Genomic DNA, 72,089 nt, shown 5'->3' with positions numbered 1-72,089 from the left:
TCATTTTTAAAAAGGAAGTTTAAAATTAATCCCATATGTTGTGGTTGATAATTTTTGCATATGTACAAAACTGCTCTAGATTTTTTATTTCCATATTTCCCAAATATTTTCAATTCTTAAATCCTTAAGTGAAGCCCTCTATGTTAATGAGCATAACAGGAAATTTGATTTTATGTTCTTCCTTCATAGGTGGTTTATTCGAATTTCAATGCATGCACCATCCACCACCCACGACTGATTTTAATCCTGACCATTGTACACACAAGCATTCGCATCCGCCTCCTCTCCACTCAGTGACTGGCAACTCCGCCATCACCGCATTTCAAATCGTAATGAAGGGCCTATAGACTGTCATGAATTTTCAGAGATGGAAACATTGACTTAACATCAATCCAACTTCAAACCAGCCTCCCTCTTCTTCAAATACTGATGTTCTTCTGCCTCCAGCCTGGATTTCTAGGCTTTTATTACCAAGATACTCAGAGCAAAGACAATTTTGCAGTGGTTCTCAAAGCATTTGCCCTTACCTAACTGAATCTGAGTTACCTGTGATGCTGATAAAAAATCCACATTTCTTGGTCACACTGCCACAATCTGAATCAAAATCCCTAAGGTAGTTTGAATTCGCGTATTTGATGAACTCACGTGTTTTCATTATGCACGCTAAACTTTGGAAACCACTGAGATGAGAGGATACACTCTGTAGACAAGTTTTTATCAACCACCACCAAGTAGAAACCCCTACTCCTAATGCCTATTTCTCCATGAGAAAAATATCAGAATCCAGGGCTGCTGGGACCATAAATCACAAACATCTGCAATTCCACACTTTTCCTGGGACAACTACAAAGTTGCAAATAGGGCTTAATTTTAAATTAAAAAGATTAAATTTCAATTAAGTTTATTTGCTTATTAAAAATATTACTGTGGTTTTTAATGCATTAAACAAATCCATTCAAGCTACTATTTTATGAATTTTCATTATAATCACTTATATATATTTTTTATATTTTTCATTAATGTTATTAAAGAATAATATTTATTAAGCATTTACAACATCCAGGCACTGCTCTTAGCATTTTACATGCATTATCACATTTGATTCTCCCAACAAATCTATCCCGGTTTTACATATGGGAAACTGAGGCTTGGTAACATGGCAGAGCTCAGATTCTAACCCAAGTCTGTGTCTGTGTGATTCCACATGTCGTGTTTCATGTTTCTATGCATTAGATTATTATTACCTCTCCACATGGTAAGTTTCTAAAAGCAGGAGCTCTGTCTTCCATAGCTAGGTTTACTCTTTACATTATCAACATTAGCATCACCATGCCACACAATAGTAAAGTCAAGAAGGTAAATATTCACCAACTCTAGTCAGCACAAACCCCTCCCCAAATCCTACCTTCTAGAAGTAATCAGATGACAGTTTCAGTTAGGGTAGTTTGGGGTCTATAGATTTATTCTATACGAATGATGATTGCCAATCTTGTCTATTTTCCCCCTATACATAATCCTGTAATGATAGTGACAGTGAGATGAGGGCTGATACACTCAATTCACAAACTAACAATCCTGGTTAAACGAAATGTCAAGATAAATGCCCCTAATAACGTGGAACCTAAGTCAGTGGATTCAGTGTGATTTAATCAGTTGTGTAGTTAATGCTCAAAATCCCACATGCTTTCTCTCACTTAATTTCTATGTTAATAATATTACATCTAGAACCATGTTGCTTCAATAGATAATTGAGTAAAGTGACTAAGTGATTGGAAATGTATAATTAGGAATAAGATGCAAACGTGAGTGAGTTAAATCCACCTCAGTTGTGATTGGTGTGCATTTAATGAAAATTGCCTAAAAGCCAAGCTTTGCTTTATTGATTCGGAGTCAGAAAGAAATTATAAAAATCAAAAGATATAGCCCCAAGTCTCCAAGCAATCCAAATCACTATCCAAGACATTTATCAGTCCCAGTGTTAAAGATGGTCATTTGATTCACTCAAGAAAATAGTCGCTAGACAAATTTTTAAGTACACAATACCTTATTGTTAACTATAGGTACTGTGGTGTATAGCGGATCTACCCGTTGAACAATATCTCGCACCCCTTATCCCCTGATAATCACCATTCTATTGTCTCTTTCTATACCTTTGACTATTTTAGATGACTTATATAAGAGGAATTATGCAGTATTTGTCCTTCTGTGACTGACTTATTTTGCTTAGCATGATGTCTTCCAGGTCCTTCCATGTTGTCACAGATGGTGGGATTTCCTTGTTTTCTAAGGCTGAATAATATTCCATTGTATGTATATACCACATTTTCTTTCTCTATTCGTCTGTCAATGGATGTTTGGGTTGTTTCCATATCTTGGCTATTGTGAAAAATGCTGCAGTGAACTTGAGAACTCTTTGAGATCTTAAGTTCAATTCTTCTGGACATATACCCAGAAATGAGATTGCTGGACTATATTGAATTCTATTTTTAAATTTTTGAGGAACTTTCATACTATTCTCCATAGCTTCTGCATCAATTTAAATTCCCACCAACAGTGCACAAGGGTTCCAGTTTCTCCACGATCTTGCTAATCTTTGTGATATTATGCTTTTTGATAATAGCCATTCTAATAGGTGTGAGGTGATATCTCATTATGGTTTTGATTTGCATTTCCCTGATGATTGATGTTGAGCATCATTTTGTATACCTGTTGGCCATTTGTACATCTCTTTTGGAGCAATGTCTATTCAAGTCCTTTGCCCATTGTTTATTTGGGTTATTTGTTTTTTGCGCTATTGAGTTACTTATATATTTTGGAAATTATCCCTTATCAGATATATGGTTTATGAGTATTTACTCCCATCCCATAGGTTGCCTTTTAACTCTGTTTATTGTTTCCTTTGTTGTGCACAAGCTTTCTGGTTTCATGTAATCCCATTTATGTATTTCTGCTTTTGTTGACTGTGCTTTTGGTGTGTCATAGCCAAGAAATTATTTATTAAGAGGGCAGATATCATGTTAAATGTTTTTACCACAAAAGAAACAAACAAACCACAACAACAACAAGAAAGCAAAGAGACTCAGGAATATTTTGTAGGTGATGAATATGTTCATTACCCAGATTGTGGTGATCATAACACAAGTGTATACATATGTCTAAACTCACCAAATTGCATACATTCATTATGTGCAGTTTTTTGTATACCAATTATACCTTAATAAAGAATCTGGGGGAAATAATTAAGAAAATAGCCTTTAGAAAATAATCACGCTTACCTAAAAGTTCTTCTAGGTTTGACTTCCTCCCTTCTTTCTCCATTCAGATAGTATCTAACCTAACGAGTTGCCATATGATTCAATTCGTTTAATTCGCTCAAGCTGGTTATATTTTCAGCAATAAAAACAAAGTTATGTTGCTGATCGGCATTAAGTTGCTTATAAATATCATTAGGATTTAACTAGTAGAATGTGTGTTGTTGTTAGCCTATCAGATATCTGACATTGCCTGGTACAATGCCTGCATTGATGGCCCCTATTAATGGCCTGCCTGTAACCACATCCTTAGCCCTGTGATTTTCGCCCTGTAGTTGCCTCTCACTCTGACTCTGCCTCAACCATGTGACATGGCTTGGCCAATAGGATATTAGCAGGCTTGTACAAACAGAGGTTTGAAAAATCTCTTACGCATTTACACATTTCCACTTCTGTTTCTTGCTTCTCTGCAATCACTGTTAGGATGGGTTTGAGCTAGCTTGGGAACAAGCCTGAGCTAGCCTACTGGAGGATGAAAGAACATATGGAACATGTGGGAGATCAAGATTTGGCCACTCTGAAATATATCTCTTTACCTTGATTGTTTTCTCTGATGGACATTTGACCTCCCCCACTAACTGCCTAAAAAATTTGACATAGTAACTCCTTCCTGGAACAGATCTTCCATCTGATGGCTGTAATATGATGTAAAATAGATGTTACAATAGGAAAGGCACCAACAAGCCCATCTTATCGGAATTTCTGTCTCTCTGGCAACATTCTCTGGATGGCCCTGTGAAGAGTTGCCAGGCAAACATTTACATTTATAAGGGAAATCTCCATTTGTAAAGATGTCTCAATCTCTGTATTGGGAAGAGGGGGGATGACTTCATTTCTAGAAACTTATCAATGTGGAAGGCGAGGCCTTAAATCTGCATAATAATCTTATTCTTGTTTACTGTGCTTTAGTGGTAATCTCCTGTAACTGGCACCCTCCACCCCCAACATCATCCTTTGTCTTTAGCTGAAGATGGTATTTAAGGCAAGAATTTCTGCTATTGTGTTGAGAAATGCAGTGTCCCTTGTTTCTCCCATGTATACATGTTATTAAACTTGGTATTATTTTCTCCTGCTAACCTGTCTTGTTAATTGGCCAGCCATAAGAACCTTATGGGAAAGGGCAGAGGGGGATTCTCCCTCTTCCCCCACAAACACATGCAAATCATTTTAGCCAAACCCTCAGACATGTGTGAGAACACAGCCATGATTGGCAAAGCCACCTGACCAACCCTCAGATGATTGTAGACAGCAGTTCAGATCATCTGGCCCCTAGGAACATGAGAAATAATAAACAGCTGTTCATAGAAGCCAGTATGTTTTAGAGAGATACCAGTAATACCTAACTGATATACATGGAAGGATGCTTTGAACTGTATTTGAAGGATATACATAAAAGGACGCTATAAAGAATATTTGAATTATACTAATTATTAAGTCTCTCTGTCTTATTTGTGAATGCAGATTTGGAGGAGAATACCAAACTACATATACTTTAATACAAAACTTGAGATTGCTGTACATCTAAGGGGTTGTGAAGGGTTGTAAGATATCATAAATCAGAGCAATCAGATGAACTAAATTGTTGAGATGTATCTCCCCCTTCAACAGTCATAGATATACATGGATTGGATTTATAAGTCAAGTCAGAAAACTGTAATTCCATCATCAAATCTGTTCTTTATGAAATGATAACAGCATCAGAATAGATTTTTGTATTATAATTAGCAATACAAAAATAATTTATGTTCACACTCTGCAGACAAATGATTTTGCATAATTCTTTCAACCTTAGTAACAGAAATTATAAAAATTCAACAATTCTCTTTTAAAATCTCCTTAGCCCCTGCTCTCTACTAAAACAGTTATTGGCATTTTTTTCATTCTGGTTTTAACCCAAGTTGAAAATAGACATTTAATTATGCTTCTGCAGTTTCTATGTCCTGTGGCCAAATGCAAATATGCCATCAGATTTCTTATGAAGGTGTGGAGGATCAGAGTTTGACACTCTAAAATGTGTCTCTCTGGCTTGATTATTTTTAACGAAAGACTCAGAAAGAAACTTTGACCTCTCCCATAACTGCCTAAGAGAATTTAAAATAGAAGGCCTGTCCCAGAAAGGAGCAATCACCATAGATAACTCTAGGTGTGGTAGACTGGGAGGAACCATGCTAAGCCCGTTTGTATCAAGGTTCTCTCTGGAGCCACATTGTCTACAGATGGCCCAGCAAACATTTGTTTATCAAACATTTGCCTTTCCATCTCCATGTAAATTGCCTTCCTCCCCTTTGTAGTCCCAAACCACTACCCCCAACATCCTCCTTTTTCTTTAACTAAGATGGTATTTAAGGCGGTGGCTTCAGCCATTTTGTTGAGTTACTCAGTTTTCCTGGGTTTCTGCCGTGTATACATGTCATTAAACTTTGTTTGATTTTCTCCTGTTATTCTGTCTCATGTCAATTCTTAGTTGGTCCAGAAGGACCTAGAAAGTAGAGGGATAGTTCTTCCTCCCCTACAAAGGATTTTAGCCACACCTGGCAAAATTCTGTTTTGCCTCAGTTACTTCTTGATTACAAATTTATATAAGAGGACAAGTGCAGAAACCTAGTTGCAAGCCTTGATGGAGTCAATGACGAGCTGCATGACCTTGGGCAAGTAACTTAATTTCTGCTTGACTCTGTTTACTCATCAGGGAGAAGAGAGAGCAAGAATCAATAATCTTTCATCTCAGTGACTTTAGGAAGCAGACTGTAGATTTAAGAGTGTGGGACTTAGAGACAGGCAGACCCTGTTAAAATCCCAACTCAACCATTTACAATGTGGCATTAAGCGTGCTAATTACTGAGCTTCTGCTCTCTCATTTGCAAAATGAGAATAATAGATATTTCAATAGCTATTGAATGGATTAAGACACTCTTGTCTTTAATGTTGTAAACCTTGATTTTTCAAAGGAGCCCTCAATGAACAGCATCTCTCTTCTCTATTAGGTTCTGAACATTATGAGAAATAAGGAGTAGATATGGAGGCCAAAATATCCTTAATATTGATGAGAAGAAGGTAGCTTTGAGAGAAAGCCAGATGAGTTTCCTAAGTAAACCCCAGAATTGGGCAAAGTGTACCCACCAGTCACAGGCAGAGCTGGAGCAGACTGAGCACTCTCATTAACAAATGAGAGCGCAGGTAACATTTAGCACAGGGCAGAGCAGAAGGAAACTCGTGCTTTCTGGGAGTAGTCTTGCTCCCAAACAAAATAAAGGGGAGAGCTGAGTCAGACATGTACTCTTCACAAATTGCTAATCAGGTTATATCCCCTTGGTCAGGATGAGGGAAACGGCAGAGAAGCCAATGATAATAATGATTGACTTCTCTCTCCGGGAAGAAAGCTTTAGAATGGGTTAGAAGTATGGCCAGCCAATAGTAAGCAACCAATAACCAGTAGTTACCTTGATTATTTTTTGAAATGTTACATTAGCTTTTTTTTCGACCTCTAGAATTTCATTTAGATGGCTTTGATCTGCAGTTACTTTCACTTACATATGGGAATGAACAGTGAGATTTGCCCAATTAATTCCTATCATGTTGAATTGTCTCTTTTGAGACACGCTTCTTTCCAGAATCCTTGGTAAAATTCTGTCCAAGATACTAAAAGTTGCCTAATGTTATTCCTACACTTCCAATTTTAATTAGAAAGACAGTCATTATGGGATTATTGTAACAGGCATTGTATGTTAGTATATCTCAAAACACCTATAATAAAAATAGAATGAATGGCAAACAGTCAGGATGGTAACAAAATGTGGTCAAGATCAATGGATCCAGACAGATTAAAAGTTGTCAAAATTTAATGTGTCTATTATTCTTGTAGATGAGGCCAAGACTTATGCAGCTGTTAAATTTTCTAAGACAAAAATTCACAAAAGTAAGTTCTCACATTCATAAAAACAGCATTTGGGAATGGCATTAGTCAGAGTTCAAGTAAAATTGATTTTTCCAAGAAGAATCCTAAATTTTCTGCATATTTCCTAAACAGAAAATTCTACTCGAAGTCTTATAGCTGACATGGTCGAAACCTTGTTTATGGCTCGTTTTACAATTTCCATAAGACCCCACTCAGTCTCGCATTACTCAGTCGCCTCTGGCTGGGAGTGAAGGAATTTACCTCAAGAGGTGATCAATGACTTTAATCTCCTGCCTATGTGTCCCTTGAGGCATACCGTACCTTGGAATGCAAGGACATATCTCATTTTTCAGCCCCCATGCCCTGATCTTTGAGGCTAGCCAGACCACCTAATACTTTCCCTTTTGACATTCGTATAGAATAGTAAAATAGCTAAAAATCGTATACAATGTCCCCACACAGACTCTTGCACTGCAGCGCTTTACTGCCCATGGGCCCTGTCCCCATGCTGAACACAAAAGAAAGGTGCACGAACGAACGAGCAGCTCGTGTCTGAAAATTCCTTCTCGACCCGCGACTCAGCGGCCCCACATCATAGCTGTATTCATGATTGTAGAAGAAACCTCACATTGGGCCTCTGACTTAAACTCTCTTAGTTTCATCTCCTGGGAAGTTAAGTAACGTCTTCCCTTTCTACTACAACAATGTGTCATGAGACTACAATAAAATAATAAGTAGAGAAGTGCTTTAAATAGTACCAGTACTAATAAATACCTGAAGTTATTTTGGATGTGTTTTCAATCTTTTTCTAAACATAAGTCCCAAGTTTCCTGTATCCTTCACTGGCTTTTCCCCCTTGTCGCTATTTGATGCCTCAAATAGTGTAAGTGATGTAAAGACAACATTAAAAATTCATACAAAGCATGATAGGAAAACTGCCTAGTGTGAATATTGATAGAGAATCCACATGAAACCAATTAGGAAGGAAGGAGCATAAAGGAAAGCATTGTTGCCTTGTCTACGGGGCGTGTATGGTTTGGGTTGATGGAGTGGCAGGGAGAGGCCTGGAGGAGAGGCCCTGATACGATGCCCTACACATTGGCAACGTTAAATACATTGATATGTGTAGAGAGAATGTTTAATGCCCCTTAAATGCCCAGGTGAGCTTCCTTCTAGTGAGGTTCTACGAAAAAAGGAGAGAATGTGGCTGCATTGTTTCTGTACTCAATTAACTTGTCCTCAAATCTTACAACAGCTGTCCTAAGAAGAAAGTGAATGTTCCAAGTGAAACAGAATTGAGTCGTTCCAACAAGAATTCTTTTAGCAAGAATAGGTCAGGGATTCTAGTCCAACAGAACTGTAACAGTCCCAGGCAGAAGGGGGCAGAGAGAAATAAAGGTCTTTTCTTCCCCACACTATGCGAAAGCTACAAAGATTCCTTCTCATAGGAGGACATGCTGTAATTTTGTTTTAATGCCTTCAGTAGAATGGTGCCATTTAGTTCAGCTTTTAATGTGGCTTTAAATTGCTATTTTATTACCCTTGTTGACATTCTGGAAGCATGAAATTAGCAAATCACATTAAAGAAGCAAACAAAAAAAGCAAGAAACCTCAGCCTAGTTAAACAATGCCAGCATACACCACATATTTGAATAATGTTCTTACTTTAAAACACTGAGCATATATTTATTTGAAGGTTTCTTTTTCCATAGCCAATGAATTAGTTTTATGAATAATTGCATATTCCATTACATTGCAAATACATGCACTCATGGTGACCTTGAACAAATCTTTGTGTTGTGTAGGAGAAAGAAGATAGTTTGTAATTCTTCCGCTTCCTTCTGAGAAATAAGATTCCTCTTGACTCCACTTGATGAAAGCATCCTGTTCTTAAAACAACACTTGTCAATACCTTTGCTGCTCCACCCAGAAGGCACTTCCTTCTGTTACAACAATGATACTTTTTATCTCAAACAAGTAATTTCATAGTTACAAAGTGAAAACTGTTTCAATCAAGATATCTTTATTCTGTTATAATTTAAAAATGTAGCTAATTATGTACTTTTTTCTCATCAAAGTAAAAGTAGTAATGTAAAACATGCGTTAGTATGTTTACCTTCTCTAGTCTTATTAAATAAAGGAGACAATCTGGAATATTCATTTCAGTGGAGTGTGATGAAGGGCAGGCTTTTTATAGCATACGTTTTTTATTTTTGGCTCTGTGACATCCGTTTCCCCATTCTAACAGTGTCCTAACTTCGTTATGAGAAATTAGCCCTTCCTCATTGGAATTAGGCTGGTGGGACTGTAATTAGGGATTTTTCCTCTACTAGCCAAAGGGTGGAAAGCTCAAACTAGGCTAATCTGATGACCTTGTTGTTCAATTTGAATTTTGAGCAGAAAATCAAAGACACTGAAAATTCTTGGAGTTCTTCTATAACAAGTGGCATCAGTGTTCTATAGAACATAAGGGCCAGCCCGCCCAGGCTTGAAGCCAGACTCTATCCTTAAGTAGGTATGTGACATTGAACAGGTAGCTTACCCACTCTGCCTTAGTTTGCTCATTTTTAAATGGAGAAAATAGCAACACCAAACTCACAGGGGTGTAATGGGTGATTAAATGAGCTCATAGATATAAACATATAGTAGCTGATGCATGTTGGCTATTAGTATTATTTTTGCACATTCCAGTAATGGTACCTTGACCATTTTGTGCTTCTATGATGTCGTTTTTTTTGTGGCTCCTGCTTCTCAGTCCATACCTGCCTTGGTGCTCCTCATTTTCAAGGTGGTTCTCCATCTTTCTGTTGATTCTGGGTCCCTGATGAACTTCCAAAAAAATTATTTTGTGTTTAACTTATTCAGAGTCATTTCCTGATGCTCATAACCAGAGAATCTTTTCTGATACACATTTATATTCAGATGATGTAGTTTCTAGACAAATCCAGAATAGATTATAAGATTTTAATGAAAAGAATAAAACTGTAGAAATTGCAGACAAAGAAATTGATATTCAACCCCTAACAGTAAGATATACATGAAGTCCAAATATTAAAATTTGGAAGGTATTCTTTTGGTTAAGTTCTCTGCAAAAAGACTCAATTAATTATTGATCGCAATCAGCAATGTAGTATGTTTCTCCTTTAAGTAAATTTGAGTCCATGATATATATAAATATAGTACTATGAATTCTCCTTGGAATAGTAATGTAATTAAGGTCATAATTAAAGCATTATTTCATCTTTTGGGTTCTATAATTAAAGTAGGAAATTAAGACTTTAATGAAGGTCCAGAGGAGAATAGAGCAAATTATTAAGAGAATGAAGAAATAGATTTTACAGGAAAAGAGTAGAAGAATTGAAAATTTTCAGAAGAGCAAAGTAAGACCCTGTGAAGTGCTGGCTTTAAATATGCGCTGAAGATTATTTTATGAATGGTGATACATTTTTCTTTCAGATCTATATCAAGTAGTTTTGTTTGTGAATTACAGGCTAGATAGTAAGAAGACCTATGGACTCTACATTTTACGGGAAACAGAAACAAAGAATCAAAGAAAGTTTGGAATATGGTTCTTCCAGAATTTCTTATAGAGATAAGGATCAGACACAGTTCGGCCCAGAGTGACCCAAGGCCCGTAGGTGCCCTACCTAATTCATAGATGTAGCAGACTAGATTGAGTTCCTCCTGCTTCCATGGCAAGGCTTTATTATTTAAGTACCTCTATCAAAAAGTTCAAGGAGTCTTTCTTCACAAGTGCCACATAAGGGCCAGATAAGAGAAACTTGAGAGGGATTTAAGCGCTCATTAGCTTCATCCTGTATTGGACCAGACAACAGACAGAAAAACATTCCAACTAAAGGTCCACCTAGCTAGCAACTTTGTGATGCTTTGAGCTAAAATAAATAAGGTCACAGATTTTGATTCTCATGGACGTTCTAAAGAGCAAGAGTTCATGTGTGTGAGACATCTTTAGTTTGTTTTAATTTAGAATGTCTCTACATTATCCTCTCTCTCCATTGGCATCTTCTCATTCCATAATAAAATTGTCCATTTTTATCTTTAAGGGAAATGCAGCAATTTGACAGATTTGTAGTAGACATTGATAAAAAATGAAGAGAAAGTGTTTATTATCCACATTCCACTGTTAAGTGGTTCTTATTACTTTGGGAATGGTCTGAGGTATCTGTTTCAGCTGCATTCTTTGGAAAATGGGGATAGTAAAAAAGGCTTCACCTCCATCACCTTCTTTAGAGAGTTACAGTGAGTAACCAGAATATAGAGATGGCCAGGTCTTCTAGTCTAATCTTATATAGCACCCTAAATATCACAGTTAAGATAAATAGGATTCACAGATACTTTTTAGAATAGAATCCTTATTTGTGCTAATGAAATAATAAAAATTTAAAGTCTAGAATGAAGATTATTATTTTTTTTTACAAATAATTATACAGTGCTTCTAGTCACCTTAAAAAATGTAACTATTTAATTATCATAGCAATCTATGAGGCAGGTCCTGTTATTATTATGTCTGTATTTTACAGATTAGGAAATTGAGGCCTGGTTGGTTCAGTAAATTGTCCAATGTTGCACAGGTATGAGGTGGAGTCAAATTTGAACCCAGAAATTCTGGCTACAAACTCTGTCATAACAACCACTGTACGTTCTGCCTCACTAGAGCATCCCCATGGGTAGCATAACTCCCAAACAAAGGAAGTTAATCAGAGAGATGTAGTAAAACTTCAACCTGGTACACTTCTTTTCTAGGTGACTTCATAAGATTTCTTCCAGACTGCACTTTTGTGATGTTCTATACTTGACAAAGGAGGTGCTGAAAATACTATAATGGGTGACCCATCGAACAACTCGTGTCCATAAAGCTCTTTGAGGGCTTTTTCCTCCAGGTACGCACAGTGCTACTTGTATTTCTCCCTCCTGGAAAGTAACAAAGTCAAGATGGTCTGATATTTGCAGTTGAGCATTTAAATTGTCAAGTTGTAAGTGACAAAAATGTTCTTTCAGGAAGCCTGTTACAGCTATTGACATTCCCAACCAAAAATCCAGGTTGCTGTCCAAAGCTTATATCAGGCGCAAGAACCCGAGATTTTGGGATCAAACAGTTTTGTAATGGGGATACAGAAATCAACCAAAGAAACAAAAAGAAGGAAGATGAGTCTAGTGGAATATTTCTATTTCTAATACTAGAGTATAGACAACAACCCTAGGTGAAAATAACAGGATTGAATAAAATCCAACTATAGGTGTAGTGGGTTAAATCACAAAACAGTCTTAAGATATCTTCCCAATTATTAACTGCTAATACTCTGAAAAAAATAAATATACATCAAGTTCTATTTTACAAAGTTATTTTGTATGACCTTGATGAGAAGGGCCAAAGAAGGTCAAACTATGTTATGAATATAGACCTCTGGGAAGCTCCCCATCTCAGAAGAATGAGCACTGTTACATACCAATAGGGTTGGGTCTGCAAACATATTTAGATGACACTATGAACTAGATATTATTAGGTATTATATCCCTGAGTGCCTTTCACTCGGGAATTCCTGAGTGGAGCTTACAGTCTAAACAGAAGAAATGAATATTTGAAGGAATTAAAATTTAATTGCAAATTTTAAAAATCATTGTAAAGGAAAGAATTGTGTTCTACTTTGCACGTAATTGAGGGGGTGATGGAGGACAGAGAAGCTTCTGTGAACAAACAACAGCTTTCTATTCTTGAATATTTTGTAGCTCAGAAACACCCTTCCAAGTAATTAAGCAATGCAATTTAATTGAAGGAGCGAAGACATTAAAATGAAATAGCAAGGAGTAAAAATTAAACTATAAAGGTTTGGTAAGTTATTTCACCTCCTTGATCATCAGTTTCTTTGTCAGTAAAATAGACTCTTTACTACCATAAAGAGTTCTTTGGAGAAGTACAATAATGTCAAGTCCCTAGTACATAGTAGGAACTCAAAAATTACAGAATTACACTGCTATAATTTGCATTACTGTCGATGATCACAATAAAAAAGCATTTGTTAAGTCTTGGGCTATCTGCCTCTTTAAGAATGTAAACATGTAAATCTTCAAGCTGATATATGGATTTATAGTGGTAAAATTGTATTCAGTGACAAATTACTTTAGAGGATACATAAATATGGAAGTTATCATTGATGTAGTCTGCTCATTGTAAAATACGAGAAAAGCCAGGAAGACTGACGGTCTCATTGGAAGTTAGAAGACAAAGTAAGTAACTCTGATTTCAATGCTTTATTAGGCTCTGTGTTAATTGTTTATGAAAGTGTGGACATGAAAGATAATGTGGTTGTCATCACATAAGTCCCCATGTGATTTCATGAACAATTTCATTGAAATAAAACATTTCAATCAAATCTCATGCATTGATCTGTGCACAATAGAATCCAATAGAGCTATTCTCTTCTTGAAAATTTCCATCAGAGAAAAAAATTTTGGCAACTTCCCTGACTGAGCAGCATTCAAAGATGAAAATTAACTTTTATTTTTGAAGTCTTCAGTATCTTTAAGGGGGAATCTGTAAGTTGCTCCAGTCAATTGTTCATCTTTAGGCTTTCGAAAGTAACTAGGAGTTACAAGAGTTTCAAGTTAGACAGAAATAGGAATGACCATATGTTTGATTCCCCTTCCTGGAAGGGACAGAAGACCAGAGACCTGTTTGCAAGTGGTCTGGGAACTTGGGCTGGTCATGAAGGTAGAGATCCTTTGGGGCCAATCCTGTAAAAAAAATGGAGCCTGGAAGCAATTACCAAGGGCTGAGTTCTGAGAATTTCCACTTCTCACGGGAAGTCTAATGGGAATTTGTTAAAGTGTGGTCCATGATAACTTGCTTCAAAATCACTCATGGAGTCTCTTAAAAATTCCTGAGCCTCATCAAAGAATTATGGAATTAGACTGTCTGGGGGAAGGTCCCAGATATCTGCATTTTTAACAAGTTCCTCAGGTCATTCAAATGCATGCCAAAGTTTTGGTGACACTCAGGTAGATGATCTGGCTATGCCACCAAATCCATTCTGTGCAGTCAAACATGGTCCAAGGATCATGGAGAGCACACATGCACTGGTGTTTGGAGCAGATTTTAGAAAGGAGAGACTGGGTAGATTTTCCTGAACTCAAAAGCAAGCCACTTCTTCGAAATTTACACTCTTCTGTAGTCACTGTCACACATTGAGAGCTTAAGTGTCCAGGCCTAGAAAGAAAACAGTAAACTATGAACAGCTTTCATCTAAGACATCTTTCCCTGTCTTGCATATTAAATTCCATCCAAGCAGGATACTGATGGAATAAATTATGTAAGCGATTTTTTTCCTGCTAGTGCATGATTTTGAAAATATCTTATTTAGAAATATATATACCACAATTAAATCCCATATCTGGCATATTTACTCACTTGATTTTTTAAATTGTGGACACAGAAAAAAAAATGCACCAGATATTTGTTAAAAATAGAAAGGAAGACTTCATTCAAACTTATTGCAATAGGACCAAGACTATTGCAGTAGGAGAGAGAGAATAAGTTCAACTTCACTGAAACAAAAGGTGAGAAAATTTTTAAATGCTGGGCTGTGCTAATGTAAAAAGTACGGGATAACTTTTGCAGGGATGTTGGTCTAAGTGATTAGGCCATCTGTGTTTGCTAATCGTTACTTATGGAACTTAGGCTCCTACCATCCCACAGATAATGGGGACAGAGGCCCTGTCTTTCTTAATGATTACATTTCAAAGGGATGGCTCCTATCTCTTTTTCCTTGAGAAAGACATTTCTGGATTATAGGAGATTCATGTTTCAAAGAGGCAGAGAAAGAATTTACGATCTCAAGTTTTCTAATGTAAATGGTCTAAGAAAAGGGAGATCAGGAGCAATAGCCAGGAAGAAGCCTGTCTAAAATTTAGTCAAGTTGAGGGGAGAGTTGAGACCATCTTCATCCCAGCATATAGACTAGGATATACTGTTTCCTTAAAGGCACATGGAACTTCTGTTTTCAGATTTTTCTAGGACAATCTTGGTTTCAAATGGAATACCCCATTTTCCCCCTTGTTTATCCTTATACTTGTCAGAACAGGAACCCCAATTCTATGATCACCATTGTACATCAATGACATAATGGGAAAACTTTACTTACAATTGCTTCTTCAATCTCTTTGGATCCAAAATTGTTAAATATAGAGATCAAATCAGAAATATTAATCATCTTGTTGTTCAAATAAAATGCATATTTAGCTTTGTATAGACTAGAGATTGAGGTTTTTCCATTTTCATCTGGAAGTGTGGTAGGATACGTACACAACAGATCTTTTCTTTGAATTTGTGAACAATGACACGTAAAAGTAAATTCTTAGTATTTGATTATTTTTGCATCTTAGAGTCTCTAACACGCCGTGGGTGTTACTTTTGCTTGAGAATAATCTAGCACTGAGTGTAGGCATGGGATTGACATTAAGAATTAATGAAAGGTATATCTTATGTCAAAACCCATACTTTACTAACTTTAAAAATATGGGTCCCAACTGCATATTTTCTCTTTTCCCATATTTTCTGATAGTGTATTTTTCGCCCGTACCACTCTTGAGTACTCAGTTATGCTCTGCTCTTTTTCCAAGTGTTTGTATGTAACAACATCCTTGTCACTTAGTGTGAAGTGCTGTCAGTCCTACAAGGTGCTCTGTGCCTGTTCCAACTTTCCACAACACCCTGCAGAAATCAATACAAAGCCGCCAGTTTGTTAATAAATCTGCAATTAAGATGTAATGAATTTTAAATGAGAAATGATTTCTTTTAAGTGTGACTGACGACTATGCATTCATAGTGAAATGGGAGAAGGGCAGTAAAACTTGACTTCAAGCTCTAGCTCTTGGCTTTCCCTTGCAGTTTCCGTGATCTTTGAATTTACAACGATGAATTCTGTACGTGTCTTCCTACCCCGGGTTCATCTAGGCAAGAAATACTTGGTGGATTAAATACAACATGAATTTGAGAAAATTTTTAAAGGTCAAAAGGTAAATTTAGTTATTAAAAAATGTCTTGGGATAATTTATAAATCCGAGGGCTGGTATATCTTCATCTAGATAAGTCTTAATTAGGTTAATTTTATGCTTGTGTTCATATAGTAATTTTTGTAGGAACAAAAATCCCAGCCCAGTCTTTAATTAAGGCATCAAATATTACTGATTATTTTTACAGCTTAGTGAGTAGTGCTTAACATTCATATCCTTCTATAAAGACAACAGGAGAGAATTTTCACATCTCTAGAGCAGGACATCATTTTATGAGTCCAAGATAACCGCTGTCCTCCTTAGCCACCCCAAGAAGAGCTACAATGCATTCCGTTCCAATGGCCATGGGACGTATTTCCAGATCTTCCACTTCATCTCCCACACCACACCAGTCATTAGAGTAATTCAGTTTTGTAATATTAACACATCTAGCTGCCATCTTCCTCACTCCCTCAGTTCCTCCTCTTATTTTGTGATGCCTAAAATATTACTATAATCTCCTCATTAAGCTTTTTACCTTCTATTCCACCCAACTCCCACTAAGCATGTCATTTATCTTCCTAGAGTACATATTCTTTTATTTCTCTGTTTAAAACATTCAGTAGCCTCTCATTATCCAACAGATGAAGTATTGTTTGGCATTCAAAACCTCCATCATCTGGTCCCAGCCTACGATTCAGACAGTTTTACCTGCCATTGCCTTCAATTAAACCACTAAATAAAGAGCTGCTCACTGCTATTCCCACTGTGGTATCTTTCAGAGCATCATCATTTTATGCAGGTTTGAATCATAGCTGTCCTTTAAATTCTCTGTCAAAGCAATAACCTCTGGCATCTTCCTTGATGCTTCTGACATGCTATACCAAGCCCAGCTAGAAGTCATCTTCCCCTCCTCTGAATCCTTGTAGAATTTTAGCTATCATTTCTTTGATGATGCTAGCATTTTGTAGTTTTGTTAAGAATGTCTTATTTCTCTCCATAAATTACAAACACCTTGAAGGAAGGACCATGCTGGATTCCTTTTTCTTTTTTGTATTTAACCAAGTGCTGGGCATAGTATCTTTGACGTAGGAGGTCTTCAATAAAATTGACAAATTCTTTGATTGTATTGATAAGCAAAAAATATAAGAAACGTTGGTATTGCATTGGTTATAAGCTAATCTTCCTACAATTGCTAATTTTACTTATATGTTAACATATTTATTTTTGTGAGCATTCCTTTTATATTAAAGTTCATTTCAATATTATACCAAATATATTACATTACCCTAATGCATTAAGGATTACTTTTATTCCCATCACTCTCAAACCCCAAACTCTTAGTTTTCCGAACAATTTTCAAACCTAGATTAAATTTCCAACATAAACCACTGGTACTGCATCACATTTCAAGAATGGCAATATATCATTCTAAAACATTCTAGTAACATTCAATATTGTACTAGCCCCAATTATATCTATTTATGAGGATGATGGAAAAACTTTATCATCTCCAGAGTAGAGAATTGCTCATATAACTCAGAGTACTGACTTCTATCATTCAAATGTTTTCTAATATACAAATAATGAAAGTTACATTCAAGAACGAAAAAAGTATGTTATGCGAGGCTACTCAAGTTCCCAGTCATTCAAACGAAAATGTCACTTTCTTGTGGCTGTGATAGAATGTGTAAATATGAAGTAGATGATTTATACTGACGAGTGCGCAACCATATTGAATCATTTCCAAAATATAATAAACTATAGTTCAGTGCAAACCTGCCGTTGCTGACCTCTTTATTACCTGATTCATTGTGCTACACACACTGTGGAGGGAAAATGAGTTCATCCATCAGATGATAATATTTACCAGCACAGAGCTTTATTTGGAGCTGATGAATTTCAGTAGCAAAAATGTGTGAATAGCCTTGTAAGCTTCTCTGGGATAAAGACTTTACCATTTCTATATGATTCACAGGCAAACAGTATTTTATTCTAAACACCTAACCTTTCTGCTAGTCCAATCTGACCAATCACAAATGCAGAGGACTCAAAAAATTCAAGGTCTCCAAAGTTATTTGAAGTCAAAAGCTCTTGGTTCTGTCTGTGGAGCATGCTGTATTGAGCTGTATAATAACTTCCTTTAGAAGAATGTTCCTTTTGAATTAAAGTAGGTGCATGCCTTTGATTTGGAGTATCACTATTTTGCTATATTTAAAAAAGAGAGGGGCGGAGTCAAGATGGCGGCGTAGGCAGACTCTGAACTCACCTCCTCCCGTGGACACAGCCAATTTACAACTACTCGTGGAGAAATTACCCCTGAGACAGAACTGAAAACTGGATGAGAGGAACTCCTGCAACAACGGACAATCCTAACTGGGGTGGAAGAGGCAGAGACTCCCTTCCGGAGAGGAAAAACGCCGCCTTCACAAGCCGCCAGCTTCACGGCCGCCGGGAGCAGCTCACAGGTACGCAGCCTCCCTGGAGGCGCGGGGCCCTGAGCCGGGGAGCGCCCCCGCTGTGGGCATTTTGTGGACCCAGCACAATCGACACCAGCGGCATAATATCTGACTTTGCCTGCTACTAAAGCATTGGGGAGCACCCCCAGAAAACCCGGTTCACAAAGAAACTAAAACTGGCTCTTAAAGGGCCCACACACAAACTCACCCGTTCCAGAAAGCATCCTAAAATCACCAGAAAGAAAGGTGCACACTGCTTTGGTGATAAGAGACTCACCTAATAGGCCCTGAGTGCATCTCGGTGAGGGGTGAGACCTCTCCAGGGACTGGGACATTGGCGGCGGCCATTGTTGTGGCCTGGTGTGAGCGTGCTGACACAGACGCCATTGGAGTTTTCCCTGAGACCTGCTAGCCCAGGGTCTGCTCCACCCGCTAGAGCACCAATTTAATCCAGCTCAGCCAAGGCAGGCAGCCCACCCTAGAGACTGGCCCCACCTAACAACAAGCCCTCAGGCAACGTGTGGGCCTGCATAGATTGGTGACTGGATTTTCTGCAGCCTGGCAACTGAGCTGACTTGAGCGGGGCAGGGTGTGCACAAGGAGCGGGTGGAGAGTGTGGGGTGGTGGCGGAGTGTGTGGGGCTCCCGCCGTGGAGAGACTGGGTCCGCTTGGGGAGGTCGGGGCACTCACACGGGCAGGACTGTGTTGACTGTGTGTGTGGACCTCTGGGCGGCAGGGCTTGTCAGCTGCAGAAGACTTGTGCTTCTCAAAGACCCACATAGGAGGTTTGCCCCACCTTCCAAAGCCTGAAACAATTGGGTGCTCCTGTGCCTGAGGCCAACCCCACCCAGCTGCAATCCTCAGAGAGCTGACAAGAGACCTAATAGGCTAGAGGTTTACAGCAATTCTAAGGCCCTGAGCCTAACAACCTGCCACACTGGGGGCCTACTCACTTAAAAGAAATACTGCAACACAAATGTGGTATTAGAACTTACAGCCAACTGTGCTGGGGCTCCCCACACCTGATAAAGAGACTGAAGGGCCCACAACAACTACAAGCAGCTGAGCATTACAACAGCTGGCCAGGAGCATAACTCAGCCTCCTGGGCGCCTATAGGGAGAGCAAACAGGCCACAATAGAAGGACACACGTAGCCCACATAGGGGCCACCCCTGGAACATTGAGAACTGAGGGAAGCACACTGGAAGCCTCCTAAGCCATCACTTACATAAGGTCACCTATCCAAGAGCAGGAGACGTAGCTGACCTACCTAATACGTAGACACAAGCACAGGGAAAGAGGCAAAATGAGGAGGCAAAAGAATACATTCCAAGTAAGGGAACAGGACAAAACCCCAGAAAAGGAACTAAGTGAAACAGAAATGAGCAACCTACCTGACAGAGAGTTCAAACTAAGAGTGTTAAGGATGCTCACTGATCTGGGGAGAAGAATAGATGAACTCAGTGAGAATGTCAACAAAGAAATGGAAGATATAAAAAAGAACCAATCAGAAATGAAGAATACAATACTGGAAATGAAAAACTCATTAGAGGGACTCAAAAGCAGAGTAGAGGATACAGAAGAACGGATCAGTGAGCTGGAAGAAATTACCCAAGGTGAACAGGTAAAAGAGAAAATAATTAAAAAGAGTGAGGACAGTCTAAGGGACCTCTGGGACAACATCAAGCGCACTAACATCCGTGTTATAGGTGTCCCGGAAGGAGAAGAGCGAGACAAAGGGGCAGAGAATCTATTTCAAGAAATAATAGATGAAAACTTCCCTAACCTAAGGAAGGAAACAGACATCCAGGTACAGGAGGCACAGAGAGCCCCAAACAAGATAAACCCAAAGAGGCCCACACCAAGACACATCATAATCAAAATGTCCAGAATTAAAGATAAAGAGAGAATCCTAAAAGCCGCAAGAGAATGTCAAGTTACATACAAAGGAAACCCCATAAGGCTATCAGCTGACTTCTCTGCAGAAACCTTACAGGCTAGAAGAGAATGGCACGATATATTTAAAGTGCTAAAAGGAAAAAACTTACAGCCAAGAATACTCTACCCGGCAAGGTTATCGTTCAAAATGGAAGGAGAGATCAAAATTTTCCCAGATAAGCAAAAATTAAAGGAGTTTGTCACCAAGAAACCAGTGTTACAAGAAATGTTAAAGGGACTGATTTAAGGGGAAAAGAGAAGACCACAAATAGGAAAAATTATCTATTTCCATGATTAGAACATAATGGATACAAATGCACAAAAAAGAGGTTACATATGATATCAAAAACATAAAAAGAGGGAGGAGGGTAGTTAAAGAGTACAGCTTTCAGACAGAGGTCAAACTAAAGTGACCATCAATTCTGTATAGAAGAAGTAAGGAACAGAGAAGGACTACTTAAACACTGAGGAAAAAAAAATAAAAAAGTTAAAAAATGGCAGTAAGTACATACTTATCAATAGCTACTTTAAACGTCAATGGACTAAATGCCCCAATTAAAAGGCATAGGGTGGCTGACTGGATAAAAAAACAAGACCCATATATATGCTGCATACAAGAGACACACTTCAGACCTAAAGACACTCACAAACTGAAAGTGAAGGGATGGAAAAAGATACTCCACGCAAATGGCAATGAAAAGAAAGCTGGGGTAGCAGTACTCATATCAGACAAAATAGACTTTAAAACAAAAACTGTAAAAAGAGACAAAGAAAGGCATTACATAATGATCAAGGGAACAATCCAACAAGAGGATATAACACTTGTAAATATCTACGCACCCAATGTAGGTGCACCTAAATATATAAAGCAATTATTAACAGACATAAAAACAGAAATAGACAGTAACACAATAATAGTAGGGGACTTTAACACTCCACTTACACCAACAGATAGATCATCCAAACAGAAGATCAATAAGGAAACATTGGCCTTAAACGACACCTTAGAACAGATGGACCTAGTAGATATATACAGAGCATTCCATCCAAAAACCGAAGAATACACGTTCTTTTCAAATGCACATGGAACATTCTCCAAGATTGATCACATATTAGGCCACAAAACAAGTCTCCATAAATTTAAGAAGATTGAAATAATACCAAGCATCTTTTCTGACCACAACGGTATGAAACTAGAAATCAACTATAGGAAGAAAATCAGAAAAGCCACAAATACATGGAGATTAAACAAAATGCTACTGAACAACGACTGGGTTAACGAAGAAATCAAAGAAGAAATCAAAAAATACCTGGAGACAAATGAAAATGAAAATACGACATGCCAGAATTTATGGGATACAGCAAAAGCGGTTCTAAGAGGGAAGTTTATAGCGATACAGGCCTATCTCAACAAACAAGAAAAATCTCAAATAAACAATCTAAAAATGCACCTAAAGGAACTGGAAAAAGAAGAACAAACAAAGCCCAAAATCAGTAGAAGAAGGGAAATAATAAAAATCAGAGCAGAAATAAATGAAATAGAGACCAAAAAACAATAGAAAAATTAATAAAACCAAGAGCTGGTTCTTTGAAAAGATCAACAAAATAGACAAACCTTTAGCTAGACTCACCAAGAAAAAAAAGAGAAGGCACAAATAAGTAAAATCAGAAATGAAAGAGGAGAGGTTACAACAGACACCTCAGAAATACAAAAGATTATAAGAGAATACTATGAAAAACTATATGCCAACCAATTCGACAATCTGCAAGAAATGGATAAATTCTTAGAATCATACAACCTTCCAAAACTGGATCAAGAAGAAGTGGAGAATTTGAATAGACCAATCACCAGTAAGGAGATCGAAACAGTAATCAAAAACCTCCCCAAAAATAAAAGTCCAGGACCAGACGGCTTCCCTGGGGAATTCTACCAAACATTCAAAGAAGACTTAATACCTATCCTTCTCAAACTCTTCCAAAAAATTGAGGAGGGAGGGAAGCTCCCTAACTCATTCTACGAAGCTGACATTACCCTGATACCAAAACCAGACAAGGACAACACAAAAAAAGAAAATTACAGGCCAATATCACTGATGAACATCGATGCGAAAATCCTCAACAAAATACTAGCAAATCGCATACAACAATACGTTAAAAAGATTATACACCATGATCAAGTGGGATTTATTCCAGGGATGCAGGGATGGTTTAACATTCGCAAATCAATCAACGTAATACACCACATTAATAAAATGAAGAACAAAATCACATGATCATCTCAATAGATGCAGAGAAAGCATTTGACAAGATACAGCATCCATTTATGATAAAAACTCTGAATAAAATGGGTATAGAAGGAAAGTACCTCAACATAATAAAGACCATATATGAGAAACCCACAGCTAATATCATCCTCAATGGTGAAAAACTGAAAGCTATCCCTCTAAGAACAGGAACCAGACAAGGATGCCCACTGTCACCACTCCTATTTAACATAGTATTGGAAGTCCTAGCCAGAGCAATCAGGCAAGAGAAAGAAATAAAAGGGATCCAAATTGGAAAGGAAGAAGTGAAACTGTCACTATTTGCAGATGACATGATTTTATATATAGAAAACCCTAAAGAATCCACCAGAAAACTTTTAGAAGTAATAAATGAATATGGTAAAGTTGCAGGATACAAAATCAACATACAAAAATCAGTTGCATTTCTGTACACTAACAACGAAGTAGCAGAAAGAGAAATTAAGAATACCATCCCATTTACAATTGCAACAAAAGAATAAAATACCTAGGAATAAATTTAACCAAAGAGGTGAAAGATCTGTACACGAAAACTATAAAACATTTCTGAAAGAAATTGAAGAAGACACAAAGAAATGGAAAGATATTCCGTGCTCTTGGATTGGAAGAATTAACATAGTTAAGATGTCCATACTTCCTAAAGCCATCTATAGATTCAATGCAATCCCTATCAAAGTTCCAACAACATTTTTCACAGAAATAGAACAAAGAATCCTAAAATTCATATGGAACAACAAAAGACCCCGAATAGCTAAAGGAATCCTGAGAAAAAAGAACAAAGCTGGAGGTATCACACTCCCTGATATCAAAATATACTACAAAGCTATAATAACCAAAACAGCATGGTACTGGCACAAAAACAGACACACAGATCAATGGAATAGAATCGAAAGCCCAGAAATAAACCCACACATCTATGGACAGCTAATCTTTGACAAAGGAGCCAAGAACATACAATGGGGAAAAGAAAGTCTCTTCAACAAATGGTGTTGGGAAAACTGGATAGCCATATGCAAAAAAATGAAAGTAGATCCTTACCTTACACCATACACAAAAATCAACTCCAAATGGATTAAAGACTTGAATGTAAGACCTGAAACTGTGAAAGTTCTAGAAGAAAACATAGGCAGTACGCTCTTCGACATCGGTCTTAGCAACATCTTTTCAAACACCACATCTGACCGGGCAAGAGAAACAATAGAAAAAATAAACAAATGGGACTACATCAAACTAAAAAGCTTCTGCACAGCAAAGGAAACCATCAACAAAACGAAAAGACAACCTAACAATTGGGAGAAGATATTTGCAAACCATACATCTGATAAGGGCTTAATCTCCAAAATATATAAAGAACTCATGCATCTCAACAACAAAAAAACTACCAACCCAATTAAAAAATGGGCAAAAGACCTGAACAGACATTTCTCCAAAGAAGATATACAGATGGCCAACAGACACATGAAAAGATGTTCAAAATCACTAACTATCAGGGAAATGCAAATCAAAACTACAATGAGATATCACCTCACGCCTGTCAGAATGGCTATAATTAACAAGACAGGAAACAACATGTGTTGGAGAGGATGTGGAGAGAAGGGAACTCTCATACACTGCTGGTGGGAGTGCAAACTGGTGCAGCCACTATGGAAAACAGTATGGAGATTCCTCAAAAAATCAAGCATAGAACTACCATATGATCCAGCTATTTCACTGTTGGGTATTTATCCAAAGAACTTGAAAACACCAATTTGCAAAGGTACATGCACCCCTGTGTTCATTGCAGCCTTATTCACAATAGCCAAGACTTGGAAGCAACCTAAGTGCCCATCAAGGGACGAATGGATAAAGAAGCTGTGGTATATATACACAATGGAATACTACTCAGCCATAAGAAACGACGAAATCCAGCCATTTGTGACAACATGGATGGACATTGAGGGTATAATGCAAAGTGAAATAAGTCAGAGGGAGAAGGTCAAATACCGTATGATTTCCTTCATTAAGTAGTAGATAATAACAACAATAAACAAACACATAGGGACAGAGATTGGATTGGTGGTTACCAGAGGGGAAGGGGGGAGGGTGGAGGGTGAAAGGGATAATTCGGTACATGTGTGTGGTGATGGGTTGTAATTAGTATTTTGGTGGTGAACATGATGTAGTCCATGCAGAAATAGAAGTACAATGATGTACACCTGAAATTTTTGCAATGTTATAAACCAATGTTACTGCAATAAAAAAGAAAGTATTTCTTATGAAAAGAAAAGCTCTGAAAATACAGCCAAACATTGGCTGCCCTCAATTTAGAAAAGGTCCCCATTAGAATGTAACTATCTGGTAAGAATTCCCTCTAGCCTGCCCAACCCACTCTCTGCCTCTTTTTGCCTTGCAATACTTCTCTAAAAAACAGACGGCTCCTAGATTAACATTTCTATTGTATTGTTTTTATGTCATTCCTTCATTTCTTCACCCCTGCTCAAAAACCATTAATAGTTTCCTCTTGTTTAAAAAGCAAGGTCCATATTACATATCCTGGCATTCCATGTCCCCTCAATATCTTTTCTAACCTTATATTCAAACCCCTGTACTGCAAGAACCTGAGCCTCTTTCTAAATTAGTTTTCCAAAATTTACATCGATTTGCACCAACCACCCTTCTCCCAAACAGGCACTTAACCTTTCTTTTATCCCTGATACATCTGCCTTCTCTGCTGTGCCCGCCTCCCCATTTAGAGTTTAGACTGTAAGTCAAGACTTACCTGCCTTGGAATCGCAACACTTAGCTGAGAGAGGCCCTCAATGAATATTCAAGGTCATGATAATAGAGTTGGAAGGTCAATTCTTCTTCCAGGAAACGTAAGATGAAATAGTCACTTGGTATGTTATTTAATTTCAGACTCGAATCTGTGTGTGTGTGTGCATGTGTATGTGCGTGTGTGTGTGTGTGTGTGTGTGTTTATGAGGGAGCAGTAGGAAGATGGGAAGGACCTATTAATTCTCCATCCAATTGAAAATATATAGATCAATTGTTTAACACAGGGCCTAGAACTTAGTAAGAATTCAATACATGTTATATCAAACAGTGTAGGTTGGCATCTTTGCTCTGTTGCAGCATTTCAATATAGTTGTAAAACATAGAACACTTTTGCAGTCCATATATTTTTGGAAAGGTGTTCTGGGGGTGTCTGGAAAACTTTTACTTTCCTCTTTCTTCCTGCCTTGAACTTAGAGGAGACAGAGCTGGGAAAGCCACCCTGTGACCCTTTTTAGACAGGCCAAGAGAATCACGGAAAACGCCATCAACACCAGCATTTATTCAAGTTTTAGTGGTATTTTGTCTCGCTTGCAGTCAAAAGAATATCTACCTGATACAGAACACAGCTATTATGATTAGTTATTTTTTGTTTGTGTCATAACTAACGAGCTATGTCCCTAAAGAAAAATAGTTAATTGATGCTTCGTGTAGCCCTGCGTTGAGTACATATATCTATTGTAAATGATGGAAATATCTATTGTAAATGAAAAGCATTTACATTTCACAAATTTGTTTGAATACCAGAAAAGTGGAGTCTTTAAATATTTTAATGTGGGAAAATAAATCAAGTCGGGAGACATGATTTTGGAAGGATTTAGCCTACACATATCAATAGCTGGTATTACTGAACATTAACTTTGTGCTAGGTAAGCAGTGAGCCAGACAGTTTTGAATACCACCATATTTAATCCTTTCAACCATACTACATAGTCAGTACTGTAAACCACCATGCCAGAGAGGAAAGTACTTAGACAAGTTAAGTAACTTCTTCAAGGTCAAACAGCTGGATAGTTGCAGAGATGGGAATTAAATTTGAGTTTGTCTAATTTTAAATCTGCCATCTTAAACATTTTATATATTCTCTCCCAATGTAGTCTAATCTAGAGAATTAAAAATACACAAAAATCACTGTTTATAATTTGAAATCCATTTTTCGTTTATTGTTAGCTCCAAAATAACATATTTCAAAAGTGTCTTTCATTCTTTCAACCAATATTCACTTAGTGATTACTCTGTGCATATGTTAGGCCCTGGGAATGTAACATTGGACAAGATAGTCATGGTTTCCATCCTCAATAAATGTACAATTTACTAGGAAAGGCAGACGTTAAAATAAACAATAACTGTTAACATAGGTCTTGTATGAGAAATTGGAGGTCACTTATACCCATTTTGTCATTAGAGATTCTTCCCAGAATTATCTAAACTGAGATTTGAGGGATGATTAGAAGCAAGGCAATTTAAGGGGAAAAGTTAAGACCCTTCCTGGTAAAGAGTATAAGTTGTGACATTTAAGTGAAAGAATGTGTATAGATAAGACTTAGGAGTCAAATGGTAGTAGAATATGAGAGCTTTAATAAAGAATTATTTATTTATGTGCTTTTTTAACTAAAAGAAATAGAAGTTATTGAAGTAAGCTTTGAGTGTTGGAACAATATAATCAAATTTGCATTTTAGAAAGGTCACTTTGGCTTATGATGTGGCAAATAAATTAGAGACATTTGCTTGAAATCAGCGAGAGTTTCCCATCACGTGAATACCTTTCTTGGGTTAGTTGTTTAGAGGCATTTCAAACATCCCCTATAAGAAATGGTGGTGAAGTCCTGGCTTGGGGTGAACAAAATAGTCTGGAAATGCTAGCGGGGATGGATGGATACCCTCTGTGGTTCCGGATCTCAGGTTGGTGGTGTTTGAAAGATGAAGCAACTATTACCTCTGCCCATTGCAGTAGAAGTGATGTTTTTAGGGGAGTTTTCATGCAAAAAGGTGATGAAAATCTTGTTGAAAAGTTTGACGGTGTTAGGGTGCTTTTAAATTGTAGAATGTGAGTTTCATTAGGTAGAATGTAAGAATAAGGGGGGGGCAAAAGATAGAAAAGAGAGAGGCCCAGTAGAGGATGGGTCAAATTCAAACAAATTTCAGTGTTTTGGGGAGGGGAATCTAAGAGAGTAATGACAATTTAAGAGCGTTTAGGACTTTGGCTGTGACCTTGAGAATTCTGATTCATCCTGATGAATGGATTTATAATAATTTGAGCTTGAAAGACTATATCTTCAATAGTCACTTCTAGAATGAAAGGCATTTAAGTCCCCCAGGATTTAACCATGACTTCCTCAGCAGGCCCCACAGTGGCCACTGTGCAAGGCCTTGGCATTCTCCTGCTCCCTGGCTTGGTCAGCTCTCGCAATGTTGAGCAAGAGTGAGAGGTGCAGGGAAGAAAAAATAAAAGGATAAAGACAGGAGTGACAAGCACTTTTTCTACCTTCAGGGAGTTAACAGTGCATCTGGAGAGACTGGGAATGCTGTTTGTCTGAATGATTACTTGTCATTTTTAAAGGTGTTATGATCCGTTTTCTCCTCTTGGTGCATATTGATGATTAGCTGGATTTTTCTTTTTCTTTTTAAGTCTTGGCCTTGGAACAAATATATAACTTTCCAAAGCAGGCACAAAGTGTTGCTCTGTCTTGGGAGTGGCAGAGGACAAGATATCTTGGTCTCTAAATTGATTAAGAATGTAACAGCTTTGCAAAAGAAAACTGAAAACAGGGTCTGGGAAGCAAAAAAATACCTCATGAAAGCAAAATATCGCAACCTAGATGCCTGCATATCTGTGACATGTGAAACACAGTTTGTAACATTCTAGACCAGCACTATCTGATAGAAACATAATGTGACTGAGAAATGCAAGCCACATATGTCATTCTACATTTTCTAGTAACCACATTTAAAAAAGTAAAATGATATATGTGAAATTGATTATAATAGTACAATTTATTTAATCCAACATATTCAAAAGACTATCCTTTCAATGGGTAGTCAATATAAAACAATCATTAAGGAGATATTTACATTATATTTTATTTTGTACCAGGATATTGGAATCTGATGGGTATTTTAGACATCTCAATTCAGACTAGTCACATTTCAAGTTCTCAGTGACTACACGGGTCTGGGGCCTACCATATAGGATGGCTCTAGATGTCTTGTTTTGTGTGGGTTATCAGAATGCTAATCTAGAAAATATTTTATTATTTTTTGAATATTTTAAAAAGATTTACAAATAAGCTGCTTCATTAATAAGAAAGTTAAAATATATTAATTTCTTTCTCTAGATTTAGTCAGGTAGAAGAATTCATTAATTCCTATAGACGACAAGAAATTGCCAGGCATTGAACAAGGATATCCTAAATGATTTTATAGTCTAATTAGGGAAATAGAGAACAAAGCATGATAAGTGCTATATTCAAGGCACCAGATTGATGAAAGGGCACATGGGGGTGACAAACACAGCCTTGTGTGACCATGGGTGAAATAAAAAAAGCAGTGTTGTCGATATTGTTTTGTAGTTCATATATGTCAGATCGTGTTACTTACTTCTTCCTCAGAACCTAAAATCTAAAGTTTTAAAGTGGCCTATAAGGCCAGAAATAATTTGCCCTGTTGCAACTCTCTGACTTCCTCTCCTCTCCTCTTGCTTGAGCTACACTGATTAGGCATGCCGGTCCCTCACCTGGACTTGATTACACCAAACATATTCCTATCTGAGGGCCTTTGCATGCGCTCTTTCCTCTAGCTGGAACATCATCCACCTTGATAGCCAAAGGCCTCTTCTTTAAAGTCTCTGCTTAAAGGCTACCTCATTAAAGAGGCTGCCCCTGACCCCCCCTAGTTAAAACAGCACCTGCCATCACTCTTCGCTGTTTCATCCTGCTCCATTTTTCTTCATAGCACTTAATGCCACTGTAATGGTTAATTTTATGTGTCAATTTAGCTGGGCTATCATGCCCAAATATTTGGTCAAACGTTACTCTGGATGTTTCTGTAAAGGTGTTTTTTGGAAGAATTTAACATGTAAATTGGTGGACCTTGAGTAAAGCAGATTACACTCCATGGTGTGGGTGGACCTCATCCAATCAGTTGAAGGACTGTATAGAACAAAGATTGAGCTCTCTGGAGCAAGAAGGAATTCTGGGGGCCAGCCCCGTGGCTTAGCGGTTAAGTGCGCACACTCCACTACTGGCGGCCCGGGTTCGGATCCCAGGCGTGCACCAACGCACCGCTTTTCCGGCCATGCTGAGGCCGCGTCCCACATACAGCAACTAGAAGGATGTGCAACTATGACATACAACTATCTACTGGGGCTTTGGGGAAAAAAAAAAAGGAGGAAGATTGGCAATAGATGTTAGCTCAGAGACGGTATTCCTCAGCAAAAAGAGGAGGATTAGCATGGATGTTAGCTCAGAGCTGATCTTCCTCACAAAAAATTAAAAAATAAAGAGGGAATTCTGCCAGAACATGGCCTTTGGACTGAGACTCAACTCCTCTCCAGGTCTTCAGCCTGCTGGCTAGGTGCAGATTTTGAATTTATGAAGCCTCCACAGTGCTGTAAGCCAATTCTTCCGGAGGTTGCTAACTGCTATGACAACCCAATCTAATAGAGTTTTTAAAATTTGTTTATTTGTCTGCTATATATTTTCCCCTACTAAAATGTAAATCCATGAGGGTGAGAAATTGTCTGTTTTGTTTGCTGTGATATTCCCAGCATGCAGGAGCTGAAGGAGCTCAATAAATTATACGTTGAGGTATTTAATATATGGATGAATAATTTCTGCTCATGTTGACTGCTTTGAGTGGAGTAATTCTGAGCAGGCAGCAATGGACAGGATTAGTTACACTGTAATAATAGATTCTACAAAACTTTGGTATCTTCCCTTTTCCAAGACTCATAAAAGAAAGAACATATTTTTTAAATGTGGTAACTTGACTTAATCACTAATCTCTTAAAGCAGTGCTAATGGTAATTATGCATAATGCTCCAAAGAAAAGATACAAGAAACACATGTTTACCCCTGGATGACCATATCCTTTTGAATCTCAAATAGAATGTAACAGTTCAGCATATGCTCAATAAACCTTAGCAACAATTCCATAAACTGCCAGGCTATGCAAAAGAGACAAAGCATCAAAGCTTCAAACGACCCCGATACCAAAATTTCTTTTGCTGATCTAATCCCCGAGAAATACAAGAAGACTTGAATAACGAAGTGTCTGTACGTATTGTGCCCATATGAAGGGATAGATTCACTAGGTCGTTAATGTTGTTATTACTGTTTTTTTCTTTTCTTTTCTCCCTGTCACTGGAACTCAGTTATTACATCTACCTCAGAAGCTAATGGCACCATAAACTATTCTCTCAAATATAGGCTATATTTATAGACATGAGAAAGGGCAAATAGATGCACAGAGACATGGCTAAAATCTAAAGTATGATTCACATGGCTTTATGAAGTGTTATTGTACAATCATTTGCATATGGTAGCAGGAAATGTTAAAACAAAACACAACAAAGACCAATCACAAAAGATTAACATTTTCCTTTTAGTTGGCTAGTCAGAATAAAAGGGGTATGACTTGTTGAAGAGAACGGAGCACTAGTGTCAGGTTCTTGGGGTCTCGGGTTCATCAGTACTCAGGTTCTGACCCTGCCAATGATTGGGAGCTGACCTGAGGGTCATCCTAACCACTGTGGACCTGTTTCCCCAAACTCTGAAAGGTTGCCTTCCAGCTCCAAAATACTCTTTAACTTTATGAAATAAATCATCCAAATATGCAGTATTGAGGAACTGTCAGAACATCTTGAGTATCAAAGCCACAATGGGCTAGAGATAAAAGGATCATCAGGAACAACTTTGTCCAAATCCTTCCTTTTGGAAATGAAGGACTTCGAGAATAGAAAAATCTACTATGTGTCTGAAATCACATAATTAGCAGGAGCGCTAAGCTTCCTTGAGCCCTGGCTTATACACCAGTTCCACATGTATCTTTTTCTAGAAATAAACCTTCTTCCATTTATTTCCTTCTTTCCAAAACTTTTGTAAATGGCAAAAGCTTTATTCCAAGACCTTCGATCTTTTTAAACAATTTGTTTTACAGATGGCCCTGAATTTTTAAACCCTTGGTTGTCAGACTCTGACAACTGAAATAGGAAACTGCTAAGAGTCACTTGTAAAAGTGTCAGATCAAATCCGAGTACAAACAAGGCTATCAATTCCTATTTGCATGTGAACCCATATCTTAGAAATAGTTTTTCAGAAGATATTGTTCCATGCTGAGACTTCTCCTTCCGTGCTAATTTCAATTTAAAAATCTACTTAGTCATTAGTTACCCCTATTTCTTTAAAAATATAAATATATTTCAAAGAGCTGGCTCTCAAGGGTTAGCCTACCTAGTGTAGATACAGTGAAACATTTGAGAGGTTATTTTTGTCCAATGAGGTAAGAAGAAACGCAACTTCGATTTCATGTGCCATGCCGCTTAGTATAAGAAAACCTTTTAAACTTTCTACTGTTGATTTATTACAGACTTTTCTTGCAGAAGAAATATTCTGGTATATTAGACTTAAGCCACCCATCTGTCTACCTTATAATACTAGTTGGCCAAGCCTTGTTGCCTCTGCGTTTGAATAATTACTTGAAGACATCCATCTAGAAGCTTACGTATTATAAAGTAGGGTGCCCAACAGAACATGAAAGCTATAGTAACCCCAATGCACACATCTAATCATCTTCATGCTTTCCCCATTAGGCCTCAAACTATTATAGGAGGTTGATAACATGAAAGAGAATCTATGAAAGCAATAAGTAGAAAGTTAAGTATGAAAGAAAGGATGCAAGACACAGATATAAACAAAGAGGCAAAACTTTGTGGAAAGGCTGAAAGAGAAAGCTAGAAAGAACACATTTATTTATTTACACATTTATCCAGTAATTAATTTAGGATGGGTACTACACAATAATGGGAACTCAGAAATAAAAAGATATAGGCCCTGCCCACAAGAAGATAGGATGGAATTATGATATTGGAGCTAAATAGAAGGGAAAATCCATATCTTCTGGAAAGATCAGTGTAGGCTTCACAAAACAGATGACATATGAACACTCGAATGATGAAGATGTAAATGTAGGTAAACAGAGAAGAGACACTTGAGGTGTGAGGGTCCTTAAAAACTAATAGCAGGATTATGCAAGGAAGGAGACTTGTTTGGGTGGCATATTCCATTTATTGCTTAAGAATAAATGACAAGCATTGGATCAGAAGGCGGAGGTGTCAGGTCCTAAGCAGTGGAGAGTCCACAGGAGCTGTTGGGCAAAGAAATGACACAAACAGATTTGTTTTTTAAAGAATGCATGACCAGGTATGGGACAGACAAGCAACATAGAGACTAGATAAAAGGGGTTTGCAATAGTCCAGGTAAGAGTTATGCAGATGTCAACAAGGGTATTTGTGGTGAACACGGAGACGAGGTAAAGATTTGAACAGGAGCACTACTTCTCAAGTGTCATCGACTATCACCATGCCATTTGTATGCCACACTCTGCAGGTGTGTCACTATAGAACATTAGGCATGACTGACACTTCGCTGAGCCAGGATGCTCTCGTGAGAGTTGGCTATTCTCAGTGAAAAACATTCACTGACATCCCTCTCCCCCTCACCAAGTTTTTCCTAGCCCTGTTTATCCCTCCTTATAAAAGAAAATTCCTTTCTGCCTGGCATTTGCAGATCTTATGGTCAGAGTGTTCTCCTTGTTGCCACGGTCTCCCTTCCCCTATTGCAATAATCCTTTCCAATAAAGTCTCAACCTCACTTTAGATTTGTTTTTGTTTGATAGTTTAGTGATTCTTATTTGTTCAGATTTCAAACTGCTCCTTATTTTTCCTCCTAGCTCCTCTGTGTACTGTATATTATGCCTCTGGAGCGTGGACTTACTTTAAGGAAAATATTTCCTTTAGCCTCTATTTTTTCTTTTTGTGAGGAAAATCAGCCTTGAGCGAACATCCATGCCAATTCTCCCCTTTTTGCTGAGCAAGACCAGCCCTGAGCTAACATCTATTGCCAATCCTCCTCCTTTTTTATCCTCTTTTCTCCCCAAAGCCCCAGTAGATAGTTGTATGTCATAGTTGTACATCCTTCTAGTTGTTGTGTGTGGGGCACCACCCCAGCATGGCCAGACAAGTGGTGCGTCAGTGCGCACCCAGGATCCGAACCTGGGCCACCAGTAGCTGAGCGTGTGCACTTAACCCCTAAGCCACAGACCCCTAGCCTCTATTTAAAATACCAACATTTTCAAATAGTATGTCTATGTCAAAGCAGAAGTTGCAAGGGGTAAAGGAGATGATACACACAAAACATTCAGTATAGGATCTGGAACAGAGTAAATGTCAAATAAGTATTGGCTGGTTGATGTTATTGTTACTATCGGAAATGTCATTAAAGAATGCAAATCTTAGCTCAACATTTCCTCTGATAAAAGTCTTTTGCCCCCAGCGCCTAAGATACAATTTAAACTCCTTAAATAACTCACGCAGTCTTTGGTCTTTTATGATGAGGATCTTATCTACCTATTAGCCCCATGGCTGGAATGAATGCTTCATTTGCTTTATTGAACTTCCAAGTCCTGCAAATATCACGGCTTCCTACTCTTGCATATGGTATTTCAGCTGCTACAAATGGCCTACCCTCTCACCTCTAATTAATATGGAAAATAAGTCTTGCATATTATTGAAATTTGAAACTAATGAAGTGTCAAGAACAAGTCCAAAATGACCCTTCTTAGAGATCAATTATCTTAACATCGTTTTTTAGTATTTCTGTAGTTGGGATCATTTTATCCCATTTTGTTATAAATACAATGCTGTCGAATAAGCATTTCTTTGTAATTAAAATATTTTTTAAACATACTTATCAGTGATTGCATGATCGTTCATTTTGTATATAATCTATAATTTAATGTGACTAATTTAATAGAGTTTAGCTTTTTATGTTTCATCTACTTTCTGGCTATTGTGAATAAGATTATGATGACTATTTATGTACGTGTACATTTATCAGCATTTTTAATAATTATCCATAGTTGCATTATGTTCATAGAATCATTCGTCGGAACCAGATCTCTAAATAAAAATATATAAATATTTAAAAAGTTTATACTCCCAGGAGTGCGTGACAATTCTGCTTGCACTGCACACACGCCAAGATTGCATAGGTTCCTTTTTTTATCTTTTGCTAATTTATTATTATTCTATATCCTACTGAAAACAACATTAGTAATGATTTTTGAAGACCAATTATATGCCAGACTTAGTGGGAAACGTTATATTTTAAAAATTATTTATGTCATATTCAACGTGATGTTTTAAATCATTATTTAATTATTATATTGACTCTCTTTTTTGAAATATCAGTTCATATCATTTCCCTATTCATCTAGTTGGGTACCAGTGTTGTTTTTTATTGTTAGGTATAAAGCTCTTTATATAGTAAAATGTCATTCTTTTGTTTCTCATTATATTGTTGTCATTTTAATTTTTTTATTTGAAAGTTTTATTTGTGTTTACAGTAAAAGCAGTTAATGCTTATTTTAGAAAACTTATAATATATTTAAAGTTATTAGCTAGATAATTAAAATTATCTGTAAGCTCGTATGCAAAAAATTAATCACTTAACACTTAGAAAATAATATTTAATCATTTTTTTAACATAAAAATTTAGTAGATTGTCTAGATTTTCTCTGTAGGTATAATATATACATTTCCAAAATATTATTTTTAAAAATTAGATGAATATGCGTTTTACTTTTAGTAGCTAAATGAATGTATCTTCATTTTTCTTTTGAAGAACTAAATGAATGTAACGTTATTTTTATATTTAACAATTACCCTATATTAGGCATTTGCGTGCATCCATTTGTTTTTTACGTTTTTAGGTGATATTATGATAAACATCCTTGCATGCAAACATTTGTGTGGTTTTCTGATCATTTCTTTAGGTGAAATTTTGTGAGATTGAATTATACGAAGGGATTTACTATGAGATCTGGCCTTATGTAATTGTGGGAGATGGTTAAGCAGTCTCTGTAAGGCTGTTGTCTGCATGTCTCATGCTGGAGCTTGAAGTCTGCAGGGCAGATAGTCAGGAAGGGAAAATGGATGTAAAGAAGTGGGGGAGAGCAAGTGCAATCTGGAACACACAAGCACTAGGACATGTACACCGGAGTGAGCCTGCGTCTCTGATCCAAAGTTGACTGATATACAGAAAAAGACCAGAGAAAACAGAATGCAAGAAATATGATAACAATAATGATAGCTAACCCTTGCATTGCGTTTACTCTAACCAGGCACTGTTCTAAATGTTTGATGCATAATAAAATTTTTAATTCCCACAACATCCCTATGAGATAACTACTACTATTCTCCATTTTATCTGTGAGAAACATTGAGACACAGAGATATTTAGTAACTACTAAAGGATTCGTAGATAATATGCTTGTGTCCTAGAAAATTTTGAAAAAACGAAACAAAACAGTGACATTTTCATTTATTACTATGTTTTTGTTTTGTTTTTATTTTTTCTCAATACCCCCTGTTGTCAGAACTTGATCATAGGTGAACATCTGTGCTAGGCATTATAATCGTTCCGAATTTGCAATTTCTAATGTGACCTCCAGCAACTCAACTTTCTTGAGCTTTGTTTTCATTCTTGTTAAATATTGAGTGATTTAACTTATTGGCTCCATGGTGTGTTCATTCTGTATGTGTTGTTGTTTATAAACATTTTGAGTTTAATCTCAAATTCCAGAGATTGTTTTCAAGATGCATAAAGCTGCATGGTTAGGTTGTAAAATTTGAAAGACTGAGGAGAAGAGAGAAGGAAGTCTCTTTTGACATGCATAAAAGCACTCATTAAGCTTTAGTAGATATATTTGAACTTGGTTTATCTCAAAAAAGACAATCTATAGAAAGAGGGTTAAAACAATCAAAAACAATTTATTGTTACTTAACACAGAATAACAAATTAATTTGTCTTGAATGCTGAGAAGCATCCAGACTAGAAAGAACAATAAGAATATAGAAATCCAAGGTGATGCCTAGAGATTCTAATTCAATAGATTGAGGTGGGGGTCCAGAAATCTATATTTTCGAAGTGCCCAAATATATCTGAAGTGCAGCTAATTTGGAAACCGTCTCTATAGGCATCAATGAGGCTCACTGAGGTTTTTAATCAATGATATGAATGATCATATTTGTATTTCAGAATGACCTATTTTTGCCATATTGGAGAATGGATTTGAGTGGAAAACAGAAGAAAGTCTTAACAACTTCATAAATTAAAGATTTATAATATTTCCTGAGGAAATGAGATAGAGCAAGTTTATCCATATTTTCAAAAAAAATGAAACTAACATGTGAAACATAAATACATTAGAGTTGATTCTCAAAATTGTGCAAAGTAGTTCTTTACATTAACCTCACTTTAGAAATGAAGAAGCCCAGGTTTTTGACCTCTAAGACTTACCTTCCCATAGAACACTTATGGTTTCCTACTATTAGGAACTATTTTTTCCTGACTTTATAGGAAACTATTAGTTGTAGTCAGAAAACCCAAGTTTGTATATTTCCATCACGACTTTTAGCTTTGTGTTCCAAGGAAAGACACTTAAACGTCTCAATTACTCCGTTTACAATTTTATAAAAAAAGAGATAATAAAATAATATCTTTTAAATTACAAATAAGGAGTAACAAAATAGGGAATGTGCTTAACAGGTCTTTGATACATGTTAAAAATTATTACTATAATTTATACTACATCAGACGGTCACAAAAAGCAACAAATACAATTTTTTTAGACTTTATTGTTTTACACCCAGTTTTAGTTTATAGAAAAGTAGAAAGGAAAGTACAGGGATATCTCAGATACTCCCTGTGCCCACACATTCATAGCTTCCTTCATTATCAACATCCATCCTTCACCAGAGGATACTTTTGTTAAAATTGGTGAACCTACATTAACACAACATAATCCCCCAAAGTTCTTAGTTTACCTTAGGGTCCACTCTTGGTGTTGTACAGTCTATGGTTTGGACAAATGTACAATGACATGTATGCATCCTTATAGTATCATACAGAGTATTTTCACAGCCCTAAAATATCTTCTGTGTTCGCCTATTCATACCACTCCTCCTTCAACCAATGGCAACCTGTGCCAACCATTGATCTTTTTACTGTCTCCATAGTTTTGCCTTTTCCAGAATGCCATATAATTTGAATCACACAGTATGTAGCATTTTCAGATTGGCTTCTTTTGCTTAGTAATATGCATTTAAGTTTTCTCCGTGTATTTTCATGGCTTGAGAGCCCATTTCTTTTTAACGCTGAATAATATTCCATTGTCTGGATTTACTACTGTTTATTTATCCACTTACCTACTGAAGGACATCTTAGTTGCTTCCAAGTTTTAGAAAATATGAATAAAACTGCTATACATATCCATGTGCTGGTTTTTGTGTGGATATAAGTTTTTAACTCCTTTGGAAATACCAAGGAGTATGATTGCTGGACTATATGGTAAGTCTAGTTTTGTAAGAAACTGCCAGACTGTCTTCCAATGTGGCTGTACTATTTTGCATTCCACCAGCATTGAATGAGAGTTCCTGTTGCTCCACGTCCTCGCCAGCATTTGGTGTCATCAGTGTTCTGGACTTTGGCAATAGAATGTACCCATAGAATGTACAACGCTAAAGGTAAACCCTAACGTAAACTATGGAGTTTGGGTAATAATGATGTATCAATGTAGGTTCATCAGTTCTAACAAATGTACCACTCTGGTGGGGGATGTTGATAACGGGGGAAGCTATGCCTGTGTGGGGGCAGGGCATATATGAGAAATCTCTGTACTTTCTACTTAATTTTGCTGTGACCCTAAAACTGCTCTAAAAAGTGAAATCTAGTAAAAAATGAGACCAAAAGAGGGAGACACAGGGACAGAATAAGGGACATAGAGCTAAGAAAAAATGTGTGATAATAGATGAGAGTGGTAGTGTGTTAGTACTATATGTATATACATATGTATGTGTACAAAGAAATTTCCACAATTTTTAGAAAACAGTATAACTATTACTCATTTTAACGCAGTCAGGCCACTCGCTCCATCCCTCTGACAGGGAGTCTGCTAGCAGGTCAGCCAGCTCTGCTTGAATCTGCTCTGGTACTGGAAACTAAACATAAGCTTGTGTTCATTTTTATAATCCTTTCACTTCATTGTAGGAAAGTCTTGCTTAAGATAAAACAAAATCATATAGGTTAAGGAAAGTCCAACCGTTTTCTTTGTGCAACATCTTAGAGCTGCTCATGGTTGATCCAGGTTCAACTGTGGTATGATTCAAGAGAAGAAAGTAAATTGAGAAAGGGAAGAGAGTAAAGAAGAGGAAAGAAATGGGGAGGAGACAGGAAAGAATAAAAGAATAAAATGGGAGTGAGTGGGGGCAACAGGTAATGTGGAAATGTCTCTGAAAACAATCTTGAAGGGAAGAACCAGAAACAAGTTAACCTTGTCTCCACTTTGCCTGTGACCCACAATGGCTCTTACCAACACAGTCCACATGGACATCATTTCACTATGTTGTAGAATGAAAAGAGATATTGGTGGCATTTACTTTGGGATCACAAACGTGTATTTTTCAGATAATAGATGAGCGTTAAACTGAAAGTAAGAAAAATTCAAAATCACACAAGACATGATTTGTAAATACACAAACTATACACAATTTTGTGTACCTGCCTCTATAAACTTTGACTTCTATTCCTTTTCTTTGAGATGGTAGTCATTAATGAAAATCCTCCCTATTGCAATAAGCTGAATACAATCATCTCTAATTTTGGGGTAAATTTTGTCTTCCACACTCTCTCATCTATCTCTTAGCTTAGCATTTTTTGGAACTCCTTATCATGTCCTATTATATTGCACTATTTGCCACTTCATAGCTGTTTCTTTCTTCAGGAGGCATTTTCTTCTATTTATTTTGGTTTTAGCATTTACATCATTGTAGTATGAATTTTCACTGTCTATTCCCCCAATAGAACCTGAAATTCCTATTTCAGGAACAAATGCTACTTTGTATCTTTGCAAACCACCACAGTACCAAAAACATGGGTGTTTTATAAATGAATCCATGCATGCATGCATGCATAAATGAATGAATGCAGTAGGACAATCTATGGAGTTGAGGTGCAACATTTGGCAATAAGACATGCAATGCCTATAGGTTTTTCCAGGTCTTCTTTGGGAGTGTTTTGGTTAACTGTGGAAGAACTTGTTATCCCAAATGAATCTCTCATTAATGAATTTTAATTAAAAGCATTTTGATGTGCTCTGTAGTTACTTTACTTTTTTGTGTGTGTGAGGAAGATCAGCCCTGAGCTAACATCTGATGCCAATCCTCCTCTTTTGCCAAGGAAGATTGGTCCCGGGCTAACATCCGTGCCCATCTTCCTCTGCTTTATATGGGATGCCACCACAGCATGGCCTGACAAGCGGTGCATCGGTGTGCGCCCGGGATCCGAACCTGTCAACCCCGGGCCACTGAAGCAGAGCGCGTGCACTTAACTGGTGCGCCACCAGGCTGGCCCCTGTACTTACTTTAGATAGTAATTATAGTTCTCTTTCTAACTTCTAACAAAATTGGTAGGAAATCATAGAAGACAACCTGAAATCAAATTCCCATCCTCATGTTTCTGTTGTCTATTGTTCCATTATGAACTAATACAAAACTTAATGGCTTAAAATAATAATATTTATTCAGCTTAGGCATCTGTGAGTCTGTTGGGCACTTCTTTTTATCGTGTATGAACTCAATCATGTATCTGCGGTCAGCAGTGTGTCATCTCAGCATCTCTGCTTCTCTGGGCAGTTCTGGCTTCTGCTGGGGCTCATTCACACATCTGATGATTGCCTGGCTGCCATCCTAGCATGACTGGAGACTAGACCACTTGCCTTGCATCCTCCAGTAGGCTAGTTTTGTCTTGTATTCATAGCATGGCAGGAATAAAAATAGGAAACCAAAGGCGCATAGATTTCCTGAGACCTAGTCTTGGAAAGAGTATACGATGGCATGCTATTGGCCAGATTAAGTCACAAGGCCAGCCCGCAGTCAAGGATAGGTAAAAGAGAACCGTCTTTCGATGGAAAGCGCTACAAACTCACATTAAACAAGATAGGTATAGAGGGAGGAGGGAAGCATTGGAAATATTAGCAACCAGTCGTTAACACATCATTTGTATAAATCTGAGCAATTTTGCTCCCTCCGGGATAATAAATAAAAAGCCAATCCTAGAGAAGTATGTTAACCCAGAAGATATTTAAGACCATAAGGGAAACACTAAAAATGAAGAAGAAAATGAACACTGACATTTTCAAATGGAGGTTCACTATATGCTCAGCACATTTGATTTATTAGGTCGTAAGATTCTCACTATAAAGCCCCCAAAAGAAGATACTATCCACATTATTTTTCAAATGAAGAAACTGAAGTAAGAGAGTTTTAACTAAATTTCTCAGTGTCACGTTACAAATAAGTGGCTGAACCACGATTCCAATCCCATTCCAAAAGTCATGTTCTTTAGTTGACCACAACTGCTTTTCTGTCTTTTTGGTTGTTTATTTAATTCTCCAACAGTACAAAAAGCCTTATAATACAGAGACCTCGCATCCTTTTCAATCGTCCATTACTTCTAGTTGAATGATGCTATTCATTTACAAGTGTGAGTATGTTCAAATGTCTTATTGTTAAAAGAAAAAATTTCAATTAGTTGAACTCTGAATAGAAAATTGAAAAGCCTGTGTCAATGGTACTAAAAAAAATAATGGACTGTTCTTGGAATCAACAAAGGACACTATGACAATAATTTTTTCCCCCTCATGATTATAGTTTCAAAGCCTACTAACTCCCCTACAATGTCCATGAATAAAAAACATAGACAGTAACCTGGAGGGATGGGGGGATATAGGCTTTCATTTTAGTTCCGTACTGAATAATTCTGCAATAAGATAGTGAATAAAAAACATGTTTCCATCAAGTAATCCTATCCACAAAAGACAGATCTTTTCACTGTGGTCCCCAGGAGGATGAGGTAACTGTGGAGAATCTCTGCTGTTCCTGCTTTTTCCTCCTTTTGTTCAGAACACGGAAACAAATCTTCCCAAAGTGAACCCTTTAAATATGAAACAACCACCAGAGGCTAATTGAAACAACAGACAATTGAAACAAATTATGCATTCTTCCCTTAGATAAGAGACTTAAATTATAAATCCTTCAAGAGCAGAGAGTGTGAAATAAATTGAAATGCAATTAAGTGTCAAAATTAATGACATTTCCAAGTTATTTCTTATAGAATCTCTTGAAATGCTTTGAGGTTTGGGGAACTCCATATTTATCTTAATCAAACTTATCTCGAGTTTTGTTTAAAAAAAAAAAGTGGACCTTTAAGATCAGCTCCTCAGTCTCTACCTGAAAATGCAAGCCTTTTTGTTTTTGTGTTTGTTTTGCTTTTCTTCCACTCACTCCACTCTTCCTTAACTAGCGTTTGATTGAGCAGTAGGCAGTCTGGACAGCACGACTTGTTTCAAATCACCAAGGCAGTTCTATCTTCCTTGGTTATTATTATGTGAAGTGTATTGAAACAGATAATTATATTGAATTTTGTGCTGGAAATTGTACAAACTTGATAATCTTGCAAGTATAGTGAACCACCAAGAACTGAGGAACTGCTGCTGTTGATGAATTCAGTTTCAATGGATATCAACATGATTTGTTTGGCTGGCACTTTGTTTCACCAGATAAGCCTGTGAGTGGCTAAAATGACCTGGTTGACCTAAGGGTGGGGGTCTGTGATGGGACCTTGTGAGGTACACTGTGCCTTTGTCCCCAATGTCTTATCCAGCAAGGATCAATTGTTCCCTAACATATACAGATATTGGACAAATAAACGAATTTCCCTATCACTTAAGGCTAATAAATGGCATAAAGTGCCAATGTCTTCCTACACAAATCAAACCTTATGTTTCTTATATGAAATTTTGGTTTGAGTGGGTCATACACTGAGACAAAAGAAACTTAAGTATGTAGATACCAAAAGCTCTGTGGAGCAAAATCAGTAATTCTAAAAGGAAGAAATATCATCTACCCTCAGAGTCTAAAAATTACTGCCATTACTTTAATGACAAAAAAAAAAAACATGTAAAAAAACCCTCAATTTATGGAAAATGAGAGATATAGGGTACTCATCTTCCCAAATTTCAGGGAAACTAAATGAACTCCTTTCTTTGAGAAGGTCTGAGATATACCATGTCATTTGTTTTTACTTACTACAAATTAAAGAGCCTCTGATTTCAGTACTACTTAATAGGAATCTGATTATCTAAAAATACTAGAAAGAAGATGCCATATAAAAAGGAAAGACTTCAATTTAAGACTGGAAGCAAAGAATGTAGACTTCAAGGTCTAGACTCAAGGGAATTCCTATGTTTCCATTGGAACATTAGACAAGAGTTCTTTTGAGATAAAAGCTGTGACTATATAAACTAGTGTCATGTTGCTCTATGTGTAAATCCACCAAATTAATGTCATAATAAAGCTGTATAACCTCAAAGGAATTACATAAACAAATAACATCTCTCAGCAATGCACTTCCTCACACATTAGTCAAGATCAAGTCTTGTGGTTGGAAAAATCAGTTATTTTCTGTTATAAAACTTGGATTACATTTTTTTTTTCTAAATCATACTATTAGGAAATGTCTGAGTGGGTTTGTCTGGCTTGTTGATCATATATTAAACCATCTTGACTGCCTTGTATGCATTGTCTAGACTAGATTATAAATTCCAAAAGAGCAGGGACTGTATATCATTGTAAATTGAAATTCTAGGCTCTCCTACAAATATTTAAAGAAAAGTGACTTTCTTAATTACAAAGTAAGCAAATGTGCCATTGGCATATCTCATTTCATGCTCTCCTTGTCCCCAGTGCCTCCCTCCCCCTCACCACCATCACATACTCTCATGTAGCAGATGCCTAGGCAATAGTTTTATCTGTGGTCTGTATCTGCCTTATGTTTTAATAAGCCACTCTTATTATTATGGAAAATTAAGAAGAAAAGAACAACTGAGAATTGAAACCTGTACATTATATCTTCAGCTAACATGTACTAGAACTTTATGATGAGTGTATACAAAATTTGGTGATATCCAAGTAAGATGTAGTTTAGTTAATAACCTTTTACTGTTTTCAATTTCCTGGTGTCAATAATATAAATTTTATATTTGGGGCAAGCTGGGTGAAAGGTACAGGGGAACTCTGTACTCAATTTCTTGTGAGTCTTAAATTATTTCAAAATAAAAAGCTAAAAAAATAAAAAATTAAAACAGCCTTATTGCATGACAGTCATGGTGTTAGGTGTTCATATAACCGTAAATCATTTAATTAAATTCAGGAAAAATAAAATGCAATTATTTCCATATTCAGACAAATTGGTTTTTTTCCGTGTCTGTGAGGAGTCACACTTGAATTTCTAAATATTCTAAGCAATAAATGAAGTGACCAAATTTATGGGTCTACGTCCCATTCTGATGACAAATGTATTTATACTCCAACATAATATCATCATTCAATCCTAATGTAAATTTCCATTCAGATCTATTTTATCCTGCTCAAAATAGCAGAATTCTGTTCTAATCTGTAAGGTTTTTCATATCGACCCATTTCTCCACCTCCATAGCTATCTACCTTAGTCTATGTTACCATCAACCTCCCCTGGAGATTGCCCCTGAACTGACCTCCACACGTTTGTCTTTCCTCCCTTATCATCACCATCTCCTTCACTACACTGTAAACCCCTTGAGGATAGGGTTTGGGTAAGTGTATTTATTTTAGGTTGGGTTCCTCCAGAAACAGGCCAAGAGACAAGAACTTGAGTCTGAGGTAGTCCCTGAAAGCACCAGTAGGGGAAACGAAAAGCGAGATAGCCTGAAGGATGGAAGTTGATAAAGGGTACATACCTCAATCTCTCTATAGAAGGCGCTGTGCAGAGTACACCTTAAGCTAAGTACAGGGAGAGAAAACTGGAGTGTTTATTTTTTATAGTTCATCTAACATTGTCTAAGGGCTGCTCCTGGGGAGGGAGGGAGTGACTCCCAGCACTTTCAGCCTGCTGCTTTGTGGGCAGGATGGAAGAAAGCTGTCAAGCAGCATCAAGCATCAGTGTACAAGTTCTTACAGTAGGCTGCTGTAGGCAAACATTTGACTAGTGAAGGCTGAGGGGAGAAAGGCATGTCAACAACAGTGTTTGCTCTCATATTATTTTTTTAAATTATTTTTATTTTTTGTGAGGAAGGTTAGCCCTGAGCTAGCATCTGTTGCCAATCCTCCTCTTTTTGCTGAGGAGGATTGGCCTGGGCTAATATCCACGCCCATCTTCCTCTACTTTTTACGTGGGATGTCTGCCACAGCATGGCTTGATAAATGGTGCATAGGTCTGTGCCCGAGATCCGAATCTGCAAACCCCGGGCTGCTGAAGCGAAGCGTGGGAACTTAACCACTACACCGCCACTGAGCCAGCCCCTGTTCTCGCATTAATTTTGATCACTATTGTCTGTTCAACATTATGCCTAACACAATCCATGACATACTAGGCAGGAAAAAATTACTTAAATAGCTATCTCAAATGGCAATCCTTGTATAAAAGTAGCTTAGAACACAGTAGAAAAAATAATCCCCTTAGCTCAGCAGAATAAAATAGATTTGTTATATTGGCCCTGATCATTAGTAGATACATTTCCTGTCTCTGAAATAGCTAAAGTTCATAAATTGCCCTCTTATTAGGAAGATAAATATTTCCCAAGATGGAAGAGTTCAAGTATTTTTTAAAGCATGGAATTTGAAAAGAATATAAATAATATTTTACTTAATATATCTCTTTTCAACCTCAAGCATTATTGCTTTTAATCATACCTATTTTTGCCTTGAGTTTTATATTGAAATACGATTGTTGACAAAGAGCTGTGATGATAGATTATAACTTTCTCAGAGGTAAGGATTGAATCTTGTTCCTCTTATAGCTTCAGTGTTTTGCACATACTAGCTATTCAAAGAAAATGTGCTTCAAACTAAGTTGTTAGATGTGGCTAACTCTATATGTTTTACATGAATTGGCTTCAATTAAATAGAAAGTAGTTATATCAGTCTAAGACACACAGAAAAAATAATAGTGGAAAACACCCATATTGCTCTTTCCACTCTTATTATTCTGTGATCAGCCAAGTGCCAACCACTTTTTTCTCAAATACCTAGACTTGCTTCTGGAATATAGTTATCCAACCTGAGCTTTTCATTTCTTCCCAGAACCTCCTTCCGTTACTGATGAATAAGAGAGAGGGCTTCTGGGAGAATAGGAAAGTGGTATGCAACTTGAAAAGAAAGTTCTGAGTCATCCTGTCATCTGGGCGCGGTAACTGAGTCCATCCCACCAGGTCCCCAGGGAGAAATGGGCTCTGTTGTCTCTGGCGTGGGACTGGCTCATGTTAAATCACATTAGAGATAGTGGGACAGAAAAGAATGGACACAGGCTTTGTCCTACTTGGTTCTGTCTTCAAAACTGTATTCACCACTTAATGGGTATATGACTGTCACTTAGTTTCCTGAGTGTCACCCTCTTGGCTGTAAAACAGGCACATTAATATCCACCTAACGGTTCTGAGGAAAAATGGGAAAATGTGTGAACATTCACAAAGCACCACAATTGTGCCTGGCACACAAAGATACCTGATACATGTTGACATCTCCCTTCTCTTAGCTTCCTGCTAGCGCTGTGACAATGTATTTCCAAATAAGGGTCCATCTATTCCTATGTCCCATTCTGATCACTTTCTCCTGCAATTTCACCTCAAGTCTTCTAATAGTGGTCCTTTACCCCTGTTACTCATCTTCCTTCATATCACCACGGCTTCTTTAGAACCTGCTTTTACAGTTGCTGCTTGAGCCTACCAGAACATGAGCCTACCAGAGGAAGCCACCCTTTCTCCTTCATTCCTCTCCTTCCAGCCTGGTGGAGGCATCATGAGTCCATCCACCACTTAGGAGTAGACTTACCTTGAATTCCTGCACTTTTGAGTCCAAGGTTTCTTTACTTGGATAAAGAGCACTGGCAGCTATGGGCACAACTCTATTTGGCTTTCTTGACTCTGCATCCACGTAACCCACAGTTCAGCTAAAGATCATGCTTTATTTTGTTTTTAAATACCCAGTCCTATATCACACATTCTATAGAAAAATGTTCTTCAGGTCACTTCTGGCAAGGATTTCTGACTGTCAATAAACACTTGATCTCCCTTTCATCTTATACCCAATTAGCGTACTCTTCTCTCTGTCAGGGTAAAATCAGAAATCAACTCTCTTTCTGTGAATTCTCACTGCAATAACTCCCTCCTCAAAGCGTTTTTGGGTCTCACAGACTTTATTCAAGATTTGGGGTATTTAAGGGATTGTACATTACCATCTGAGTAGCTTCTGTCTCCCTGTAAGTACTTTACACCTCTTAATTTGCCAGGTTATCTACCTTTTGGCTTCCCAGGAACACAATTCTCAGATCTCATTATACAGCTCAGCTTAGCTTTGCACCATCCATGGACTCGGGCCTCCCTTTGCATAGCTAAGATTCATTAAGGAGTTCTAAAAAACCACGGATCACTTTCTCCAACTTGAGAAGTGAATTCAGGTTTTATGGAGCTTAAAGCTTATACAATTTTATGGGTCCTTTTTTAGAAAAATAATTTAAGAACTATTACTTCTGCATATATTACAAAAAACAGGAGCATATGTCCACACCATTACATCCCTCCTCCAAGGACCACGCAAGTGAGAGTCCCTGAAACTTAAATTTCTTTAACTTCATCATAAACCTTCTCCATTCAAGGCTCACACACTTTTTAGTTGAATAGAATAGCTAGTAGAGGATTTGAAATTTCTGACTGGTCTTACTCTTCCTCCAATAGTCTTTGGGGATAAGGAGAAATTAGTAGTATATTTATTTCACCTTGTATTTTAATTGTTACACATACTTTGGAAAGAAGACACAATTATGGTCAACATTTTTTCTAAATTATTATTACAATGTTTAATTTTCCTTTGATCTCCCTTCAATGACTTCAACAACCAAGTATGATAAAATGGTTCAAAATCTGCCCTATCTCTTGGGCCAGCTCCTTGGAAATTCCCCTAAATGCCCTTTGACCTCTAAACCAATGTACGTATTTGAAGTGGCACAGCCTATAATATGGTGCCCATTGTCAGGACTCTAAATGCTTTCTTGTAGGAGTATAAACATTTGCGGATCTGATCTTAACATTCCAGCAGACCCCATCTTGCTTGTGCAATTTCAAGCTCCTTTCCTATGAGCTCCCAAGTTCCTGGATAAAATAAAGTCTCCTGATGGACAAGGATTACACTGTTGCCCCTGATCTATTGATGAGCTATCTCAAAAATTTAGCTGAGATATTCCAGTGGTCTTATCCTTTTAGGGAAGCGTTAGTAGTCAGTCACTTGGCTCCTGATTAAATGCCTCTGATTTCATATTCACCATTGCTCAGCCAACCTCTTGGCTTACCTAGACCTCTAAAATTAAAGCAGATATTCCTTCCTTTATTACCTGCCCCAGGGCTCATTAGGGAGCCTGTTGTAATGTAACTAACGCTGCACTCGGAGTAAGACACCTCCTGGTTCTACTAATTTCTCTTATGAGAATTTAGGCTACTGACCCCATTTTTTAATTAGGTCGAATGTAAATAATAATATTAACTCTATAGACCTAAAAGAATTACTGTAGGAATCATAAATTAGATAATTTATAAAGAAGATTTATAAATAATCATAAATTATCTAATTTATAAGTTTGTATAATTAGATAATCTAAAAGGTAATTTTAAATATCAGTGATCTAATCTCACGCAGACGCTCGTTTTTTTCTTCGTTATTTTCAAATAATTGATGCCAGTGATTATTAAAAATTAAAAATAAATAAAAGGATATATTTTAAAAAGTACCTCGTCCTATCTGTTCTCTGTTCTCCAGTCACATTATTCCCCTGTCCAAACGTATTGGTCAGGGTTCTTCAAAGAAAGAGAACGAATAGAATGTGTGGATAGATAGGTAGGTAGGTAGATAGATGTAGAGAGATAGAGAGAAAGAGATTTATTTTAAAGAATTGTATCATATGGTTATAGGGGCTGACAAGTCTGGAATCTGCAGGGCAGGCCGACAGGTTGGACATTCCTACAAGAGTTAGTGTTAGTCTCAAGTCGAAAGATCTGAAGGCAGAACTTTTCCTCTTCAAAGAACCTCAGTTTTTTACTCCTAAGGCTCTCAACTGATTGGATGATGCCCACCCACATTATGAAGAGTAACCTGCTTTACTCAGTCTACTGATTAAGTGTTAATCACATATAAAAAATATCTTCACAGCAAAATCTAGACTGATGTTGGATCAAATAACTGGGTACCATAGACTAGACAAGCTAACATATAAAATTAATTGTCACACCATGGAAAACCGTTTTGTTAAATAAACTTTTAATGTTAGAATAGTTTTAAATTTACAGAATATTGTAGAGATAGGACAGAGAGTTCCTATATATTTCACATTCAGATTCTCCTATTATTAACACCTTAAATTTATGTGGTGCACTTTTCACAATTAATGAATCAATGTTGACACATTATTATTCAATAAAATCCATGCTTTATTCAGATTTTCTTAGTTTTACCTATGTTCTTTGTCTGTTCCAAGATTCCATCCAGGATGCCGCTTTGCATTTAGTCATCGTGTCACCTTAGGCTCCTCTTAGCTAAGATAGTTTCTCAGACTTTCCTTGTTTTTGATAATATTGGCAGTTTGGGGAAGAACTGGTCAGGTATTTTGGAGAATGTACTCAACTTGGACTTTTTTGACGTTTTCCTCGTGATTATACTGGGGTAATTGGTTTTTGGAAGTAAAATCACAGAGGCCAAGTGCCATTCTTATCATATCATATCAAGGGCATATATTTATCACATGACTTATCATTGTTGATTTAACCTTGATCACCTGGCTGAGGTAGTACCTAACTGTTTTGATTTTTTTTTATGTCCTTGGAGAGCTAATCTATAAACATACGTGTTAATGTATATGTATGCATATATGTGTTTAAAAAAATATACACATATGTATATGTGTGTGTGTATATATATATATATATTTATATCTTTTGCTTGCTAAGTAATGGAGACCATGCTATAGAATCATATACAGAGAGAGGACTTGTCATTCTCAAGAGTTGCATAATATTCTATTATATAGATGGACTAATATTTTTAACTCTCCCCTATTGAAGGATATTTAGTTTGTTTTCACTTTTTAACTCATACAAACAATGCTGCAATGAATATTTTATATATGTATTGAGCTCATGTTGGAGAAAAATCTATAAGATGAGTTCTGAGAAATGGAACACTGGAACCAGAGTGTGCCTTTTTTGTGTGTGTGTGTGAGGAAGATCAGCCCTGAGCTAACATACATGCCAATCCTCCTCTTTTTGCAGAGGAAGACTGGCCCTGAGCTAACAGCTGTGCCCATCTTCCTCCACTTTATGTGGGATGCCACCACAGCATGGCCTGACAAGTGGTGCCTCGGTGCGCACCTGGGATCCAAATCCGGGCCGTCAGCAGTGGAGCATGCGTGCTTAACCGCTACACCATTGGGCTGGCCCTGGAGTGTGCATTTTTTTTTTGTTTTTTGGTGAGGAAGATCGGCCCTGAGCTGACATCTGCCAATCCTCCTCTTTTTGCTGAGGAAGACTGGCCCTGGGCTAACATCCGTGTCCATCTTCCTCCACTTTATATGGGACGCCGCCAGAGCATGGCTTGCCCAGCGGTGCGTTGGTGCGTGCCTGGGATCCGAACTGGTGAACCCCAGGCCGCCGCAGCGGAGCGCGTGCACTTAACCGCTTGCCCTGGCCAGCCCCCAGAGTGTGTATTTTTAATTTGATAGATATGGCAAAATTGAACTCCTTAAAGGTTGTAACAATTTATATCCAGGGTGCTTGTTTCTTCAGACATTTGCCAACACAGTATATTACCAGATATTTTTATATTTTCCATCATGATGGGTAAAAATATATTTTATCATAGTTTAAATTTGCTGTTCTTAGAAGTGAAGGCAAGTATTTTTTCATATGTTTGAAAGACACTTGCTTTTCCTTTATTAAGAAATGTCCTGGTCTTTTGCCCATTTTTCAGTTGAATTGTTGATAACTTTCTCATTAATTGAACATAGGAAATCAGCACATTATAACATAATTTGCAAACATTCCCCAATGTGTCAATGTCTTACTTTTTAATGTCTGTTTTTAAAGGGTATGCCTATACTTTTAAAAAGATATTTTTACATCTTTTATACCTATACCTAAAAAGGTATTTTTAGTGTATTTGAATTTTTTAGAGAATTTTTAAATTTTTTTTGCATTTTGCATTAAATTTGAATGTTTTCTCTTGGAATTTTATTTTTTATAATTAAAACTTTGATCTTACCGGAATTAATTTTGGAATAACAAATGGTGTAGGGATTTGTTTCCCACGAGAGATGGCTGCATAATTGCTGTCCCTTTGTGGACCACTCATCACTTCCGTATGTGCAATAGCAATTTTATCATATTGGGGTTTTTTTGTGTGTGTGAGGAAGATCGGCCCTGAGCGAACATCTGCCAATCTTCCTCTTTTTGCTGAGGAAGACTGGCCCTGGGCTAACATCCATGCCCATCTTCCTCCACTTTATATGGGACGCCACCACAAGCGGTGCGTTTGTGCGCGCCCGGGATCCAAACCGGTGAATCCCGGGAGCCACAGTGGAGCTCGCGCACTTAACCACTTGCGCCAGCAGGCCGGCCCCTATCATATTGTTTTTGATTCTTCATTCTGTTCCATAGTGTTTCTACCATGCAGTTTTATTTGCTACAGTTGCCCGCTATGTTTTGGCATCTTGTGGGACTAGTCCCCATACAGTTTTGATTTTTTTAGTGTTCCAGAAAATATTTATTTAATTTTTGTTAAGTGTCTTGAAATAACGGCATGAGTATCAAGTATTTATTCTGATTCTTTTGTAACTATACAGATTGAAAAAAGTGCTGTTAGATTCAGAATAAATCAACAACTGATTACTAATAGCTATAGAATATTTTGAGACTAACGTTACTTTTCTTTTCAAAAGAAGAATACTTCATTTTAAATACTCTCTGCCATGAAAGCTATAGATTACTATATTTAAATGTTTTCTTTTCATAAAAAAATGACTTCATTTGGTGAGGTTTAAACGCTAAGTCAAAGCTAGAATTTGTTTTCACAGGCTCTGCCTCAAACCTTTGAAAAATAATAACAGTGTTTTTTTTGGGTTGTGGGGGAAGATGTGTGGTGAAGTCAAAAAATGATTTAATCACTCCATTTGCTTGCACTGACTACAACAGGTCTTTTGGTGTTTAGTATACAGGCTAGTAGATTTGCCAATCATGGAAGCAAAGGGACTTGATAAAAGCTAAAGCACCAAATCGAATCTTAAATTTATTTTTAGCACAGATATTAGTTTAAGTAATTTGCATTCCCGAAAAACACAAGAAAACTTTGCTGTTGACACATTTTTTTTCACAAAGCATTCAATTATGTAACATACGGCTATCAAACAGTTTTGGTTTTTTCAGACGACACCTCCAAATAAGAATCATCTGTGGCCCCTTGAAAATACAAATTTAGATGCTTCATCTGAAATCTACCTGATGAGACTTTTTAGGGAGTGGCTGAAATCTCTATTTTTAAAAAAGCATCCAGCTGATTTTTGTTGTGAAAGTTTGGTAAATAATACTCTAGAGATGTCCCATCAGAATGCCAAACAGTTGGTAAATTGATTATTCAGTATTTGATGATCACAATTGACCTTTGATATGGTGTTTTTATCACCATTTTTTCTTTTTGAGGCTAATCTTACCAGGACCTCTGGTTACAGAACCTTTACTTTTTTAAAACCAGAATGAGGAAGCTTGGGTATGAAACAATTAGCTATATCAACCTTGAGGTCAAGGAATTAATACTAGTAATGAAAATACCAAACATTTCTTGAACTCATACTAAAGGCCAGATTTACGTGTTTCAACAAACTGAATACTAATTTCCCGTATTAATTCAATTTTTAAGATAAAGAAGTAAGGCATGGTGACTAAGGACATATAACTAGCTCAAAGAGGCATACTGGGGCAACTGAGGCATATTAAAAATTTTAACAAGTATTTGACCAAAAATCAACTTGAGTGGGTCAGGAAATGGTCAGGAGGATTCCACTGACAGGAGCTAAAGGAAAGACTTAGAGAGAAGACATGGAAACGAAGCAAAACAGGGACATTATTTGGCCACAGCTTAAGCAGTTGCCTTATTTGGGAAAGCCTAGTGGGCTGTTTGTGACTCGCTGTCCTTAGGTTTCGATGTTTTAACCTTGAGGCATGCACAGCCTTAGGTTTTGGTTTGCTTCATTAGAACCACCTCAGTCTACTGGCCTCTTGTTTAATTAATTTAATACTAGAGAGAGGCTCTGCAGGGATTTGAACCCAGAGAGTTGAACTTCAGGACCCACATTCTTAACCATGAACTGCCATGTATTAAATCCAGCTCCAGGGAAATAATATTAGTTTGGGACATATGAGGATTGTATTCTTCCTTTCAGGTTGATACTGACTCTGAGCTTTTTGTTGTTATGGTCCTTGTGTGTGTGTCTAAGAAAGTGGTGATAACAACGACAATAAATGCATCTTTATTATACAGATAGGGAGAAAACAGAAAGATCTTTTTTTGTTTTTTTTTCAGAAAGATCTTTATGCTAGATTATCCAGCAAATTATGTTTATATGGTTTCTATCAGAGACGGTTACTAATAGAGAGAAATATATATATGTATCTACATATATATATATATGACATACGTATGTAAATATTACATGCATATGTAGATGTATATGCAAATAAATGGTGAAACCTTTCAAGTCTGATACAGCAATCAGAAATCTCTCCTATCATTTTTGTTATGTGAAGCTATTTAACTGAGATGTTTTTCAGCTTGTGGGCTGAAAAGGAACTGTGTGGGTAGGATTTTTGAGCTTTTCTTGTGAGCATACTAGTTGTGGTGGTCTTTTCTCTCTTGGATACTATAAACAGAAAGGTGAAATGATAGCACACACATGTCCAAAATTGGTTACCGGTTTCACTGAAAAACGTGGCCGGTTTACTCTGTTTTCATCAGAGGGATATTACTATTTTAGCAATTCTTTTTATGCTTAAAAATGCAGAAAATAGTTTCTAAACAACAAAACTTAAATATTCTTTACATGAAGTTGAAACATTTTCTTTGTTCCTCTGTTGATTAAATGTCCTGTCAGAAACAAGTGGTTGCCTGTAAAGGGAAGAGACCTCATCTGCAGTAGACAGATGGACACATAGAATAGATTATGTGATTCTTCACAAAAAGTCCCATGCTGCCTGCATCGCAGTCAGAAACCTTTCATTTTGGCTTTTATATAAATATTCTAAATGGCCAGTACTTGATTTGTTTTTAAAGGTGTCCAATGATTCTTGAACAACAGCTGTGCAAGCTGTGAAGTGAGTAAATTAATCTTTTGAGTTTTTGGTAAAAGTTCAAGATCTTACAGCCAGCATGGAGCATATACGGTTCTGTTCCTTGCTGTAACATCCATGTGCTCTGGTCCATTTTAAGCAATGTTGAAAATGTGGTTATGGCCCAAATTGGCTTTCTGTCTTTTTCCTTTCAGCATCTATGTAAAATGAGCCCCTTATTTAGTAGATATCTTCTTGTATTCTGTGTTTTAGCTCAAGAAAAATAAAGGGCTTATCTATCATTAGAACTTTGGGGTATTGAGGGTAGATGAAAGGCCAACTGGCTCCAATCTTACCGCATTCATCATTAAAACATTTGCAAACTACAGAGACTTTTCCAGCAATTGCCACTACTGGTTCACATACTGATCTGACATGTTAGAGACGTTCACGGCTGGGACTGCCAAAGCCTTCCACAGATGTATGCAACCGTACACCAAGGATTACATCACCCGCCACTGAAGGGCAGCCACCTCCCTGATGAGACACAGACAATTGCACTTTTAATGGGGCATAAGCAAGAATACAGAATAGGTACAGTTTTCAGTCTGAGAGTGCAGAAAACTAACTCAGGTTTAGAATAAATTTATGCAGTAAAATGGAATTGTTAGGATTCTGGGAGAAATAGTTTATCTACTTTTTTCGGTGTTGTTTTCTGGATCTTAAAAGGAACCATTCTTCTTTTTTGAAATCAACGTCTAATCAGTTTAAGAATAAAGAAAGCTTTTGAACTTTCACATAAGAATGGATGCAGGGAGTAAAGAGAGAATGAAAAAGGAAGAAAAGAGGTCAGAAATTGTATCTCATATATTAGTTTATTTATACAACAGTTGTTGATAACCTCCCACATACAGTGTAATAAACTTTTCCTGCCACCACAGAAAGGCAAAGATAAAAACTATCCAGATAATCCATCTGGAAGTTGAAAATGAATTCAGGTAGTGAGCTCAAGAACTTTACTAATCACAAAACACTCTTTTCTGAAGCTATTTTTCATTGTAGTGGATCACCGTAGCTTTTAAGTTAGTTGATAATAGGTGTGCACTTCTCTCCCCACCGCCAAAAATGTAATGTTTTAGTAGCAGTAGTTGTAGAAGAGTTTTATTATTCCCACAATAGGCACACTTTTAAGAAAACAGTGTTAATTTGTGATCTTTAAGTCAATGATATTGCCTGCCTTCAACTTGGCTGAGCACCATTCTTCCCAGTTCTTGTGCAATGACAGCAGATTTGTATTTTGGCTTCCGGTAGGTTTTTTAACCTCTTTGAATCTTACTTTCCTCATTTGCGGAATAAAGAAAAAGGAAAACCTCTTTGTAAGATTATTGTAAGAATTAAAGCTAATGCATGGGAATTAAAGCTAAGGAAGGAAGTGCAACTTGACACCTGTGGTCTCTCTCAAAGGGAGAGAGCCTCATCATCATTATCAGGACTTATCCTCATCTCCTTCTCTGTTGACTTTCAGTGACCTTCAGCCAAGATATGATGGTTAATTTATGGGATAACTTTTTAACTTTCCCCAAATATCCTGTGATGACCATTGGATTAGATAGAGGCCATCAAATTACATTTTGTCTGAGGTACATTTTCCCAATTTTCTAAGTGGTTGGTATAATAATAATAGGTACAAGTACTTTATAATATAGTCAGTGGAAGGATATGTTTTGGAATATATAGCTAGGCAATGAAATTTTATATCTTTAAGAGTGATTTCTCAAAGATTTTTACATTTTACGTTTGAATTCGGACATCAAAAACGAGGCTAATGCTTAATTTCTACCTCCTTCCTCAGAGGTCTATCACAGGCATGCTCCCCAAGCTTGCCTTGCAGAAATGAAGGGTAGACCATTGCGATCATCGGCAAAAGAGAAGGAGTAGGTTCTTACTAATAGAATTTTGCAAAGCTCACAAGCATGATGATACATCTTACAAGTGCAAAAGGACATTTCATTTAAATGGTATTTTTCTCAGGGATACAAGTTTCTTTTGCTCCTCAGTTTTTGAGGAGTGTGGATTCCTAAATGATTAGCGCGGTAGTGATTCAGAAACACACAAAGCTCAAATCTGAAAGTAACTTTTTCTTGATCTGACCAGTTTCTCCACATTTTGAATATTTTTTTCTTGTTTAATATCATGTTTTACTACATATCTTTTTAAATTATTTTCCTATTTCTTATCAAATAATATATGTTGAGTTCTTACAACATTATTGCTTTTTAACATTAATGAAGCTTTTTCAGCTGTGATATTTACCTTTGCAACATTCTTTGTCATTTGTCCCTTTCATCATAAAGAAGAAAATTTCCTCATAATTACTAAAATTATTTACTCTTCTCTGTTTTCCCTGTTGGATCCTCAGAAGAGTGGTTCTATGCAAATTTTAATCCTTTGTAGATCATCCCAACTCATTTAACTCTCACCTCGAAGCATGAGTCTATTTTTAATCTTAAGAAAATAAGAATAAAAATAAAGTTATCCCGTCTATTGGGTAAGGCTGGATCAAGAGAGAAGAGAATCCAAATATGCGACATCTTGGTTCAGGAAATAGTCAATTGCCCTATTCCTCATTCCTGTCTTTGCTGTTCCGTGCCTCAGAGGCCCAACAATTAATTTTGAAGAGATGTTGAAATTTCACATAATTGTGGTTTCATTGTCCATCAGTCTTTCCCTTCTTTCTGTCCAGGGACCATTGCACGTTCTTCCTTTCATCATCCTCTGTGGTGACCCTGGACCAAAAGACTGATTATATTTTAGTCAGCTGGTCCCTGCTTTTCTGGAGCCACTAAATACTCCATTTAAATGGCAGATTCTTGCCCCATTTTTTCCCTTCATTGTGCTGATGTGGGAGCCCTCTGAGTGTATCTTATGAATAGTTTAGCATCCTCAGGAGTAAGCTGAATTTCTGTAATGCTTCATATGTCATCCACTCCTTTGTCACACACATGGCTCCAATTTTAGTACTTTATTTCTAGTTGGCCCAACAATTTAGTTTATTTTTCCCTGATTGTATCAATTTATTTTAAGTCTCCTATTTCTGTGTTTGGATTTCTACCCCTGTCATTCCCACACCCTTTGGTTTGTAATTTTGTTTTTCTATCAAAATATTTGATCTGATTCCTCCCTGTTCTTTTTATCCTCATCTGGGTTTCATCTTAATATTTCTTTTTTTATCCCTACAAAGTATTTTCAATGCCCCATAAACATCAATGGGCTCTTTTTGAACTAGCCATTTTGAAGCAGCCTTTTAGGTTTTCACATCACAGTAACTCCTTGTAAAAATTCATAGTGCTTGTATTGTTGGCTTGGACTGGGGAAGAGAACTCTGGTCAGTTTAAATTACAGTTAGTCTCCAGCAATGGCCACTCCTATTCTGCCATAGTGAAGAGTAGTCTTTCCTACATGGACACGAGTCTCAGGACGCTCACAAAACAGAGAAAGGAGGAAAATCAGACACGAGGGAGAAAATGGAGACCAAGAACAGATTTCTCTCTTTAACAATTTTTGGATTCTTTCTTTCAAAAATCCTGATCCAGGGATGTCTTTGACACGGAAAGGATATTAAAAAAAAATGGCGTCTTCCATTCTGGCTTCAAAAATCGTTCACTTTAAGTTATGTAGAAAATGGAATATTGATATTCAGTTTGACTGAAGGTAATAAATGAGAATTACAGTATTCTTTAGCTGCTGCTGCTGATAATAATTTTACTTGTTTATTTCTTATCACACATCACACGTAGGTTTTAGCATGGAAACTGTCAACATATGAACAGGAAAGGATCGAATTGGAATTATTTATTATATTCCACTCTCAAGGCCATCACTAATTCTCCTCACCTGGAGCTTTTATGGACATAAACTATTTTCCTATATTTTTAAAGCACTCTTATATCCTTGTTTTTATGTCAAATATATTTAGTAAATGCTTTTGTTGTTATATGTACCATAAACGCTTAATTTTAGATAATTCAATCTGTTACATTTTGGAACACACATGGCTATTATATTTTTAAATGCAATTCAGATTAGAAAAAATGCATAGTGTCTCTTTCTCTCTCTCTTTCTCTTCCATGCACACACACACACACACACGCACATATAGGTAAATTAGCTACTCAGTTATAAGCAAAGCAAAAGGCCTGATGCATAGTATTCTTTCATTTAACCTCACCACAAAAAAGACCCAACATACATTTGGTGTTTAGTATCAGATTCTATGCTATACATTGGTGTTACCAAAAATAATAATATAACTAGTCCTTGCCAATAATGAACTTTAAATCTGACTTGGCAAGTATCCTGGTACATTAAAATCATCTGCCTGTGTGTCTAAACGCTGTAGTATTAGAAATGGTCAAATACCCTGAGAGCAGAGAGTAGAGAATGGCTCGTTCTCTTGGGAAATTCAGGTAAAGGACAAAGATGTGCAATTCTGTAAAGAACTTGGGCAGAGAATCAAATTGACCTGGGTTTAAGTCCAATCTTTTCAATCTAACATTTGTGTGACCCTGAGCAAATTATCTCAGTCTCTACCTTAATGTTTTCATCTGAAAAATACAACAATAATAACTACCTCCAAGGAGTAAGCTGCTTTGAAGTTTAAACCATATGATACAGAGAAAACTCCTGAGAAAGTTTTGGAACATATTATCTTTCGCTCTCTCTTTCTCCCTTTACCTCCTTCTCTATCTCTCTTTGTCTCTCTTTCTTTCCTGTTAAAAGACTAGGAGGTGGGAAAGCACCTGTTTATGGCCCAATAGTTTACTCATGGCTAGAGCAGGAGGGAGCAAGCCTGGTGGTACATGGACACAATGAAGAAAGTTTGGACAGGGCTAGATTGTCTAAGTGTCACCTATCATATTAGAAGTTTTAGACTTGAGACTTGAAACTGCCTATAACCACTCATTTTATGGTCTACTACATAAGCAGGACTTTACTATTTCAGGAAATTCTTGCCCAAGGGGAAGGAGTTGCAAGTAACTTTGTTGTTTGCTTCAGAAACCTCCTAAAAACCTGTTTATCTGAACAACTTGCAACGATCAGAGTAAATGGCACCTTCTCGAAGCACGTGATGCATACGACAACTGTTTACACTTCTAAAAATCGCTTAAAAATATTTGTCTTCTGTATCTACCAGTCCTAAAGTATGGTATTACGAACTTTGCTTGATCCAAATCAGATCCCTGCATTGGATGATCCACCTTAACCACCTCCTTAAGTTTATAAATATTCTCTTTTTGACCTCCCAGTTTTGAGGTGCTACTAAGACTGTCAAAAGTAGTGACTTCTCTTACTGCAGTAAGCAAGAAACTTGGCTTGTCTTATCAAGAAATTTACTGGTTCTTTCTGGAAATTGGCAGTCAATAGACTTTATCTTTAATTGCTTTTAAAATTATTTTATTTTAAATTTGCATGGTTCCATGAAACTTGAATCATTAAAAGTGTAAATAATAAACTAAAATAAAGAGAGAAGAGAGGCAAAAAAAAAAAAAAAAAAATCAAGACAAAGCCTATTGAAAGCATCTAGAGAAAAGCCAATACATTGAACTGAAGTAGTGGCAATGAAGGTGGAAAAGATGAACAGATTAGAGTGACATGTCTGATGGAGGATCGGTAGGGTTTTGTGAGGGATAAGATTTAGAAGTTAGGAAGAAACGGTATCACATGATTCCAAGATTTTGAATCTTTGAGACTTGGTGAATCAGTGAACTCCTTAACTATAATAGAGAATAAAGACGTAAGAGTCATGGGGTGGGATGGGATGGGTAATGGGATTGGGGTTTAATTGCTGAATTTGAAGAATTTATAGCAATGGAGCTCAGTTGGGAGCACTTTCCTCCCCTCAGTCCAAGAAAGGGGACATGTGGCAATGCCTGGAGACATTTTAGTTGTTACAAGTCAGGGTGTAGTGGTACTGGTATCCAGTGGGTCAAAACCAGCAATGCTGCTAAACATCCTTCAATGTGCAGAAGAGCTCCCCACAACAGAGTCATCCTGTCTGAAATGTCAACAGTGCCATGACTGAGAAATTCTGGTCTAGAGGGACAAATAAATAACAGTTATTTGTTATAGTATTTATTGAATTAGTTACTTCCATACCTAAAGGTAAGTCCAAGGCAACTTATCACAACCGATAGAAAAGTGGTGCCAAAGACAAGAACATTTTATCAGGAGGAAAGAGAAGATTGTTTTTTCTCTCTGAGCATACTCTTCTCCCTCTCAGTTTGGCCTTTGTCTTCATTGCTTCTGTTACTCAAGTAACCCCTTTCTCTAAATATTACCTGCTGAAATCCTACCCACCTTCCAAGAGCTGTATCCAAGGCCATGTTATTCAAGAGGACTGCATACCTCAGTCCTGCCCAGAGATGAAGTGGTAGTTCTCATAGTGCTTTATTTAAGCTTCTAGTGCAAGTCCTGTTTCACACATAATATCATTACCAGCACTCCAATCTCTCTAGTCTATTACGTTTTCAGTTCCTTATATGAGGTCCATTTATAACTCAACTCTTCGTCCCTTCTCTTTCTCGCAGGAGCTCACTTTCATGCACAGAGTGGGTATGAACAAACGCATGCAGGAGTGAATGTCTCTTCCCCAGACTGATAATTTGGCAGAGCTGCATTATTCATCAAGTGTCTGCATAAGTTGTGGTAAAGTGTATTTTTCAAAAACAGGTAAAATCATGACTTTCACAGAAATACAAAAAAGAACATAAGTTGAAGATTTTACTTAACTAATTCATTAAATGAGAGAGCCAGGCAGATGTTATAAGTGGTTCAAAGAAGAAGTCTAAGAAGTATAAATTTATATGAAGAAAGAACTGTTGAGATAAACTTACAAATAGATGAAGACTGGCTTTTCCGGGAGGGAAGGGGAAGGAAAGTCAGCTGAACAAATGAACCTCCACGGGACAGAATATATTTGCATGTCTATAGACAAGAATTATTTTTGCATTGGTCTCTGTTATCCACAATTTACAGAGTTATAAAAAAGCTCCCGAGAATCTAGTCAGATAACTCTGAAGGGTTTGCTCTAGACAATGCATAGCGTTCCCTTGAAACGCACATTTTCATCTATCTCTGCCTTTTAATTCCATTGCAATCTTGTGCAATAGAATGACTTTAAAACCTGTAAAGTCCCACTTCGAGCTTTGATTTTTTATGTAATAGATTATGCAATCTTGTGGTATTTAAAAAATATCATTATTGAGTGATATAATTTTCCTTTATTTGACAAATTATTCTACAGTACATAAGAAGTAGGTTGCTACTCATTTCTTTGGAAAACATTTTCTCAGAAAAAAATATTGTATTGAACATGAATAAAGCTTTGGGATGTTTATGGATATAGGTTTGTACTTGTACCACTGCCAGTCCTTACCTATACTTCCCATTATATAAATACAAATTTTGAAATAAGTAAAAAAAAAAAAAAATTACTGAACTAAACTTCAAAATTATATACAACAAAAAGTATATTCCATGTAGTTTCTTAAAACACTCGAAGTTCTACATTAGGCTTCAACATATTTCCCTTCTAAATGTCCTCACTTTTTTTTTGGCCTGCCAGTTTCATCCATAGCCTACATTAATTTCTAATTTCTCAGACTGTGTCTGACAAAGCTCAGACCCTACTGTTTACTCCAACAGAAACTTCTCCCAGATTTTGTGTTCTAAGCCAGGGACCACACGAAAGCTTTCTTTAAGAGTTTTTTCAAAGCTTCTGGCACTTGCAAATTTTAGTTTTAAAAATTCCTTTCCAAGGTTGGTATTATATCTCCCAGAACAGTAATCCTTCTTTTCCCTTCTTACATTGTGCTTTTCTTCTTGAAGATAAACCAAAGCACCACAAAGATTATATTTCGGCTTTAAAAAATATCTCTCCTTTATTTCAGGAGGTGCCAGACCCTTTTAGGTGATTATGCTAGTTTATGATCAAAGCTCCTAGTAAGAGAAAGTTTAAACATAAAGAAAAGAAAAAGCATTAAAAGAGACTGTGACTGAAACCAAATTACCTAAAATTCCCCAATGACTGAAAGATTTTGCAAAAATGATAATAGTGGTCATGATAATAATAAAAGTTAAATTTATTGGGCACCTCTTATGTACCAGAAACTGCTCTAAGTGTTTCACATACATTACCTTATTAAACCTGCATGTGATAGGAAATATTTTTAAAATCTTAACGTCTGCTTCTTTTTACCCATTATTCATTCTTTTATGCAATTGAGATGGCATTCTATACTTTCTTTGCTCTAGTTAGGGTAGTAACAACAGATATGCAAGAAAGTAGACTCAATGCTTTATTTTTGAGTTTCAAATAGACGCTTACATTCTTGGCACCGAGTTTGTATGAAATAAAGGATTTTAGAATTGTTCTTTTTACTTTTTTTCTTTAGAATCAAAATCTAGAGCCTGGAATGACTGAAGGAATAAAATTTGTTATAAACACTAGGCATCAAAGAATGCATGATCAGTAATAGCCAATCTTCCTACATGATCAGTGAGAAAGATGAAATGCATTACACAATTAAGGAGATAATTTTATTCAGACCATTGCAATAGGGAAGTTCATTAATGATGAACATGTTAAAGAAAAAGGAGGCTTGGGGTTTTATAGAGGCAGGTAAACACAGGAGTGACGGGAAAAGGTGGAGGAGGCTCTTAGCTGGGAATATGAGAGAGTATGGTTGTCCTTTGCTATTAGCCTTTTTTGGAAGAGAAAAGGATAGTGGGATTTCTTAACGTTAACTGCTTCCCAGAAGCATAGATAAAGTTCAACATCATCACGATGCTAGAAAAATATCCCGTGGGCTTTGATTAACAGGTAGAGTCAGAGAGGTGAGCAAAAGAGTTAAATGCTGGTGTGGACTTTGTGAAGGCACTTTATACCTTGATCTCACACCCACTCTTCGCGTACCATTAGGTCAAAATTCAAATTTGAAATCTGGGAAGGATGGAATAGAGATGATTGTGAGGATCTGAGAGTAGGGGAGATGTGTATTATGGCTGAGTGTAGACTGGGAAAGCAACAAGTCTTGAATTCACACCTTACTCTGCCACTTTCTCTCTCCCTCCCCACTCACCAATCCCCAATCCTTGTAGGAGCTGGCATCAGTAGAATGGACACGCAGCATGGTGTGTCTGCCTGGAAAGGCCAGGCACAAGCTCAACAGCCTCGTCACATTTCCATAGAGGTGCAGAGGGCCATGCAACCTGGCAAATGCTAGATAGGAATCAGGTCAATAATCCACACTGGGCATCTTATATCTTTCTTGTTGCAGCTGAGAGGGCCCTTTTGGGCTACTAGCTACCTCTGGAACTTAAGAAACATGTCTGTACATGATGTCTGTACATCATTAATGTTCAGTATATATTTGAACACAAAACTCAAATGATCTGTGATAATGTCATGTTTCATTTAGATCATGGTTTCTCAACCTCAGCCTCATTGACATTTTGGGCAGGATAATTCTTTGTTGGGGGGACTGAGAGGCTATCTGGTTCCTTATAAGATGTTTCTCAATATCTTTGACCTCTACCCACTAGATGCCAGTAACACTTCTCCTCTCCTCCTGAGCTCTAAGTTGTGACAATCAAAAATAACTTCTCCAGCCATTGCCAAATGTCCCCTGGGGACAAAATCACTCTTGACTGGGTGAAAGCCACTGGTTTAAGCTTTGGATTTCCCCTTGAAAGAGATTGACATAGAGATAGGCAAGTAACACTCTTCTGGCCAATGAGAGTAAGGGAAACTCTTCCTGGGGGACTTTCCTCTGTCTTAGTCTGCTCAGGCTGCCATAACAAAATACCGTAGACTGGTGGCTTAAACAAGAGGAATTTATTTTCTCAGTTCTGGAGGCTGGAAAGTCCAAGAGCAAGGTGCCTGCTGATTCAGCTCCTGGTGAGAGCTCACTTCCTGGCTTTCAGATGGCTGCATTCTCATTGTGTCCTCACTTAGTGATGGGGGAGCGTGAGAGAGAGAGAGAGAGAGATTTTTCTCTCTTCCTCATCTTATAAGGCCACAGTTATATTAGATTAGGGCTCCAATCTTATGACCTTGTTTAACCTTAATTACCTCTCATGACTGAGAGGACAGGATGCATGAGGAAGGACCACCATAGGCAACTGTACAAGAGATCCCAGAAGTAAACCTGGACCAAAGGTCCAACCCTAGCACAGCAACTTGAGAATGGCTCTAATAACCCAACAATTTAGTGGGAAGGTCTCTCTGTCTAGGATTCAAGACTTTGCAAACTCACTTATCTCATCACCACAGAAGATGCCTTCCAGCTTTGTCCCAGGATGATCATGAGGTCAGGAGACCACTGTAAACCTAGAAAGGTACACATATACATTTGTGTTATGTTGGTGTAGATTTGTAAATTATTAATTGTGGACTGAGCAGAGTTTCTCTTCCCAAAAGATTATGACCTACTAAGGGAAAGAATTCTATCTTTTATTTTTGCGTCCTCTATACTTAGCAGAGTAAATGGACAACTAAATTGTTTTGGAGACAAAATGAGAAACTATTTAAGTGTATCAGTCACTCTCAGTCAAGACGTAGACAAAAACACAAAACTCAAGCCAAAGGAGTAACAAACATTTGGAAGAATGTGGATGTAACTTCCATAAAAGATCATACTTGTCTTGGTCACCACTGTATCCCTGGTGGTGTGACTAGTGTCTGGCTGGTATATAGCTATCATTCAACAAATATTTGTTAAATGAATTAAAGAGTGAATGGATTTACCTTTATCCTTTAACTTATGGGTCTTAAATGTGGGATATTTTTATTTATTTTTAACTTTTTTCAAATAAATTATTTCAAGTTTTTCTTCTTTCATGATTTACTTAGACCTGCCCATGGATTTAATTCTGTTTCTTTCTCATTCTCCTTACTTGCCAACCAACAAAGGTATCTGAAAATCTTCTGTAACAAAAACTCCATGCATTCAGAAGCAATGAAGGCAAAGCCCTTAGGGGATCTGGATTCTGAATCAAAGGCAAATTTTAAAAAAAGCATAGGTGCCTGGTCCAAAACTGAACCTAAGGTAAAGCATGTAACTCTGCCTGCTTTAATTGGTGAAGTGGGCAGATAATCGATAGGGGGGATTGTTGGGACCAGCAGATAATCGATAGGGGGGATTGTTGGGACCAGGACATTCATTTCAGTGCTGATCAATACCAGACCTGCCTCAGGGGAGAGAGATCCCACTAAAGCTATGCCACCTGCTCCTAAAATACTTCAAAAGGAAAGGAGGAGGAAAGTTCCCTTCATACAATATAAAGCCAATTTCTGAGAAAGTAAATATATATAAATTGAAAAAAAAGACATACCAATATTTTCTCCTAGGCATCGTGGCTGATGAAACTCATTGACTTTTATCCAGAGGTTTTCTAAAGAGCTACATGCATAAAAAACAAAATAGAAAATATTATGCTCAATTTAATTTATAAAATTTTAAAAAGTTATTTAGGGAATTTAGAGGTATGAAAATGGGCCAAATACAATAATACCATAGCCTTGTTTAACCCTCAACAGTATTTAACCTTTTTTATCGTATATTATAATTATTTGTTTATTGAGAGTTTTGCCAGGCAAATTTGGTGAATATAATCAGACAAAAATTGTTATTCCTATTTGACAGATAAGGGAGAAATTAAGTGACATGAAAGAGGTTGCAGAGCTAAAATTTTATAGGTAAGACAGAAAAGTAATATTTTCAACTGAGTTTCAATTCTGTGATGTCAACTTCAACCAAAAAAAAAAATCTAAAAAAAAAAAAAAGCAAATGAAGTACAGAGTAAGTATAAGAAAGGAAATAATAAAGATCAGAGTAGAAATCAATGAAATGGGAAGCAGAAGCAGCAAAGAAAACCAATGGAATGAAAAGCTAGCTCTTTGAGAAGATCAATAGAATTGGTAAACCTCTAGTTAAAATTACCAGGAAAAAAGAGAGAAGACACAAATTACTGAAATCAGTAACGAGAGAAGTGACATCACTACAGACTGTACAGATAATAAAAGGATAATATGTGGCTCTTATGAACAATGTTATATCAATAAATTTGAGAAGTTAGATTAAATAGGAAAATTCCTTGAAAGACAGAAATTACTATAGCTTACTGAAGAAGAACTAGATAACCTAACATCCACTATATATTAAAAGAATTGCATTTGTAGTTAAGAACCATCCCACAGAGAAAATTCCAGGTGCAGATAGTTTCACTGATGACGTCCATGAAACAGGTAATGGATAAGCAATACCAATTATATAAAAACTCTTCCAGAAAATTTAAGAGGAATGAATATTTCTGAATTAATTCTATGAGACTATTATTACTTTGATACCAGGACCAGACAAAAACATTACAAGAAAAGAATACCAGGACCAGACAAAAACATTACAAGAAAAGAAAACTATGGATCAATGATACTCATGAACATAGATGCCAAAAATTTAAACAAAATTTTAGCATGCAAACTTGAAATACATATATATATACGTATCATGAACAATTGGGGTGTATCCACAAAATGCAAGGTTGATTTAATATTTTAGAATCAATCAATGCAATTCACCATGTGAACAACTGAAAAAGAAAAACTGAATGGTTACCTCAATAGACACAATAAAAGCATTTGACAAAAACCAAAATTCATTCATTGAAAAATCTCTCTCAGCAAACCAGGAATAGAAGAGAATTTCAATCCGACAGAAAGCATCTATCAAAACTTATAGTAAATATCATATTTAATGGTGAAAGACAGAATACTTTTCCTCTATGATCAGAGACAAAAATAGGATGTCCACTCTCAATACTTCTATTCCACATTGCGCTAGAAGTTCTTGACAGTGAAATCAGGCAAGAAACAGAAATAAAAACATCCAGATTTGAAAGGAAGAAGTTAAACGGATTTATCTCAGATAACATGATTATCTATGTAGAAAATATGGTGGAACCAACAAAAAAAGCTACTAGAACTAATAAGTGTTTAACAAGGTGGCATGATGTAGAGAAATAGAATTGGGCACAATAAGTCTGTCCCAGCAGAATACTGGGCCACGTTATGAATACCTGGCAGAACAGTAGCTGTTAGAGCTCCCGCTTCCCTTACTTCTATTATGCCCAATAAGTCACATGCAAGGTAACCTTCGCCTTTCATCTTTCCCTATTGAGTTGTTCCAAGTGCATGTTTCCAGCTGAGATGGAAGAAGGTAACCATTTGTCTTCTTGTTTCAGCTCTAGTACTGTAAACCAGTATCATTTTTATGGTATATTTAGTGCCACATTTTTCACAATTTTGTGTTCTTTGGTGGTGATTTTGCTGTTAAAAATGGCCCCCAAGAGTAATGCTGAAGTTCTGTCTGGTGTCACTAAGCACAAGAAAGCTTTGCTATGCCCCAGAGAGAAACTACATATCTGAGAGAAGCTTCATTCTAACATGTATTATAGTGCTAATGGCGATGAGTTCAGTGTTAATGACTCAACAATATATTTTCAACAAGATGCCATTAAACAGAAATACACATAAAACCAAGTTATGTCCTGATCGGTGGATAAAAATGTTGGGACTAGAGGCTTGTAGTAATCTAACCCTGTATTTCCCCTATTCACAATTGTGCAGCATTCATTAATTCAGTATTCACGTTAACTTCATAGAACACAACTACTAAGACTAATGAGGGTTGAATGTATCTGATAAATAATTTGTACCTAGTTTATTGAAAAATAAGAAACTCAATAAGAAAGAAACTCAATTAAAATGAGCAAATTATTTGAGCAGATACATCAACAAAAAGGATACATGGATAACAAATAAGCATATGAGAAGATGATCAACTTTGTTAGTTACTAGGGAAGAGGAAATTAAAACCATTATAAGACATCAAGGCACACCTACTAGAATGGCTAAAATTAAAAGAATGTGGAGGAACTGGAACTCTCATACATGAGTAATGGGAATGTAAAATAGTACAAAAAGTTGGGAAAATAGTTTGGCATTTTCTTTAAAAGTTAAACATACACTTACCATATGATCCAGCCATTCTACTCCTAGATAATTTCCCAAGTATAATGAAAGCATATTTCCATACAAAGACTTATACATGAATGAAATGTTCACAGAGGCTTTATTTGTATTAGTCCCTAAATGGTAATAATCCACATGTCCATCAACAGATCAATGAATGCACAAACTGTAAAATATCCTAAAATGGAATACATCTCAGCAATAAAAAGGAATGAACTATTGATACACAGTGCAACATTGATGAAACTCAAAGTAATAATGCAGAGAGAAAATAAGCCAGATAAAAAAGAGTGCGTACTCTGTGATTCTATTTATATAAAACTCTAGAAAACACAAACGAATCTATAGTGACAGAGAGCCAATCAGAGGTTACCTGAGGACTGGGATGAGAGGTAGGAGAAGGAGAAGGTTGGATAGGAAAGATTACAAAGGGGCAGCAGGAGACTTTTGGGGTGATGGATATGTTCATTATCTTGATTGTGGTGATGGTGTCAGGAGTACATACTTTTGTCAAAAATTATCAAATTGTAGGCTTTAAATATCTACAGTTATATCAATTATAACTCAATAAATGTATTGATTTTTTAGGAAGTTTCCACAGCCCCCCAAATTAATGTTTTTTTGGTCCTTGGTTTGATGCTCTATTATATCATTTGTAAAGTAACAAGATATATATATATAAAAAAGATGGTTATATATATAAAATATATATATAGTGGCTCTCATATGTATATTATATATGTAATGGCTAAATAACCACATATTATATTTTTTTAGTCATCACATTATAACACATTAGCTACTAGTACCAAATGATCCATGTATCATTTGTTCTTCACATTAGGTCTTTGGAGGCAGGCAGGATGTTGTAGTGGAGTAAAAATAATATTTGTAGAGCAACTACCACGAGCCAGCCACAATGTTGAACTCTTCACAAGCGTTATTTGATTTCTTCCTTACAAAGCCTGTTAAGATTTTCTCATTTTACGATTGATGAAACTGAGGCATAGAGAAGTTAAGTGACTTTCTCAAATTCACATTATTAGTAAGAGGATGAACTGCAATTCAACCCCAAGTTTTGGTTACTCCAGAGTTCATGTTTTCCTACTTTACGTGATATATATTATACTATATATACTATACATACTGTATATGTTAGATATTGTAAATACCATATTCCCATGCTCATACCTATGAAATGATTGATCTGAGGACCTTCCAAATCTAAGCCCTTCTGTGTCATGATTCTATCTGTATTTTATCTATCTTTCTATTGAAAGCATTAATCCCTCCTATAACAATACAATAAGCACAATGTTTATGTAACAAATTCATATTTATACATATTTGTGTCAATACAAAGTATCTATCTGGGAAAATGTGCATATTTTACAGTTAAATACCAAACTCCAGCTGTCTGCATCAGTGAAGAATATGTTTACACTCCAATTGTTGAAATTAATTATTTGTTTATGTAAGACATTCTGCCTTCATTAATGCACATGATTAAATAGAAATGCTTCAGAACACAATAATTATTAACCTCACTTCACTAAAAGGAGTCTCACAATCAAGAGTCTTTTAAGTACAACTACAATAAATACAAAGGATCTTTCTCAAACTAATTCAGGGTTTGCCTGAAAAAGAAAAAGGTAAATTCTGTTGATGTTCTTGCTCCTTATTCTTCACTCGCACAGGCTTCAGTGTACCATCTTCAATTATCAGGGTGTATATATGCATATACATGCCCACAAATGCCCATATACGCACATGAAAACAGAAACCAAAAACATCAGATATTAATTTAAAGTGGAGTAAGATTCTTACCTCTGGGGCTCAAGCTGAGTCCACTTTTCTCTGCAGAGAACAGGTCAGCTAATAGAATAACAATGCAAATATGGTTTTGTCATACAATCCTGATCAATCCATCTTTACCTGCCATATTACACCTTGTTAAGACCTGATTGAACTAATCACTTCTGAAGAAAAAGTCTCAATCTTACCAGCAGGCTGATAGAAAAGTAATTAAATTAGATTTGGCATTTCAATTGAAAAGTATTCATGTAAACATGGGAAAGCACAACAAGGAAAGGAGATATAGTGATTATCTTATTTCCAATCTACAGATGGGTTGAAACTCAGTTTTTGCTAAGGTCACCTGTGCAGTTGAACATATAACCCAGGACGTATACTAACTTTGGAGAATGAATAGATTGTGTCTCTGTATTGTGCTACCCAAAAAATCACGATGAACCTACAGAAAGGTAATTCTTTCTATTCTACTCTAAGTGCTGATTATGTCACCCTGTTCATCTGAGAATGCAGTTTTATATATATAGTGCAAATAATGAGTATTCAATCTATTTTCACCTGAACAAATCGATAGAGTAAAATATGGGGAGATTATTGCCAATCATGAATAGGATAGAGCAATTATTCCCAATGTATAGTCTCTAGCCTAGTGTTAGTCTCTAGCCTCCTACTGGACTGTAAAACTAACCCAAAAATGTCAGTGCTTTATGCTATTCTTACTGGTCCACGACTCTCAGTTCCATAGACTTTAGTTTTTACAAATAAATGAGAACTACTTCTTGATAAACAATAAAGTGAGTTGTTAAACATTATTAAGTTTTGGAATTCACAAGTTGAAAGAGTTTACTGAATACTGTAAACATTTTCCCAAAAAGTCTGGCTGCCATATAAGGATGGGAAATGCTGTAAATCTTTCCTCTGGGCTTGGGCACAGAGGGTTTTCCAGAAACATCAGTGCTGTCTTGAGTTGCTCATTTTTAATCATTGCTCTTCTTCCTTTTTAATCATCATTTACTTCAGGTATGTACTTTAGTTTGCTGTAGAGTGCTGATGAATTTTTTTTCCAACTAGTATTTTTAGCTGGTGCTTTTCCAAAAGCTGTATATTAATATGTGTGGATAGATGTGGATTAAACACGAACTCATAGGTAACTCTGTTAGTTTGTGAATATAATACCTCCTAAAATGTGCTATTTCAGAGACACTTCACTGGAGACTAGTGATGTAGATGAGCCATTGGTTAAATTGTCCTCCACCTACAAACATTTCTGTTTAAAACTGAGAGGCACTGGGATGAAGAAGGTTACAAAACAACATATGTAGCCTGAGTCCAATTTTGTTTTATATTGTTGTCTTTCTGTATATACTCTGTGGGTGTATGTGGTATGTGTCCGTGTGTGTGTGTATTTGTGTGTATGTGTGGGTGTGTAGGTGTGTGGGAAAGGGAGAGAGAGAGAAGAGAGAAAGAGACTGAGCAATGGACAGACTATAGGATGATTATTCCACTTCAATCTTCAGCTATCTGTTCACCTATCTACAAAGTGTTAACAATGGTTATCTAGATAGGGAGATTATAAGTAATGTCAACTTTCTTCTCTCTTTTCCAAAATTCTGCCTTTCAAGTGTATTATTATTAAAAATAAAAATTTAATATGAATATCTTTGTCTTTGATTAAGTATACTCAAATCCCTGATCTGGGACCAGAAAGTTGGAGGTAGAATGGGCAGGGAGAGA

The sequence above is a fragment of the Ceratotherium simum genome, chromosome 24 (assembly GCF_057802395.1).
Source record: "Ceratotherium simum simum isolate JZ-2026a chromosome 24, ASM5780239v1, whole genome shotgun sequence".
Classification (NCBI taxonomy): Eukaryota; Metazoa; Chordata; class Mammalia; order Perissodactyla; family Rhinocerotidae; genus Ceratotherium; species Ceratotherium simum.
This window is presented reverse-complemented; position numbering follows the sequence as displayed.